We start from the raw sequence: 65266 nt of genomic DNA, 5'->3' as shown, positions 1-65266 counted from the left end.
TTTTTTACAAGAATCTCTCGAACTATGTCTTCTGCTAATGTGAGGAATGCCATCTCAGTGTTTGTTTTTGCTTTTGCCCTCGTCTCAAAAAAACTAATACCACGCTCCCTTGCAATCTGCTCTCCTTTTGATTTAGGTTCAACTCATCTTCCATGTCACGTTTATTTCCTAGTAGCATCCTTTCCACATCTTCCTTGGCATGCACATCTATGTTTCTAAGTCATTTGCTTATGTTTTCAAAACTTCTACCGGGTTACATCATATATTACCAGAATTCCCATATTTCCTCTGTAGTGGAAGTGAGGATGTGAAATTGCTCCTGTCTTGCTGTGTCCCAATTCTGTAACTTGATATTTTTTCCTTGTAATTCACCTGTTTTGATCTTAAAGTCAATTCCAGAGACAGAAGCACCAACATCTGAGTTTTCAAAGCTAGGAGGCTCCTTAGCAGCTTCCAAGAATCTCATTTGGTGAAACAAACTCTGTCAGTGAGTTTGTGCCAAACAAGTTCTTTTATTAAGGGGATTTGTTCCTTGATGTTTGAATTTAGTCGTGTCACACTTGAGGACCCAGACCGTCACATGCGACCTCGAGGAAGGTCTGATTTACGCTGATGTTGTGCCTCACACATGATGTCACCATAGGGAAAACACTTAAAGTGTGTAAACCTCAATTTTCATATCTGTAAAATGGGAATGATAATACCTGGCTAAGTAAGTTATAGATGATTGTAAGACTCAGAAGTGACGTTTGCAATGGATTTTTCAAACCACAACACCCCATAGACGTCTTTAGTACTATTATTACTCCTAATCATCTGTTCATCTTTTTGATGGAGTTTAAATATCATGCTATTGACTCTTTTATTCTTGTGTTGTTCAGATCACTGCACAAAATTATTATTTACTCTAAATCCATTCAATTGGTATGTGAATTCATCTGCTGCAAGCTCTAGAATACATCTTTAGGACAATTTTAAGATGACTGTGGGGTCCTACGTTCCTCATGCTTTTCCCACATTGTTTTCAGGTCTTCCCCTAATTCTCTGTGTGGTACAAGCTTTTTATCTGTGCAACTTAGAGACTAGGAACACTTGGTATGTTATTATGCGTTCCCAGCACCCGAAGGTGGGTTCTCACCCCCGGGCGTCTCCGGGCTCACCAGGGGGCCACGGTCAAGAGCTCGGCCCTCTACAATATGTTGTATTCAAATATTCCTACAAGCGTTACTATTTCATAGTCTGTTTCTTTCTATATCTGATATTCTGTGTTCTAAGGTTCTTTCAAAGTTTTCAGCTTGCTAATACTCATTTAAACTGATGTTGAGTCACATAAGTAGAACAAGGAGAACACTATGCACGGTAAAAGCAGCACTGTATGATGATTAAGTTTCATAGGCTTACCTCTTCTTACAAATGCAAGGATCTAAGAAAACTCGGAAAGCTTCATGTTTAAAAATGTCATCCGCAACAAGCAAAGGAACTACGAAGACGGAATACAGATTGCAGAATACCATTTGCTCTCTCTTTTGTTGTGTTTCTTTCTTCCTTCTTGTGATTCCTCCCATAGCTTCTAATTCTTCCTGGGAGCAAGACTGATGTGGAAATGTTTCATATGATCGTATTTGAAGAGATGATATGAAATGACTAGCACTTATGGGGTGAGGGGCTAGGAGAAAGAAGCAGAACATTTAGAACTCAAAATTTCATGGAAGAGAATATTATAAACAACAAGGAAATACTTTTAAATAAGAAAATAAAGAGCTGTCCTCAATGCAAAATTAAATACTGAAAACGGTGTCAGATTTCATACCATCTGTAAAATGTAGAAAGGCCACTGAGCAAAGAAAACTCAATCACACATGATTATTCTGGGAGGCCAGAGGGAATCTCTCTTTGCTATTGAGAGCAACACGCTACCTTGCCAGTACATACATCTCACGGCTAAGGGCTATGAAAGAAGAGGCTGAATTGTTTCCCATTTTGAAGTTCCTAGACTGTGAGGTTGAGCGAGGTCTTCCACTCACTTTGAAGGATGGAACGGGAACTGCAAAGCAGAGCTGTATTTCGTTACATCACAGGAAGAATCTGGATGCCCTGACCATAAACCCACTTCCTTGCCCTTGACTTTAAGTTCTGGGTATTGAAATGGACTTTGACTTTGCTGTGAAAGCAAAATTGCTTTAATGGTACAAATTGGGTTTCAATGCCATTCCGTGGGAGAAGTTATCCCAGCAAGAATATGCACCAGATGGTGGTCTGCAATTCTTCTGTGCTTCACATGCTTTGGACACCAGAGCGATCCACAATTTAAAGCTCCAAATGCATCTTCTCTCTGACGTTAAGAAGATCTCCGCCCCCTCACCGCCGTGCTTTAGCAAAGGGGAACGTCGTCTGACAATCCCTGGTCAATTCCAATTTTGACAAAGACGTTGTCCAGGGAAAGTATCAAGGGAAGCCTGCTAGTGGAAAACAAAGGAATAAAGAATTATTGGGACCAATGAGGTTTCTAACTTGAGGAAATGCATTTCTGAATATTGGTATCATTTCTGCTCATCTCCTACTCAAAGAGTCCAACTGAAAATCATGATACCTGTCCTTCTTCGAAAAGGGAAGCTCCTGAACAATGAAATGGTTGGTTGAGTAGACTACAAGAGAGGCAAGGACTCTGACAGGAAAACAAGCCCAAAGGAAATCCTGGTCGATTCTGAACAAAAATTTGCCCAAATTCACCTTCTTCCATCCATGGGCATTGAGATTTTTCTGCATTTTCCAAATTAAGTCTTGAGCACGTCCAGTGTGTGTATCCAAAACACAGATTGGCACTTTCGACGTGGAGATATCCTAGAGCTAAGGGAGAATCCTCATTTCCTGATCCTCCCTCAAAGTAGCCTACTCTCACACACCTATAAATCCAAAGAAGAAAGTGGTCTAGTAGTCTGAGAGTAGTGACTAAGGAGGAATTTTTTAAAAAATTTTTTTTCTTAATTATAAAAAATTTATTTCAACATTCATTTCCACAAAATTTTGAGTTCCAAATTTTCTCCCTATTTCTCCCCTTGCCCCACCCCAAAATGCCGATCATTCTAGTTGCCCATATCACCAATCTGCCCTCTCTTTGAACATCCTTCCCTTTCCTTATCCCCATTTTCTCTTTTGTCCTGTAGGGTAAGAAAAATTTCTATCCCCCATTACCTGTATCTCTTTTTTTCCTGGTTGTGTGTAAGAAAAATATTCAATGATTGTTCCTAAAACTTTGAGTTCCACCTTTTCTTCCTCCCTCCTTCCCCACCCAACCTTATTGGGAAGGCAAGCAATTCAGTGTAGGCCATATCTATGTAGTTTTGCAAATGACTTCCATAATAGTCGTGTTGTGTAAGACTAACTATATTTCCCTCCATCCAATCCTGCCCCCCATTTTTTCTCTTCTTTCTTTTGACTTTGTCCCTCCCCAAGAGTGTTGACTTCTAATTGCTCCCTCCTCCCATTGCCCTCCCTACCATCACTCCCCACCTTGATTATCCCTTTCTCCCCTACTTTCCTATATTGTAAGATAGGTTTTCATTTATTCCTTCCTTGAGTCGAATGTCATGAGACTAAGCTTCATGTTTTCTCTCTCACCTCCCCACCTTTTCCCTCCACTGACAAGCCTTTTACTTGCATCTTTTTTGAGAGGCAATTTGTTTCATTCCCTTTCTCCTCCCAATATATTCCCCTCTCATCCCTTAATTTCATTTTTTTAGATATGACCCCATCCTATTCAACTCACCCTGTGCTCTCTGTCTCTGTCTCTCTCTGCCACTCTGTGTGTGTGTGTGTGTGTGTGTGTCTGTATGTGTAATCCCACCAACTACCCAGATACTGAGAAAAGTATCTAGTTAGAAATATTTTATTTCCGTGTACGAATGTAAACAGTTCAATATCTGTAAGTCCCTTATGATTTTTCTTTCCTGTTTACCTTCATACTTCTCTTGATTCTTGTGTTTGAAAGTCAAATTTTCTTTTTAGCTCTGGTCTTTCCATCAAGAATGCTTGAAAGTACTCTATTTCATTGAAAGACCATTTCCCCACCCCGACGTATTATATTTAGTTTTGCTGTGTAGTTGATTCTTGGTATGAGTTCTAGTTCTTTTGGCCTCTGCAATATCATATACCACACCCTTTGATCCCTTCATGTAGAAGCTGCTAGATCTTGTGTTATCCTGCTTATATTTCCACAATACTCAAATTATTTCTTTCTAGGTGCTAGCTATATTTTCTCCGTGGGCACTCTGAAATTTGGCTACAATATTCCTAGGAGTTTCTCTTATTGGATGTCTTTCAGGAGGTGATCCTTGGAGTTTTTCAATATTTATTTTGACCCCTGGTTCTTACATATCAGGGCAGTTTTCCTTGATAATTTCATGAAAGATGATGTGTAGGCTCTTCTTTTGGTCATGGCTTTCAGGTATTCCCATAATTTTTAAATTGTCTGTTCTGTATCTATTTTCCAGGTCAGCTGTTTTTCCAATGAGATATTTCACATTATCTTCCATTTTTTCTTTCTTATGGTTTTGTTTTGTGATTTCTTGGTTTCTCAAAATGTCATTTGCCTCCATCTGTTCCATTCTAATTTTTAAAGGATTATTTTCTTCAGTGACATTGTGAACTTCCTTCTCCATTTAGCTAATTCTTGTTTTGAAAGCATTCTTCTCCTCTTTGGCTTTTTGAATCTCTTTTGCCAATGGAGGCAGCTTATTTTTAAAGATGTTTTTCCTTCACCATTTTTTATGTCTCCTTTAGCAAGCTATTGACCCGCTTTTCATGATTTTCTTGACTCTCTCATTTCTCTTCCCAATTTTCCTCAACCTCCCTTACTTGATTTTCAAAGTTTTTTGTGAGTCCTCATATGGCCTGAGACCATGGAACATTTATTTTGGATGTTTGGGATACAGAAGCTTTTACTTTTATGTCTTTCCCTGACGGTAAGCATTGTTCTTCCTCATCTGAAAGGATGGGAGAAGATATCTGTTCACCAAGAAAGTGTCCTTCTATAGTCTTATTTTTTTACCCTTTTTTGGGCATTTTGCGAACTAGTTACTTGGCTTTTGGGTCCTTTGTTAAGAAAAGGGTATACTCTGGGGGCCTGTAAGATCTCAGTTCCTCCAAGGTGGCGCAATCAAGCGTGTACACTCTTCTGGTAGCAAGAAGAAATTTTATGCCCAGAATCTGGATAATGGAGTTTCCTCTGCACTACCACCTGGCCTAGAGTTGCACCAAGCCAGCACTGGTGGCTGAAATTCAGATAAGTTACAGGGGCAGGGCCTCCATTCCTTGCAAGATAAAGATCAGCTGCTCAAATTCCCCAAGATTATTTGGTGGGGGCAGGTCTTGCTATACAGGGCTGAGGTAAGAATCAGCTGCTCAGTGCTTACAGGGGTTTTAGGATCCAACGATGGATGCGGGCTGCTGTAGGGGCTGCTGTGGAAGCTGTTGCAGCCTGCTGAAGAGGCCTCTGTGGCTGCCTGAGGACAAAGCTATGGGAAGGCACTTCTCCTTCTGAGCCAGCTGATAATATATAGAGATTGGAGGGACCGCTGAAACCATTTAGTCCAATCCTCTCTTGTTACAGAGGTAATTTACAAACGCTCATGCAAAAGATTGTCGATTGAAAATTACTAGTAATATCAGAGGTTCTCTACCCAAATGATTTAATTTATAGGTGAAGAAGCTGAGACCTACGGAAAATTGACTAGTTTAGGATCGAACACAGGAATACAGATCTGATACTGAAAGGGATCTCAGAGGTTATGTAATGAAACCTTCTCATATGACTGATCAGGGAACTGAAGCTCACAAACCTTAAGGCACTGACTCAGGATTACACAGGTCATCAGTGATAGAGGCAGGATTTAAGCCCAGGACTGTTTGACTCTAAATCCAAGCTCCTTCCACTCTCCCACAATATGGTCCCATTACAAACCTTCTCTTCCTCTTTCTGTATGCAGGTAAGGAGTATTGTTGTCAAAAAGCGCTGTCTAATTTGATGACTCCAAGATGAGGGGAAATGGGAAGGAGAAGAAAAGAGCGAGTTCATTGAGTTCTAGAAGCCAAGTGGAGATAACACATTCCAGAGAATGATGTTCCTTTAATTCTTACTCTTCCTTTGTTTCCTTCTCCACCTTCCCCTCTTCCCAGAACCTAGCCCTATGCTGGGCATCATTAAGGACTCAACAAATGGCATTTTCTAGACCGAAGTGACTTAAAAGTCGATGAACAAGAAACTGATTACCCAACATTTTCTTTGGCCATTATCGTTTCAGCGCTTTCTCAAAATTTTGAGCCTAAAAATCTTTGCTGTTTATTGCAATTCTTCTACTTAAAGATTTCCTTCATATTTTCCCACCTTTTCTGTACATTACTAGGCCATGGAAGGGCCATTAGAACAAACGACGCTGCGGACATTCCCATCAACTCTTTTCTAAGCATGGCAGAATCATTGTTAATGGCTATGTGGTGTTTTGGGACTGGTCTCTTGGCAGGAAAGAGCACCTGGGCTCATGTGTTACATTATTTTGTTTCCTTAGCACAACAGCTGTGGAAAAGATGAGATTTTGTGTGAAGAGAACACTCCAGACGGTATTTCATACGCAGTATGTCTTTTTGCTCGTTGATGACAGTACTCTATATGCCTATGGAAATCCTCAGATAGATGGAGAAGGGTGAAGAGAGAATGCATTCGGATCAGACTGGTAGGGAGAATGATTTCCTGAGAACCACAGGGTGGTGCTAACATGTCAATTTAGGCCCTGTCTGATGCATAATATTGGATTCAGATTTTCAAATGGTAGGATGAACCACGCACGAACTAATCTGGTGTATACATCCTTTGAAACCTCTCAGATCAACAAGAGGAAAAGGTACGTAAGGGGGTAAATAAGGTTAGTAATCAAGGGGTTTGTAATGGCAGTGACAATTTCAGGATAGAAAATTATGCAGACAGCAATCCAAAGAAGTCAGTTGAAGCCAAGGAAGATTTACTGAGTACCTATCAGAGAAATCTTTCCATTTAATTGATGTTTTTTAATTCTTTAACGTAACAATCTTGAATTCTTCCTTATACATTTGACCTCAGAACTTCAAAAGAGATGAGAGTAGCTTAGTACAATGAGAGAATAGAGGCAATCAGATCTGGTAAACACGACACTAAATTTCAAGTGAGTAAGACTCAGGTTCAAATTCTGCTTTAGACACAGCATCTGTGCACTCTCAGACGAGTCACTTGTCCTCTGCGTTTTCAGTTTCCCCCTCTGTAAACAAGGTGGGTGGACGTAGATGGCTCATGAGGTTGCTTACTGGTCTAGGTCTGCTGTCCCATGAACTCACTGAAAGTCTTCAAGGAATGACGGGGCAGAGAGGAAAGTGAAGCAACAGTTACACAGTCTATAAGGTTGGCAGTGCCAGAAAGGACAAACAGAGTCACAGACAAGAACAGACAGAGATGGAGGAAGAAACAGTATTCTTTGTTCAAATGGAGCATAAAAGTGGCACTTTCATTGCTAACACCCTTTAGCATTTGGCAGTAGAGAAGCCACACTGGCATACCAGCCCTGCTACTGAACACAATGACTCCAGTTGTAGCCTCACTCACTATTTTATCTCTTACACTCCCAGTGTAATTGTTTTTAATTTATTATCCCTGCATGCAAGTGTCAATATTTATCTGTAAGTCTCTCTGTAACTTTCATATTTCTTTCATAAATTTCTTTCATTTTGCTAGGTATTTCCTCTGCGTATTTCTCTGGTGAGTGGGTAATTAACTGGTATATTGATGGTGGAAATCAATTCTGTGGTGTCTTCATTTACTTCTGATCCTAAATCAGGTGAACTTTAATATAACAAAGAATTTTACAGGTTATTGAATATTGATGGTTTAGACAGAATTACTCTATTTTCTGAAGAAATTTCTTATTCACTTCTTATCCTAAATTTAAAACTTCATTCAGTTCCATTTCTTCCTCTTAACCAGAAGTAGTATCATAGGTTTAAATCCGATGAAAATAAGTTCTAGAATTCATCTGAGTGTAACATCAGGAGTTGTACACAAGATAGCCACCTCAAAGTAACCATGGAATAATGGTAATATGTGATGTCATTAAATGATGAGTTTGGAAGTATTTTTCCTTATCTTAAACTTTTGAGATACTTGCAGTATTCTACATGAACACCAAATGTCAGGGAAAGACTGGGCTATCTCCTTCAATAGAAATTAATTGCTCATTAAGCATTTATTATGCACGTGCTTTCAATTTCATTCCTTTCAATAATCACTTATTGATCATCAACACTGTGGGGAACTTTATACATTCATGGGGGACTTTCTGATATTGTTTCATGTGTGAGGAACAACAGGTAGATAATTAAATGAAGGAGTCTAGCATGAAATCAAACTAACGACAGGAAATAAGTAAAAAGTGAAGAACTTTAAAAGAGAAAGAGAGGATTTTCAGTTTGCTCTCACCTATACAGAAGACACACTGCAGTTTCTGGAATAGATGAACTGACCAGAGGCCTAAACATTTCAATTTCCTTTTGATATCTAGAGGGCACACAAAGACTACACTATCTTTCCTAGTGAAAAGTAATTGGTTCGGCTTTGTGGAGGTCATGTGGAGAAGGCTTTTCAAAGGCATGGAGATAAAAAATGAAGAGTAGGGGGGCGGAGCCAAGATGGCAAAGTAGAAAGACGCACATACACATAGCTCCGAACCCACAAACCACAGAACGGCAGAGGGGACTAACCCAGGGCGAATTCTGCACCCAGAGACCACGGAATATTGGAGTGAGGGAGATTTCTGTTCCGGAGAGACCTGCAAACCTCTAGCGGGGGGACCTTCGCGGCAGGGACTGGGCGCCGGGGCGGGAAGAGGAGAGCAGCCCTGCTGCGGCAGCGACACCGTGGGAAAGAGATCCAGCGGCCACGCGGGTCCCCCCACCCACAGAGGGACCTGCAAACCTCTCGCAAAAGGTCCGTTGCGCTGCAGACATGGTGCCCAGCCCGGACCTGCGGTGGCGACGGCGGCCGCGGCTCCGAGAGACAAAGTTCTGAGAGGGATCCGGAGGCGGGATCTTCAGCAGCTGCACGGGCCCCCCACCAACAGGTGACTGACGGGGGTAGGTGAGAGAGTCTCTTTGACTGGTTGAGAGGGGAGCGTGGTGCCCTAACCCCAAACGAGCGGGAGCCTGGATCCATTGTGGAAGGTCTGTGCATAAACCCCCTGAGGGAATTGAGCCAGAGAGGCGGCCCTGCCCCTGACCTCAGCACCTGAGCCTAATTTAACACTGAATAACAGCCCTGCCCCCGCCAAAAATCCTAAGGCGGGAAGCAGCATTTGAATCTCAGTCCCCAAACGCTGGCTGGGAGAACCAGGAGGCGAGGTGGATGTGAGGAGAACATTCAGAGGTCAGGCCACTAGGGGGAGACAATGCCAAGAAAAGGGAAAAGAAATAAAACTATTGAAGGGTACTTTATGGGAGAAAAATCACTTCCTCCCTTCCTTTCTGATGGGGAGGAACAAGGCTTGCCATCAGGCAAAGACACAGAAATCGAGGACTCTGTGCCCCAGCCCACCCAATGGGCTCGGGCCATGGAAGAGCTCAAGAGGAATTTTGAAAATCAAGTTAGAGAGGTGGAGGAAAGACTGGGAAGGGAAATGAGAGGGATAAGGGAGAAGCATGAAAAACAGATCAGCTCCCTGCTAAAGGAGAACCAAAAAAATCTTGAAGAAATTGGCACCTTGAGAACTAGCCTAACTCAGCTGGCAAGGGAGGTGCAAGGGGCCAATGAGGAGAAGAATGCTTTCAAAAGCAGAATCAACCAAATTGAAAAGGAGATTCAAAAGCTTACTGAAGAAAATAGATCTCTCAAATCTGGAATGGTACAGATGGAAGCTTTGGACTTTTCAAGAAAGACAGATATCTCAGAACATACCGCGCAGATTCGAAAAATGGAAGATAATGTGAAATATCTTATTGGAAAAGCAACTGACCTGGAAAATAGAATCAGGAGAGACAATGTAAAAATTCTGGGTCTACCTGAAAACCATGATCAAAAGAAGAGCCTAGACATCATCCTCCACGAAATTATCAAGGAAAACTGCCCTGAGATTCTAGAACCAGAAGGCAAAATAAATATTCAAGGAATCCGCAGAACACCGCATGAAAAAGATCCAAAAAGAGAAACTCCTAGGAGCATTGTGGCCAAATTACAGAGTTCTCAGGTGAAGGAGAAGACATTGCAAGCAGCTAGAAAGAAACAATTCAAGTATTGTGGAAATACAATCAGGATAGTACAGGATCTGGCACCTTCTACATTGAGGGATAGAAGGGAATGGAATAGGATATTCCGGAGGTCAAAGGAACTAGGACTGAAGCCAAGAATCACCTACCCAGCAAAACTGAGTATAATACTTCAGGAGAAAAAATGGTCTTTCAATGAAATAGAAGACTTTCAAATTTTCCTGATGAAAAGACCAGAGCTGGAAAGAAAATTTGACTTTCTAACACAAGAATGAAGAGAACCATAGGAAGGCGAACAGTGGAGAGAAATCATGAGGGACTTACTAAAGTTGAACTGTTTACATTCCTACATGGAAAGACAATATTTATAACTCTTGAAACATTTCAGTATCTGAGCACTGGGTGGGAGTACACACACACACACATGCACACACATACACATATATAGAGACAGAGTGCACAGAGTGAATTGAAGAGGATGGGATCATATACTAAAAAAAAAAATGAAATCAAGCAGTGAGAGAGAAATATTGGGAGGAGAAAGGGAGACGTTATATGGGGCAAATTATCTCTCATAAAAGAGGCAAGCAAAAGACTTATTAGTGGTGGGATAAAGAGGGGAGGCAAGAGAAAAACATGAGATCTACTCTCATCACATTCCACTAAAGGAAAGAATATAATGCACACTCATTCTGATAGGAAAACCTATCCCATAATACAGGATAGTGGGGGACAGGGGCACAAGCAGGAAGGGGGGGAGAATAGAGGGGAGGGCATGGGGAGGAGAATGCAATACGAGGTCGACACTCACGGGGAGGGAAAGGACCATAAGAAAATAGAAGTAATGGGGGACAGGACAGGATAGAGGGAAATATAGTTAGTCTTATACAACACAACTAGTATGGAAATCATTTGCAAAACTAAACAGATATGGCCTATATTGAACTGCCTGTCTTCCAAGGGGAAGGGGTAGAGAGGGAGGGAGATAAAGAAGTTGGAACTCAAAGTGTTAGGACCAAATGTAATGTTCTTACCACTGGGTAACAAGAAACACAGGTTAAGGGGTCAAGAAATCTATCCGGCCCTACAGGACAAAAGACAAGACGGAGACAAGGGCAGGGAGGGAGGATAGAGGAGAGAGCAGATAGGTCACAGGGGCAATTAGAAAACTTGGGTCTGGGAGGGGGGGCGGAAAGGGGAGAAAATTTGTAACCCAAAATTAAAAGTTTAATAAAAAAAAAATTGGGAAGAGAAATCATAGAGATACAAGACAATCATGAGAAGTGACGCAACATCTTGCTAAACTAGACACAAAACATACTGCAGAAGATAGCACCTTTAAGAACAGGCTATCTTAATTAACAAAAGAGGTTCAAAATTTCAATGAGGTGACCAATGATTTAAAAAGTAGAATTAGCCCAATTGCAAAGGAGGTTAAAAAGTTAAGTGCAGAAAATAGTTCCTTAAAAATATAATGGAGCAGATGGAGTTAATGACTTTATGAGGAACCAGGAAAATACAAAACAAAATCAAAATAATGAAAAAATAGAAGACAATGTGAAATATCTCATTGGAAAACAACTGCCATGGAAAATAGATCCAGGAAAGACAATATAACAATTATGGGACTATCTGAAAGCCATGATCAAGAAGAGAGCTTAGACATCATCCTTCATGAAATTGTCAAGGACATCTGCCCTGATAATCTAGAACCAGAGGGTAAAACTAAAATTGAAAGAATTCACTGTTGACCTCCTGAAACGGATTCGAGAAGAGAAACTCCTAGGAATTTTGTAGCCAAATTCCACAGTTTCCAGGTCAAGGGGAAAATATTACAAGCAGCCTGAGAGAAACAATTCGAGTATTGTGGAAATACAATCAGGATAACACAAGATCTAGCAGCTTCTACATTAAATCTTCCCCCTGTTTATGATTGAGAAAAGGAAAAGTCCTCTCTTCCAGCATCTATACCGACCCCGAGAAGTCTCCAGACACCCCCCTCACCTATTTCTTCCCTTCTTTCAACCAAGCCCATCCTCAGAGTAAGAACCACTACTTGGAGCATGTTCAACGTGTCCTCTTCACTTTAAGTGTTCCCATGGGAATGAACTGCTGTCTGCTTATATTTTCATGTAATGTCTATGTTTGTGTGTGTGTGTGCTTGTGTGTGGTGCTTTGTTGAACCCATCTTTGGTCTCGAAAGAATGAAACTCCTGTTTTTGTCCGCTTTCCCCAATAGAGATTTTCTAGAAGTTTCTGAATGCAGGTCTTTGCTTCAACCTCCACCTTCAGTCCCAATATATTCCTTTATCATTTCATGACCCCGGGACTCTAGGAGACTCACTTAAGCTGTCTAGGTCTCATTTTCCTCCAAAATGAAAAGAGGGAATTGGATTAACTAACCTCTAGGGTCCTTGCAGTTTAAAATCTGTTGTCCAAAATTCCTCTTCTTGTCATTTGGTGCTGTGGTCAGCGTAATCCTAATGGTCATTTTAACTTTCTATCTCAAAAGTACTCAATTTCTCTCTATTGTGAGAAGTGCAAATTCCAGTTGAGTAGACTTTTAGTAGACAGACACCCTATTCTGTTTAGAGAATTGCCTTAGAAGTGAAGACATATATATATTTCGATAAGCTTTGGTTTCTTCTCTCAGGAAATTTAGAAGTCTCATGCTTAGATGAAGTGTACAAATAACTACAAAGTACAACAATACAACATAAGTTCAAGAAAAAGGCACAGAGTCCTCTGTGAGATGCCAGGAAATAAGTTCTTTAGACATGGTGTTTCAGGGAAATATTTCTATAGATTGTAGAATTCTATTTGGATTGTAAAAGACTAATATAAATTGGAGAAGTGGCATGTGATTACAGGCTCCAGACGTCCATAAAAGTGAAGGGATCCTTGGGAAGGTCTTGCACAGACCGACCACTGTCATCTTAAGGTAATAAAAAATAGAATGTGTGAATGAAGTCGAGATAAGAAGGATAATACTCTGTAGGGCTCCAATGCCAGGCAGAATGGTGGAACTTTCACTCCATAGACAACCCTAAATGCACAGTGCCTGGACCCAAAGAATGCCTAATTCTAACCATAATTCTGGCATCAATATGGAGGGTAGATTGGAAGAGAGAAAGAAAGGCAGAAAATTCAGGCAACTCTTGCAATAGTGAGGGTATGTAACAATGAGGTCATACAATAGAGGATTGAACTTGGGAAATTCATGTTGGGATGGGAGATAGACTGAAGCCAAAGGCCTTGGATATCGAGATATAGTAGTATCTCTCTATTTATATGTTCCTTATGAAATTATTAGCTACCACATTTTACAGATGTGGAAACTGAGGCCCAGATAGGCTAAATTCTCTCTGAAGTTGTGATCAAGACAGAGTACAAAGCAAAAGAAAGAGTGTAGACTTGTAGATTGAGTACTGGGTCTCAAACCTCGCCTCTACTAAGTACTCCCTATATTACTGCAGTAAAAATATTACAGGTAACATCATTTTATTTTTGAACCACAATATTGGAAAATTAAGTTTCAACTCCATGTAAGTCACCTGGTTTTGGAGATGGCCCAAGTTTATTCCCCATCTCTACTATCACCCACCCACAAGAATACCATTAATCTCTTCGTTAGTGTCCCCCAATCTGATTCAGTAAGAAACCAAGAGTCCTAATCCTGAATCCTGTTTATCACTCTCTCCACATTGTATCTTAACCTCACAGAAACCAAGTTTCAGGGCCTCTAGTCCTACTGAAAGAGTTGGGCCCGATTTGTTTATGCAAGTACATGCCTTGCTGAATCATAAATTGCATGTCTCAGTGGTATTCATGTCGTTCATTTCAGTATAAGAGGATTACATAATTTAATAACATCTCAAATCCAAATGGAAACCTTCCATTTTACATTCCAATTAGAAATTCCAACTCAATTCTAAATTCTTATTCCAAATTCCAGTTCCAAATTCCACATTCCAATTTGGAATCTCAAATCCATACACCACTTCCAAAATCAAACTCCCAATACCAAATTTTAAGTCCAATTCCAAATACAAAAATTCCTATTTCAAATTGACCTAAACTTTAAAGTCCCATGTTCCAACTTTTAATTCTAAATCCTAATTCCAAATTTCGCATTCCAATTTCAAATTCAAAGTTCCAAAATCCTATTTAAAATATAAACTCTAAATTCCAGTCCAAAATTCCAATGGAAAATTCCACATTCCAACCACAAAATGTCGAATTCTATATTTCAATTTCAAAATCCAAACCTAAACTCTAAGTTCTAATTCCTCATAGCAATTGTGTATTACACATTCCAACTCCCACTTATGAAGTTTAATATGCTCCAAAACCAAACTCAAATGTCCCATTTGACATTTCAATTGGAAATCGAAACTGCACATTCTAAATCTTGTTCCAAATTACAATTTCATATTCCATATTCCAACTCAAAACTCTAAATTCAAAATTATCATTTCATACTTCAATTTCAAATTCAAAATCTAAATTCTAAATTGGAAGTCCAATTGCAAATTCAAAATTCCAATTCCAAAGTGATCTAAACTTTAAAGTTCCAAATTCTAACTATAAATTCTAAATTCTAATTCCAAATTCCAATACCAAATGGCACATTCCAATTCAAATTCCTAACTATAAAATCCTATTCCAAATTCCAAATTTAAACTCTAAATTCTAATTCCAAATTCAACATTCCAACTAGAAAATCACATATTCTAAATTACAATTCCAAATATAAACTCCAAATTCCCATTTCACATTGCAATTGGATATTCGATATTCCAATTCCAATTTATGTAATCTAATACCACGTTCCAATTCCAATTTCAAACTTCCCATTTGACATTCCAATTCGAAATTCAAACTCTACATTCTAAATTCTTATTCCAAATCCCACATTCCAATGCCAAACTCAAAATTCAAATTTGCCATTCCATTATCCAATTCCAAATTCAAACTCCAAATTCTAAATTTTAAGTCCAATTCCCAATCCAACAATTCCAATTTTTGTGGGTTACTGTGAGAATCGAAGCTCATTTAGGGTAAGCATAGCGGTTCAGTTTAGAATCAGAGAGAATTAATTCTTTCAGATTTAGGTTAAAGTTAAAATCTACTGTATTTAGAGATCGGGTTAGGTTTAGAAAAGGAACTTATTTCGGATTAGTATCAGAGAGCATATAGGTTTCCTGTAAGGGAAAAGGGTTTATTTAGGAGTAGGGTTAGAATTAGAATTTGCAAGCACATTTGGGTTGGGGTTAGACCTGATAATACTGGAGGTCATTTAGGATTAGTGTTACAATCACAGAACATTTAGTGATAGGTGAAAATCTTAATGTTTTCAGGCCTGGATTATGACTACTGTTAGCTTTTGAAGCTGAGTGCATTTAGGTTAACTGTTAGTTGAAAGTTTAGAATCAGAAAATCGGGACGCATTGGCAGTGTATTTATGGTTAAAGTTCGATTCGGAACACATTTGCACTTATGGTTAGAATCGTAGAACCGGAATTAGATCGCATTTAGTGTTAAAATTACATTTACTTATACAATCACATTTAACGTTACATTTATGTTTAGCTGTCGGGTTAGGGTTAGAATCAGAGAATAATTTCGGTTAAAATTGGCGACATTCATGGATGGAATTGGAGAATGAGAGGGTACATTTAGAATCATAGAGACTTTAGGATTAGAATCCCACCCATATTCAGGGTTAGGTTTACAGTTAGAATCGGAGCACATTTAGAATCACATTTAAGGTTAAGGCTGGGGTTACAATCTGAGCTCATTTAATCTTGGAATCAGAGCGGAGTTAGTGTTAAGGTTATTGTTATGCTTAAGGTTAGAGCTCACTTAAAGTTGGATTTAGGGTTAGAATCTGAGAGCGCATTTAGTTTCAGAATTACCCCTTATAGAATCCTAGCTCATTAATGGTAAGCATTAGATATGTTGTGCATTTTTTGGTAGGGTTAGGAATTGTAGTTCATTTATGATTAGGGTTATGGCTAGTGTTAGAATCATAGTTCGTTTAGCGTTAAGGTTAATATTCCATTTGGATTTAGAGCACAGATTTTGGTTTTAGGTTTAGGGTTAGGGTAAAAATCACAGCACATTAAGGGTTAGCATTAGAGTTAGAATTGGAACACATTTAGAATCACATTCTACGAACTCATTAAGAGTTAGCTTAAGGTTTACTTTAAGGGTTAGCGTTAGAATCAAGTTCAAGACCTGATAGACTTTGATTGAATTTAGGGTCAGAGTTACGGGTGCGATAGGAGAGTACCTTTAGGATTAGCCTTAGACCTGAGCGTATTCGAGATCATTTAATGTTAGCATTAGAGTCGCAGCACATTTAGTGTTAGGGTTAGAATCTTAGCGCTTTTATAACTGGGTCATTCTTAGAGTTAGAGTCCGAATCAGAGTACATTTAGGAATAGGGACATTTAGGCTTAGAATCGAAAAATCTGCGGGCCTTTAGGGACAAGCTAGTGTTAGGGTTGGAAGTGGAGCACATTTACTTTTAAAGTTAGATTTGGAGAGTCGGAATCCAATCGCATTTAGTGTTAGAATCCCTTTTAGTGTTAGAATCCCATTTAGTGTTAGGTTTAGCTGTTCCTCAGTGTTTGACTCAGGGCAAAATTACTGTTAAAATTGGAGAAATTTGTGGTTGGAGTAGCAAAATGGTAGGCTGCTTTTAGAATTGTATTGTCTTTAGGGTTATGATCCCAAAACATTCACTATTAGAGTTGGTGTTGCAATTGGAGAGGAGAAACAGATCGCCTTTTAGGGTTAGAATCGCGTTGGGGTTTAGGGTTTGCATAACGTTTAGAATAAGAGGCCATTTAGAGCTAGAGTGAAGCCTCATAGAATTAGAGTTCACTGACAGTGTTAGAAACAGAGCCCATTGAGGGTTAGGATGGGAGAGCCTTGAGTTTACGCTTATGGTTATCGTTAAGATTAGAGCTCATTTAGAGTTAGTTAGGATGAGAATCTGAGAGCACATTTAGGGTTCGGGTTAGATGAAATAGAATCAGAGCTCATTTATGGTTAGCTATAGAATTCTAGCACATTTCACGTTGGGGTTTGGAATTGTAGGGCATTTATTCTTAAGGTAAAGGTGAATGTTAGAATGAAGATCATTTGAGGTAAGGGTTGAGGTTTGTTTTAGAATCAGAGAACACTAGTTATTTCAGTTCTGGGTTAGGTATAAAATTTACCGCACTTAGAGTTAGGTTTAAGGTTAGGTTTAGGGTCATACCGCTTTCCAATTACTGGGCAAGTTGGAATTGGAGCGCATTTAGATTAAGAATGCATTTAGGGTTAGGGTTAGAGTTAGAAATGGAGCTTTTTTAGACAGAATCAGGCAGTATAGAAGTTCACAATCAGGGATAAGTTTAGAGCCCATTGAGGGTGAGTTAGAATTGGCAAGCACATTTGGGGTTAGGATTAGACCTGATAGTATTGGAGATCATTTCTATCTACTGGTACACTCACAGCACATTTAGAGTTAGGTTAAAATCTTAGATCTTTCAGGACTGGGTTATATTTAGGGTAAGTGTTAGAAGCGGAAAGCATTTACAGCAAGGGTGATTTCAGGTTGAGGATCAGATAATCGGGGGGCTTTTGTGACCTTTATAGGATTAGGGCTGGAATTGCAGCACATTTAGATTCAGACAGCATTTAGGGATAAGGTTAGGGTAAAAACCGAGTATATTTGGGAGTGGAATCACAGCGTATATAGGTTTACAGTCAAGGTTAAGGACAGAGCTTATTTAGGATTAGAGTTAGCGTTAGAATTGGCAAGCACATCTGGGGTATTGGAGTTCATTTAGTGTTAGTGTTAGAGTCACAGAACATTTTGTGTTAGGTGAATAACAGCGCATTCACCGCTGGGTTATGACGAGTTAGGTTAAAGGTTAGTTTAACATTCAGAATCAGAAACTCAGGGCGACGTTGAAGTCTATTTAGGTTTACGTTTCAATTCACAGCATATTTAGACTTACGGTTAGGATTTTAGCATCAGAGTCGGATCTCATTTTTTGCGAAAATCACATCTATTGCTAGAATCACATGGAGCATTACTTTTAGGTATCGAGTGAAGGTTATAATCAGAGAACAATTTGGGTTTAAATTGTGGACATTTATAGTTGGAATTGGAGAATCAGTGGGTGCACTTAGAGTCATAGAGACTTTAGATTTAGAATCCCACCATATTCAGGATTAGGTTTAGACTTACAATCAGAGCACATTTAGTGCTATAGTTCATGGTGAAAGAGTTGGAGGTCACCTATGGTTACCATTAGGTTTAGGGTTAATGTTACGGTAAAGGTTAGAATCGGAGTGCATTTAGGGTTAGGGTTAGATTCAGAGACTCGAAGTCAAATTGCATTTAGTGTTAGAATCTCAAAGTTTTTCTTTTTTTTAAATTTATTTATTTAACTTTTAACATTCATTTTCATAAAATTTTGGGTTCTAAATTTTATCCCCTTTTATCCCCTCCCCCCACCCCAAAACACCGAGCATTCTGATTGCTCCATCACCAATCTGCTCTCTCTTCTATCATCCCTCTCTGCCCTTGTCTCCATCTTCCCCTTTACCTGTATTATTTCCTAGTGGCAAGAACAGTACTCCACAGTTATCCCTAAAACTTTGAGTGCCAACTTCTTTTCCTCCCTCCCTCCCCATCCCTTCCCTTTGGAAGGCAAGCAATTCAATATAGGTCAAATCTGTGTAGTTTTGCAAATGACTTCCATAATAGTCGTGTTGTATAAGACTAACTATATTTCCCTCCATCCTATCCTGCCCCCCATTGCTTCTATTCTCTCTTTTGATCCTGTCCCTCCCCATGAGTGTCAACCTCAAATTGTTCCCTCCTCCCCATGCCCTCCCTTCCATCATCCCCCCCACCCTGCTTATCCCCTACTCTCCCACTTTCCGGTATTGTAAGATAGGTTTTCATACCAAAATGAGTGTGCATTTTATTCCTTCCTTTAGTGGGTGATGAGAGTAAACTTCATGTTTTTCTCTCACCTCCCCTCTTTTTCTCTTCACTAATGTCTTTTGTTTGCCTCTTTTATGACAGATAATTTGCCCCATTCCATTTCTCCCTTTCTTCTCCCAATATATTTCTCTCTCACTGCTTGATTTCATTTTTTAAAGATATGATCCCATCCTCTTCAATTCACTCTGTGCATTCTGTCTCTATGTGTGTGTGCGTGTGCGTGTGCATGTGTGTGTGTGTGTAATCCCACCCAGTACCCAGATATTGAATAGTTTCAAGAGTTACAAATATTGTCTTTCCATGTAGGAATGTAAACAGTTCAACTTTAGTAAGTCCCTTAAGACTTCTCTTTGCTGTTTACCTTTTCATGCTTCTCTTCATTCTTGTGTTTGAAAGTCAAATTTACTTCTCAGCTCTGGTCTTTTCATCAAGAATGCTTGAAAGTCCTCTATTTCATTGAAAGACCAATTTTCCCCCTGAAGTATTATACTCAGTTTTGCTGGGTAGGTGATACTTGGTTTTAGTCCTAGTTCCTTTGACTTCTGCAATATCATATTCCACGCCCTTTGATCCCTTAATGTAGAAACTGCTAGATCTTGTGTTATCCTGATTGTATTTCCACAATACTTGAATTGTTTCTTTCTAGCTGCTTGCAATGTTTTCTTCTTGACCAGGGAACTGTGGAATTTAGCCACAATGTTCCTAGGAGTTTCTCTTTTTGGATCTGTTTCAGGCGGTGATCGATGGATTCCTTGACTACTTATTTTACCCTCTGGTTCTAGAATCTCAGGGCAGTTTTCCTTGATAATTTCTGGAAAGATGTCTAGGCTCTTTTTTTGATCATGGCTTTCAAGTAGTCCCATAATTTTTAAATTGTCTCTCCTGAATCTATTTTCCAGGCCACTTGTTTTTCCAATGAGATGTTTCACATTATCTTCCATTTTCCATTTTTTTGGTTTTGTTTTGTGATTTCTTGGTTTCTCATAAAGTCCTTAGCCTCCATCTGTTCCATTCTAATTTTGAAAGAACTATTTTCTTCGGTGAGCTTTTGAACCTCCGTTTCCATTTGGTTAATTCTGCTTTTGAAAGCATTCTTCTCCTCATTGGCTTTTTGAACCTCTTTTGCCAATTGAGTTAACCTATTTTTCAAGGTGTTATTTTCTTCAGCATTTTTTTGGGTCTCCTTTAGCAGGGTTTTTCATGCTTTACTTGCATGTGTCTTATTTCCCTTCCCAGTTTTTCCTCCACCTCTGTAATTTGATTTTCAAAATTCTTTTTGAGCTCTTTAATGGCCTGAGCCCATTGGGCTGGCAGGGATACAGAAGCCTTGGCTTCTCTGTCTTTCCCTGATTGGTAAGCATTGTTCCTCATCAGAAAGGGAGAAAATACCTGTTCACCAAGAAAGTAACCTTCTATAGTCTTATTCATGCCCCCTTTTCTGGGCATTTTCCCAGCCAGTGACGACTTCTGAATATTCTCTACACACCCACTTTGCCTCCAGATCCACCAAACTTTTTCTTCAGGAGTGGAATCAGATTCCATTTACGTTTGGCAGTAGATCTATTAGGTTTGGAAGTTAGGTAGGGTTAGCGTCAAAGTCGGAAGGCTGTTGGTTTAAGGATTGAAATATGAGCATATCTACAGTTACAGAGCATTGAGACCTTGTGAAAGTGGGAGAATTGGAGCTCATTGATGAGTATGGGTTAGGATAAGTGTTAGAGTAGGCTCCCATTAGGTTAAGGATAAAGGTTCGATTTAGAATCAGACCACATTTTGTGCTTTTAGGGTTAAGGTTATAGGTGGAGCACATTTAGAATCACATTTAGGGTTAAGGTGAGGGTTACAATCTGAGCGCATTTAATATTAGAAACAGAGCGGATTTCGGGTTAGGATTACTGTTATGCTTAAGGCTCATTTGGAGTTGGATTTACCGCTAGAATCTGAGAGCGCATTTAGTTTCCAGGTGATGGAATCCGAGCTCATTGATGGTAAGCATTAGAATTGCTGTGCTTTTCTTTGTTGGGATTAGAATTGTAACTCATTTATGGTTAGGATTATGATTAGTGGTAGAATCATAGTTCCTTTAGGGTTAAGGTTACTATTCCATTTGAATTCAGAGCACTTTTCTTGGTTTTAGGTTTAGGGTTAGGGTTGAAATCAGAGCTCATTAAGGGTTAGGGTTAGAGTTAGAATTGGAGCACATTTAGAATCACATTCTCAGAAGTCATTATGGGTTAGCTTAAGGTTCATTTTAAGGGTTAGCTTTACAATCAAATTCAGGACCTGATAGAGTTTGACTGAATTTAGGGTCAGAATTACGGTTACAATAGGTGAGCACCTTTGAGGTTAGTCTTAGACCTAAGCATATTCGAGATCATTTAATGTTAGCATTAGAGTCGTAGCACATTTAGTGTTAGGGTTAGAATCTTAGAGCTTTTATGACTGGGTTTTTCTTAGAGTTAGGGTCCGAATCACAGTACATTTAGGGATAGGGACAGTTCTAGGCTTAGAATCGAAAATTTAGAGTGCCTTCAGGGCCAAGTTAGGGTCAGGGTTGGATTCAGAGCACACTTACATTTAAGATTAGATTCGAAGAATCGGAATCAGATCGCATTTAGTGTTAGAATCACATTTAGTGTTAGGTTTAGATGGCAAATTAGAGTTAGAATAAGGAGAAAATTTCCGTTAAAACTGGAGAAACTTAGGGTTGGAATAGGAAAATGACAGGGTGCATTTAGAAATGTATTGTCTTAGAGTTAGGATACCACCATCTTCAAGACTGCAGTTAGTTTTAGAATTGTAGAGTCGAGCCAAATCGCATTTAGTGTTTGAATCGCATTGGGGGTTAGGTTTCGCTTAAGTTTTCGTAGCAAAGGCTATTTAGAGCTAGAGTCAAGCCTGATAGAATTAGAGCTCATTGACAGTTCAAATTAGAATTAGAGTGCATTCGGAGTTAAAAACAGAGAGCATTTAGGTTACACTAATGTGTCGTTGGGGTTAGAGCTCATTTAGAGTTACATTTAGAATGAGATTATGAGAACTCATTTATCGTTAGGGTTTGAAGAAATAGAATCAGAGTTCATTTGCGGTTAGTGTTAGAATTGTAGCAGATTTCGCGTTAAGGTTTGAAATTGTAGTACCTTTTTGGTTAGGATTAGGGTTAGTGCTAGAATCATAGCCCATTTAGGGTAAGGGTTGAGGTTCGGTTTATAAGCAGAGCAGATTATTTCTTTCAAATGTAGGCTTAGGATTAAAACCAGCATTTAGCATTGGGGTTAGGGTTTGAATCGGAGCACGTCTAAATTCTTAGTGTAGGAACTCATTTCGGGTTAAGGTCATGTTTATTGGAAGGTTTACTTTAGAATCAGATTGAGGGTCTGATAGAAATGGAGTGCATTGATGGTTATTGTTACACTTAGTGTTGGGTCCCATTTAGGGTTAGGGTGAGGATTAAAATCGCACGGCATTTAAGGTTAGGTTTATGGTAAAATAATGATTATTCTTAGGGTTAGGGTTATGCACATGGTTAGAGTTAGGTTTAGAATTAGAGCGAATTTATGCTTCAATTCAGAATAGATTTTGAGTTACTGATAGAATCGGAGTTCATTTAGGGTTAGCAGGAGAACTGGTGAGCATTTCAAGCTGGGGTTTAAATTTCTACCACATTTAGGCTTCGAGTTAAGGTTAGGTTTAGGTTAATCACCACTTCCCATTTTCTGCGGGGGTTAGGGTTAGGGTTAGGGCTATCACCTCATTCCACTTAGTGTCTGGGTTGGAACTGGAGTGCATTTAGATTGCATTTAGGATTAGGTTTAGTGTTTGAAATGGAACGAATTTAGGGGTAGAAAGAGAGCTCATATATGCTTACACAAGCTTAATGTTAGAGCTCATTTAGGATTAGAACTAGGGTAAGAACTGGCTAGAACATTTTGGGTTAGCATTAGACCTGATAGTATTGGAGATCATTTAGAGTTTGTGTTAGAGTCACAGCACATTGAGAGTTAGGTTAAAATCCTAGCGCTTTCAGGGGTGGATAATGACTAGGGTTAGTATGAAAAGCTCACTGCCTTTAGGGTAAAGGTGAGTTTTAGGTTTAGTTTCAGAAAATCAGGACCCCTTTGCGGCCTCTTAAGGGTTAGGGTTCAATTCAGAACGCATTTAGATTCACGTTTAGTATCCTTGCACCGCAGTGGGATCACATTTAGTGTTAGAATCACATTTTCTGGCTAACATGGTGGAATGAGGGCAACGAGTCACCTAAGCTTTTAGACAAACTCCTTCAAATACCTCAACGAAGAGAATCTGATCCAATTTTGGAGGTGCAGAATCCAATAGGAGATAGACTGTGGCAGATTCAAAGCCCAGGAGAGACTGGAAGGTCCATGGGAATGATCTGTTCTGCTGCCCAGATTAACACAAGAGGAAGATGAATACTTAAACAACCCCATCTGAGAAAAACAAATTGAACAAGCCATCAAGGAACTCCCTAGTAAAAAAGCTCCAAGGCCAGATGGATTTACAAGTGAATTCTATCAAACATATTAAGAACAGTTAATTCCAATACTATGTAGACTATTTTTGAAAATTGTTGAACGAGTCCTCCCAAATTTTTTCTATGATACAAATATGGTTTTGATACCTAAAACAGGAAGACATAAAACAGAGAAAGAAAATTATAGACCAATTTCTCCAATGAATATAGCTACAAAAATTTCAAATAAGATTTTAGCAAAAAGAAATACAGAGCCTTATCACGAGAGTAATACATTACGATCAGGTAGGATTCATACCAGGAATGCAGGGTCGGTTCAATATTAGGAAAACTACTAGCATTATCGATTATATCAACAACAAAACTAGCAAAAAACACGAGTATCTCAATAGATGCAGAAAAAGCTTTCGACAAAATACTATACCCATTCCTATTTCCATAAAATAATAAACAGTACCTACCTAGAACCTTCAGCAAGCATTATATGCAATGGAGATAAGCTAGAAGCATTTCCAATAAGATCAGAAGGGAAACAAGGATGTCCATTATCACGACTATTATTCAATATGGTACTAGAAATGTTAGCTGTAGCAATTAGACAAGATAAAGAAATTGAAGGAATAAGAATAGTCAAACAAGAAACTGTTATTGCTCTTTGAAGATGATATGATGATATACTTACAGAATCCCAGAGATTAAAGTAAAAAGCTGCTTGAAATAACAAACAACTTTTGCAAAGTCACAGGTTACAAAATAAACCAGCACAAATCTTCTGCATTCCCATGTATTAGGAACAAAGTCCAACAGCAAGAGATAGAAGGAGAATTTCATTGAAATGTAGGGTAGACACTGTAAAATCCTTGAGAGTTTACCTGCCAAAACAAACCCAAGGACTATATGAACACAATCACAAGACACGTTCCACACAAGTAAGGTCAGATCTAAGTAAGTGGAAAAACATCAGTTGCTCATGGGTAGGCCTAGCTAATATAATTAAAATGACAATTATACCTAAATTAATTGCCTTATTTAGTGCCATACCAATTAAACTATCAGATAATTATTTTCTAAAGCTGCAAAAAATAACATCGAAATTCATATGGAAAAACAAAAAGTGCAGAATATCAAAGGGACTAATGTAAAAAAATGCTAGGGAAGGGGCCTAGATCTCAATTTATATTGTAAAGCAGCAATTATCAAAACCACTTGGTGCTGGCTAAGAAACACTATGGTAGACAAGTGGAATAATTTGGGCACTCAAGACGCAGTAGGCAAGGAATACAGCAACCTCCTGTTTGACACACCCAAGGCCCCAGCTTCTGGGATAAGAACTCACTATTCGACAAAAATACCTGGGAAAACTGGATAACAGTGTGGTGGAAACTAGGTATAGACCGATGCGTGACACCATACACAAGAATGAAGTCCAAGTCGGTACACTATCTAGGTATAAAGATTGATACTTGAACAAACTGGAGGAGCCCCGAATAGTGTATTTATCAGATTTATGGATAAGGGAAGAATTTTTTACTAAAGAAGTAATGGAAAGTATTATGAAATGCAAGATGGATAATTTTGATTACATTAAATTGAAAATGTGCATAAATGTGCATATCCTTTGTCCCGGCAACATCACTTCTATGATTGTATCCCCAAGACATCATAAAAATGGGAAACGGTCCCACATGTACAAAAATATTTATACCAGCACTCCTTGTAGTTGCCTAGAACTGGAAATCAGGAGGATGCCCATCAATTGGGAAATGGCTGAGTAAATCATGGTGTAAGAATATAATGGAGTACTCTTGCGCCATAAGGAATGTTGAACAGGAAGACTTCAGAGAGACCTGGAAGGACTTATATGATCTGATGCTGAGAGAAAGGAGAAGAATCAGGAGAAATCTGTGCACAACAACTACCACAGTGTGCAAGAGTTTTTTTCTGGTAGACGTGGAACTTCATAACAACGCAAGAAATTATAAAAAATTCCCAATGGTCTTCTAAGGCAAAATACCTTCCACACAAAGAACTATGGAATTCGTTCACAGAATGTAGCAGATCATTTGTGTGTGTATGCATTATATTTTGATTTGTTATATTATTTCTTCCATTCATTTTAGTTCATCTACACACCATAAGTATAGTGAAAACATAATTCAATAGTAAAGTATGTGTAGATCCTACAGAGAATTGTATGCTGTCTCGGGGAGGGAGAAGGCTGGTGGGGGATAGGTAGTAGGGATAAAATCTACGTTTTATAGTAGTGATTGCAGAACAATAAAAATGAAAAAAGAATCTCGTTTACTGGTATACTCACATTTAGTGTTATATTTACGTTTAGGTGTTGTGTTAGGGTTAGAATCAGAGAACAATTTCGGTTATAATTGGAGACATTTATGGTTGGAATTAGAGAATAAGAGGGTGCACGTAAAATCGTAGGGACTTAAGGGATATGGATATCATCCCACTATATTCAGAGTTGGGTTTAAAGTTAGAATCGGAGTGAATTTAGGGCGATAATTAGGCCTCACGGACTTGGAGCTAATTTACAGATAGCATTAGGTTTAGGGTTAGCATTAGGGTAAGTGTTAGAATCGGAGTGCATTTCTGCTTAAGGTTTACAATTGTAGTGCATTTGCGGTTAGGATTAGGGTTACAATCGTAGTGCATTTACGTTTAGGTTTAGAAACACAGAATCAAAGTTAAATTGCGATTAGCGTTAGAATGTCATTTAGGGTAAGGTTTTTCTTTAGGTCTAGAATCACAACTGCTTTAGGGTTGGGGTTAGATGTGACAGAATTGGAGACCATTTACGGTTAGCATTAAGATAGGAAGGCTTTTGGATTAAGGATTAAAATTCTATTTAGGATCACAGCACATTCTGCGCTCTTTGGGTTAGGGTTAGATTTAAAATCAGAGCACATTTAGGGTTACAGTTAGGGTTAGAATTGGAGCATATTTAGATTCGCATTTAGAGGTATGCTTAGGCTTAGAACCTGAGCGCCTATAGGGTTAGAATCAGAGTGGATTTAGCGTTTGGATTTTTGTTGTGCTTAAGTTTAGAGTTCCTTTAGAGTTAGAGTTAAGGTTAGAATCTGAGAGAACATTTAGCTGTAGGGTTATACCTGACAAAATCGGAACTCTTTTATGGTTAGCATCAGTATTGGAGTGCATTTCTTGGTAGGGTTTAGAATCGTAGCACATTTACGGTTATGGTTAGGGATAGTGTTACAATCGAGGATCATTTAGGATCAGGGTCAAAATTCGATTTGGAGTCAGAGCACATTTTGTCCTTTTAGATTTTGGGTTAGGCTTAAAATCCGAGCACATGTAGAGTTAGGGTTAGGTTAGAATTGGAGGACATTTAGAATCACACTCACAGATCATTTAGGGTTAGCTTAAGGTATAGTGCAAAGGTTAAAGTTAGAATCAAATTCAGGATCTGATAGAATGGGAGTGCATTTAGGGTTAGAGTTAGGGTTAGAACTGGAGAGCGCATTTGGGTTAGCATTAGACCTGAGAGTGTTGGAGATCATTTAGTGTTAGCATGAGAACTGCAGCACATTTAGTGTTAGGGTGAGAGTCTTAGCACATTTAGCGCTCTATTATAATTAGGCTTATGGTCAGAATCAAAGGAAATTTAAGGTAAGGGACAGTTTTAGGCTTAGAATAAGAAAATTGAAGTGCCTTTAGGGCCGTTAGGGTTAGGGTTGGAATCGGAGCACATTTACATTTATGGTCAGAAACGGAGAACTGGAGTGGGATCACATTTAGTGTTAGATTCGTACTCAGTGATAGAATCACATTTAGCGCTAGGTTTACCTGTCTTGTTAGGGTTAGAATAAGTGGAAAATTTCGGTTAAAATTGGAAAAATTTATGGTTGGAAGAGGAAAATGATAGGGTACATTTAGAATTGTGTTGTCTTTTGGGTTAAAATCTCACCATATGCAGGAGTAGAGTTTGTGCTAGAATTGGAAAGTCGAGTCAGATAGCATTTAGTGATATCATGGCATTGAGGGTAAGATTGTGCATAAGGTTTCTGATTATAAGCCTAAAAACACCGTTACCCTAAATGTACTCATGTTCTAACGCTAACCTAACGCTAAATGTGTGAGATTTTAAGCTAACTCTAAATGTCCTGTGACTCTAAAACTAACCATAAATGGTCTCCAATAGTAACAAGTCTAACCCTAACCCCAAATCTGCTTGCCAATTCTAACCGTGTCTAACCTTAAATGAGCTATAACTTTAAGCCTGACTGTAAATCTATAATTATAACCTTAAAAACGCTCCATTTCTAACCATAACCTTTACGCTATAAATATGCTCCTATTCCAACTGTAGCACTAAATGGGAAGCAGTGATAACCCAAAACGTAACCCTAACCCTAACCCAAAATGCGGTACAAATTTACACCACAAGTAGAAATGCTCTCTGCTTCCCATGCTAACGCGAAATGAACTCTGATTCTATGAAGTTAAACCATGACCCAAAATTCGCTCTAATTCTAACTCTAACATTGAGTCTAATACTAACCCTAACACAAATTATAACTGTAACATAAACCAGAGCCTAATGCACTGTGCTTTTAATCCTAACCCTAACGCTAAATGCGATCTAACACTAACCCTAACAATAACTCTGAATGCACTCCAATTCCATCACACCCTGATCCTGATTCTAAACCTAATCATTACACTAAACCTTACCCTAACTGTAAATGAGCTTTGAAACTTCTATTCGATTCTAACCCTAACCACAACCCTAAAAAGTCTTTGATTTTAACCTTAACCCTAAACCTAAAAGCGTTATTGCGCTCTGATTCTAAACCGAACCTCAACGGTTGCCCTAAAAGAGCTTCCATTCTAACACTAACCCTATAACTAAATGTAAATGCACTACAATTTCAAACCCCAAAGAGAAAGGTGCTGCAATTCTAACGCTAACAATAAATGAGCTCTGATTCTATTAGGTCTAACCCTAATGCTGAATGCACTCTCAGACTCTCAGCCTAATTCTAAATGAGCTCCATCCATAATCATAATAATAACCCAGACCCTAAACCCGCTCTGATTCTAACCGTATATGGGCACAGATTCTAACCCTACCCCTACCCCTAAATGAGCTCTGAAACCCCTGTTCTAAATGTGCTTCAATTCTAAGTGTAACCCTAACCCTAAAAGCTCTCTGATTTTAAACCTAACCCTAAACCTAAAAGCATTAATGCCCTCTGATTCTAAACCTAACCTCAACCCTTACCTTAAAGGAGCTTTGATAATACCAGTAACCCTAACCATAACCAGAAATGCACTACAATTCCAAACCCTAACGCGAAATGTGTTACAATTCTAATACTAACCATAAATGAGCTCTGATTCTATTTGCTCTAAACCGAACTCTAAAATGCACTCTCATACTCTCACACTACCTCTACCTCTAAATGAGCTCTAACCTTAACGATAACTTTAAGCCTAACCTAAATGCTCTCTGATTCCACCCGTCAATGCGATGTGACTCTAACACAAACTGTAAATGCGCTGTAATTATATCAGGCCTAACCCAAGCTCTAAATGGCCTCTGATTAGAATATCGGGGCGCCTTTCCTATATTATATTCTCATTTCAAATTCAAATTCTAAATTCCTGTTGGAAATTCCACATTCATATTCTATTCTTAAATTCCAAATGGAAATGCTAATTTCAAAATTCAAATTCCAAATTCCCATTCCATATTCCAAATGTAAATCCCCTTCCAAATTCTATATTCCAGTTCCATAATCTATTTGCAATTCCAAATTGTTCTTCCAGTTTTCAACTTCAAATTCCTATTCTAAACTCGTGTTCCAAATTCCAATTCCATACTCAAATTTCAATAAAATTTGAAATTCAAATTCCATTTCCAAATTCCTATTCATATTCTAAATCCAAATTTCAATTCTAAATTCCAATTTTAAATTCCACATTTCAATTTCATACTCAAATTCTAATTCGAAATTCCAATTCAAAATTCCATTCTAAATTCTACTTGAATTATCAATTTGAAATATGAAATTCCTACTCAAAATTCATGTTTCATCCTCAAATTCCTTACTGAAATTTCAATTCCAAATTGAAATTCAATTTACAGTTTAAAATTCCTATTCCACATTTTAATTTGAAATTCCAATTCTAAATTACACATTGCAATTCCAAATTTTAGTTCTAAATTCCAGTTCCATATTCCAAATTGCTACTCCAAATTTCAAATTCGAGTTATAAATTCCTCTCCCAAATTGCAAGTATAAATTACAATGACAAATTGAAATTCCCAAAACAAGAGCAAATGCAAATTCTAAATTCCAGTTTGACGTTCCTATTCCAAAATCAAATTACATATTCCCTTTCAAATTCCAATTCCAAATTCCTATTCCGAATTCCAATTTTAAATTCCTTTTCCAAATTCCACATTCCAATACCATACTCAACTTGTAATTACAAATTCCAATGCTAAATTCTACTTCAAATTCTAATTTCAAATTTCTTCTCTAAACTAATATTCCAAATTCCAATTACATACTCAAATTTTAGTTTCAAACTCATATTCCAAATTCTAATTCCAAATTGCAATTCTAAATTCCAATTCCAAATTCTGCATTTCACTTCCATACTCAAATTTTAATTACACATTCCGATTAGAAATTTCCAGTAGTAATTTCTATACCTAATTTCAGATCCAAAATCCAATTCTAAACTTCTAATCTAAATTTCAAATTCTAATTACAACTTCTGAGTCCCACTTCCAGTTCCAAATTCCATTTTCAAATTCCAATTCCAAATTCCCCCTCCAAATTTAAATTCCCATACCAAATTCCACATTCCAATTCACACTTAAATTCCAATACCAAATTCCAACTCCAAATTTAAATTCCAAATTCTAATTTCAAATTTCTATTTAAAATTCATGTTCCAAATTCAAATTCCATACTTAAATTTCGATTCCAAATTTCAACACACTTCCATTCCACTTCCCAGTTCAAAGTCTAAATTATAATGCCAAATTGGAGTTCTAAAGATAGTAGCAATTTCCAATTCGAAATTTCAATTCCAAATTCATATTCCAAATTCCAATTACAAAATTCAATTTTAAATTGTAAATTCCGTTTCAATATTCCAATTCAACTGATACATTTCAATTCTACCTTCCAATTCCGTACTCAAATTCTAATTGAAAATTATGATTAAAATTCAAATTCTAAATTTCAATTGAAACTTTCAATTCTAAATTCCAGATACAAATTCCCATTCCACATACCAATGTCAAATTCCAATTCCAAATCCCAATTTCGAGGTCCTATTCCAAATTCTTCTTCCAAATTCCAATTCTAAACTCCTATTCAAAATTCTGCATTCAAATTTCATACTCAAATTCCATTTCCAAATTCAAATTCTAAATTCTACTTCCAAAGTCTAATTTCAAAATCTTCTAAATTCGTGTTCCAAATTCAAACTCCATACCCAAATTTCAATTCCAACTTGAAATTAAAATTCCACTTCCAAATGTCACATTCCTAATTATTGAAATTTCAGAATAGGGTGTCTGTCTACTAAAACTCTACTCAACTGGAATTTTCACTTCTCGCAATTGAGAGAAACTGAAGACTTCTAAGAAAGAAGTCACATCCTTAAAAATGGCTATTAAGATTACACTGCCCACAGCGCAAAATGGCAAGAAGGGGCTTTTGGATAACAGATATAAAGCTGCAAAGGACCCTAGAGGCTAGTTAATCCAATTCCCTCTTTTCATCTTGGAGGAAAGTGAAGCCCAGACAGCGCAAGTGAGTCTCCTAGAATCCCGGGGTCATGAAATGACCAAGGGGTATATTGAGACTGGAGGTGGAGGTCGAAGCAACGACCTTCATTCAAAAACTTCTAGAAAGTCTCTATTGGGGAAAACGGACACAAACAAGAGTTTTCTTCTTCTTCTGAGCCCTGAGAAGGTTTCTACAAAGCACCACACAGACACACACACACAGACATACACATTACATGACAATATAAGCAGACAGCAGTTCATCCCCATGAGAACACCTAAAGTGAGGGGGACATATTGAACATGCTCCAAGTAGGGGTTCATATCCTGAGGATGGGTTTGGTTGAAAGCAGGGAAAAATAGTGCAAGGGGGGGGGGCATTTCTAATCCAATCTAGAGTCTGGAGACCTTCTCGGGGTCGGTACAGATTCTGGGAGAGGAGAGTTTCCTTTTATCAATCATAAACAGGGGGAAGGTTGGTGTAACGTTAACTGCACAGACAGAACTTGATCCAATTTCAAGCGCCCCCTTGGGATCGTCATCTGCTTTACCAATATTAGAATCATTAAGCCTAAATGCTGTCATAATGGAGCCCACTCCCTCTCCCTAGGACATCAAATCCCTAAACTTCTCAATTATCATTTTCTGCCCTCTTGACTCTAAAGACAATTTAACTGATAAAAACTGGATAATGAGTTTCCCTAAGGATTTGAGGCAGCAGCTGAGTGGCGATAGCTCAGAAAAGCACACTACTGACCTTCTCCAGCACACCACCTGTCCCGCTGTCCCAGCCCGCCCATCCTTCCCCAGCCCGCAAGACGTTAATCAGGGGTGAGATCATCGCAACAGTATCAACCTCATCCAGTAATTAGTTTGGGTTGTTTAGTCCAACATCGTTTCTGAATATTTAACTGGCTTCAGCAAGAAGTCTGCAATACACGAGCAGAGAGGGCACCCGCCGTGACCACCAGGGAACTTCTCCAAATAACACTTGTTGCATTCTCCCAAGCTTGGACCAGGTCCTCAGCACGGCCCCCCGCTCCACTAGCTTCCCCGAACCTTTATTTCAACCTGTACTGGTGACCCTACCAGCAAACCACCTGGCTGACGGGTGGTCCTACAGGATGACGGTCACACTCTCCCCAGCTGCCCTTCCAGGAAGGCCAGGGTTGGATTTGGTGGTGACCCCCCTCCTCCCCGTCTTAACTGCAAGTGGCCCCAAACTCTATTCGAACCCCAGAGTGGAGATCAGGCCTGGGGAGAGGAAAGAGCCCAGGGAAAGTCGTAGGCCAGGGAGAGGTGTGGACCAAAGGGAGTGGAGGCAAAAAGTGTCAGCCCTTGGCCGATCGACAAGGAGGGGCCAGAAGACACTGACGGGACCGATGCGACTTCCCAGAAGCTGGAGCGGGGCTGGTGTCCACCTGGCCAATTGTTCAGCTAACCACACACTAAAGGAATTGCAAGACGTTTGCCTCCTTGGGGCTGGGAGAGCCTAAGAAGGAGATCAGCAAAGGTCAGACGGACCAGAAAAGCGTCTTGGTAACCATGGTGACAGGGACAGCTGGGAGGAAGGGGGCCGAGTCACGCTTCACTTTGTCAGGGCAGCATCTGGAACCTTGAATCCACCAATCCCGACACTTGCAGTGGTCGCTACGGCACCCTCGGAGTGAGGGGAAGTAGGAGATTAGGTTGGATGGTGGGGGTGGGGTTTCGGCTCCCAATCAGTCTTCGAAAGGCTGTCTGGCAAGGCACCTCAACTTGGGGCCCCTGAGTCTGCAGAGAGTTGTCTCACAAGAAGGGCTTCTATCTTGGAGGAGCCCACTCTCAAGAGGGAAGTAGGCTGTGCCCAGGCACCGGGTTACTTGGAGAACCCACCAGTGCGGAGAGAGGGGTTCTCAGGCAGCCTTTACTGAGGTTTCCGCAGCCGGTCTGTCTTGTTTCAGCCTTAGACAGAGAGATGTACTGAACTTGCTGATGGCCTCCCTGAATGCAAAAGAAGGAGTAAATACATTGAAGTAGTGTTTTCTAAAACAGTGCGTGCCCTAGAGGTGACCCCTCCACCCACTGGTGCCATTCAAGATCCGACGAAGTGGAGAGCAGTGTATCTTCCAGGCTGTATAAGCAGCTGCTATTAATATCTACATACATATTATATAATACATGTATATGTATATATATATATATATATATATACATAAATCAAAAGCAAATATATCTATATATTTTACATACATATGTATATACGAAGGATCTAATCACTTGGTATAATAAGCCCTCTTTTCCCCAAGCAAAATCCACACAACCTCTATTCTGCACACAAGGCCAATATAAAACCTCATTACAGAAATATACAAAAAAAAAAACTAAACAGAATAACAGAAAAATTTAGATACATCACCAGACCAGAGCATCCACATCTGAGTTCCCCTTCATGGGAATGCAGAGGGGTGAGGGGTGAGGGCACTTAACCCCAGCTACTCAGTTTCCCCAATTTGAGTAAATCAAAAGAATTTTAGGAGAAGCATACTTCCCCTCAGTGAACCCTTAGGCAACCTCAATATTCAATATTATATACCATTTTCAAACAAAGCTTTGGCACCTGATGGGCTCAGTATAGAAAGGCGAGAAAGCCTGAGTGATGGAGCAACTAATTAAGGCCGAAAGGAGCAAGCGCCTGCCTGACTTAGTGACTAATTAAGTATATGTGAATCAGCACCAGAGATATTATCCTTCTGAACTAGGTCAAAGTTCAAAGGAGGAAGATATCTGCGACTGATAAGGCAAAGGTATACCTTTAGACATGGTAGTCATATAAATGAAGTCAGGTAGGCATATAAATGTGCAGGGAAGAGCTGTATATGACCTTTTGCCGGGTCCCTGCACTGGCACTTTGAGGAATCCTGTTGGGATCTGTGTGGGATGGCTCAGGTCCCTACATAAATCACTTACTCAGAGGCCTCTCAAAGTGATGACAGAAAAGTGATTTATTCGATTCTCGAGAAGCGGGGCTCACCTGTAGGAGTAGGAAAGCCGAAGACAAAGAAAAGGGCAGTGATTTATATAGACCCTAACGCAAGTCCCTCCTCCCCGCACTGACCATTATCCTCATTAGCTGAGAATATGGTCTTACATTCTAGACACAAAATCTAACCAATCCCTTTGGAAATGAAGACATCAAGGAATTATGTAAGTTTTGTCCAATCATTGAGACCCTAATACACTACACAGTTTTATATCCTTATATGGAACTATTTTATTCTAAAAATATTGTAACCTTGAGCCTTTAGGCCTTACCTCACCCCTGGGAGAATAATTACAATCTGAGAAGTCTTCACTAAACCTATCCCACTCAGATCTCTTGCTACCAGTTCCACTCAATGCCTTATTACAGCAACCATAGAATCCAGACTATGAGCAATAATAGTAGCAGCAAAAGGGAAAAAACAAACAAAAAACATTGTCAGGAGAAGGAGGAGAATAAGCGATTGGATTGCTTCCAAAGAGGGAGTTAGGTACCACACCTCATCCATGCTTGGCCTGGAGAGCCATAGCTCAGATGAGGCAGGTCGTAGGACTTGAGAGGTCTTAGAAAAGTCCGTCCTCTTCTGTTTATCCGACCTGAATAGATACTGATAAAGGAACATTAGAGTCTGAGCTTAGTATAAAAGACTGGACTAAGAACACACATTCCTTACTTTGTTTTAATTCAGATCTTCTGCCTTTTCCTCCTAATTTCCTCTGTTAGAAGCCATCTAGCCCCATAGATCAGACAAAATGTTTATAAACATCAAGAACAAGGACCATTTTTGTCATTATAGATGTAACTGGATTTTATTTACTTTATACTAGTCTCTGAGTACACCAAATATACAAGAAGGAACCTTTCGGGTTACTTTCTGCTTTATTTTTCTCTTAGGTATTTCACAAATCTTGTTAAATAATGAGGGTCATTTACCTGGCAATAAGTTTTGTTTGCGATCTATGTTTAAATTCACATTTTCATGATGGTGCGCTTGATTTCTTGAATTATGATTGAGGAAAGTGTCAGGTAAGAAATAGTACTAATTGGACAGAATGATAGTTGGAGTGAAATGCCTTTATTGGACTTGACTGAGAGCTGATTACACTGTTGTGTTGGAGGTTTTACTTCTTGCACAAAGGTGCATTACTGGTGTGTATACTTGGGGAAAACTGCTACATCTTTTATCTGCATGGCCAGGTTCTCGCCCTCCCTCCATCACTCAGCAACTTCTCTTTTGAGGTTAATGAAATTTATGTTTACCACCCAATCAAAGTCCTTGTCCGTATTGTCTAAAAACCTCCTCGTAACTATGTCAGTACACTTTCTTCTTCAGTTTGGTTCATTATTTGGTTCCCAATATAATTTTCCCCCCCAAATCCTGTCCTCTTTCTACGAAATTTAATTGTGTGTGTACGTGCGCGTCTGAGTGTGTGTAATCCCTCCAACTACCGAATACTACGAGAAGTCTCGAGTTAAAAATATTATCTTCCCATAGAGTAATGTGAACACACAACTTTAGTAACTTCGTTATGATTTCTCTTTTCTGTTTACATTATCATGCTTCTCTTGACTTTTGCATTTGAAATTCAAATTTTCTACTCATCTCTGGTCTTTTCATAAAGAATGCTTGAAAGTCCTCTATTTCATTGACCATTTTTTTTACCCTGAAGAATTATGTTCAGTTTTTGGTTTTAATCCCAGGACTTTTGACTTCTGAAACAGCATATTTCGAACCCTTCAATCATTTAATGCAGAAGCTGCTAGATCTTGTGTTATCCTGATTGTATTTCCACAATACTTGAATTGTTTCTTTCAAGCTGCTTGTGATATTTTCTCCCCTGTCCTGGTACCTCTGGAATTTGGCTTCAGTATTCCTACGAGTTTGTCTTCTCGAATCTTTTTCTGGAGGTCATCAGTGAATTCTTTCAATATTTATATTACCCGGTGGTTTAGAGTATCAGGGCAGATGTCCTTGACAATTTCATGAAGGATGATGTCTAAGCTCTTTTTTTGATCATGGTTTTCAGATAGTCCCATAATTTTTTAATTGTCTCTCTTGGATCTGTTTTCCCGGTCACTTGTTTTTCCAATGAGATATTTCACATTATCTTCCATTTTTCCATTCCTTTGGTTTTGTTTTGTAATTTCTTGGTTTCTCATAAAGTCATTAGCCTCCATCTATTCCATTCTAATTTTTCAAGAACTATTTTTTTAGTGAGATTTGGAACCTCCTCTTCCATTTAGGTAATTCTACTTTTCAAAGCATTCTTCTCCTCATTGGCTTTTTGAACCTCTTTTCCCAATTGAGTCAGCCTATTTTTAAAGGTGTTATTCTCTTCAAAATTTTTTTGGGTCTCCTTTAGTAAGGGGGTGACCTGCTTTTTATGCTTTTCTTCCATCTCTCTCTTTTCTCTTCTTAGCTTTTCCTCTACCTTTCTTACTTCATTTTCAAAATCCTTTTTGAGCTCTTCCATGGCTTGAGACCATTGAATATTTATTTTGGAATATGGAAAGCCTTGAATTTTATATCTTTCCCTGATGGTAAGCATTGTTCTTCCTCTTCTGAAAGAATGAGAGAAGATATCTGTGCACCAAGAAAGTAACCTTCTATAGTCTTATTTTCCCCCTTTTTTGGGCATTTTCCCAACCAGTTACTTGACTTTTGGGTCCTTTGTCAAGAGTAGGGTATACTCTGGGAATATCTCAGTTCTTCCAAGGTGGCAGCATCAAGCGTGTACACTGGTCTGGTTATAGGAAGAGATTTTTTTGCCCAGAATCTTAGTAGTTACCTCTCCACAGCCACCCGATCTCCAGTTCCAGCAAGTCAGCATTGGGGGCTGATTTTCAGATAAGCTGGATGGAAAGGGACCCCATTCAGTGTGAGATAAAGATCAGTTCCCTCAGGGCCTCCGCACAGGACTGAAGTAATATTCAGCTCCTCAGTGCTCCCAGGGGTTTTTACGATCCAACAATGGATGCAGGCGGCTGTACGGGCTACTGTGGGAACTGCTACCACCTGCCAGATGTGGCCTCTGTGGCCACTGCCTGAGGCCAGAGCTATGAGAAGACCCTTCTCCCTTCCTGGTCAGCTGAAAAAGCCGTGTCACTGACCTTTGGCATCTGTGGGTTGAGGGATCTGCGGACCACCGCTGCTGGGACTGGGGATTCGCTGCTGCTGAGACTGGAGATTCTGCCCCGGATGGCTGTCCTCGAGCCATGCGTTAAGGCTGGGCTGGGCTCAGCTCCGTGTCTGGTGCAACAGACGTTTCCCATAGTTCTTTCAGGTCACCCTGGGGTGGAAATCTCTTCCACTCTGTTGTTCTCCACTTCTGGTGCTCCAAAATTTTTTGAGAGTCCCTCTCTAGAAGCTTTTCATGGGCTGTGTGGGGAAAGCCTGCGTATGTGTGTCTTTCTACTCTGCCATCTTGTCTCCACACCCAAAATCCCATTTTAGAGGAAGAAACTGAGGATCATGATGAGGAAGTCACTTTCCAAATATTGTTTGATGAATTCGTGGTTTATTATGAATTATAAATCGTGTTTTCCAATTCCCGGTAGTATGTAATTTCCATTAGACATATTGCCATGGGACTGACCTGGATTCTCAGAAGTAGATTTAAAGATGCTGCTACCTGTGTCAGCCCTATCTTTTTAACTTTGCAACAGCAGAGCCTTTCTTCATTTTGTCTTCTCTCCTCTCTTTCTCCTATTCTTCTCTTTTATTGATGTATTTCATCCACCCCCATGGGTTCAACTAGCATCTCCATTTAGAGAGCTATCAAATCTGCATTCAAACACACACACACACACACACACACACACACACACACACACACACACCCTTTGAAACCTTTTCCTCTCAAGACTCATATTTCTAAGTGCATACTAAGTCTATGTCCCTCTACCATCTCATATTCATGAAAGTTCTGAGAGGATTTCCTAGTCATAGAAGCATCTAACTGTGGCTATGAATGAAATGAAAAATCTTAACAGATATTGAGATAGCAGAAGGAGGAGGAATAAACTTCACAACGACACAATATATTATAATGAAAAGAAGTCTGTAAGTCGAATCTAAAATACCTGGGTATGAAACTTGGCTCTATCACTTACCAAATGTGAGACCTTGGATAAATCATGAAAACTCACTGTGACTCAGTTTTCTCATAACTGAAATATGAAAGTCAAACTAGATAATTTTTCAATTCCCTTCTAGCTTGGAATCTGACCCTATTATGATTGTGTAACCATGTTTCTAAGAAGGCACCATGGTGTAGTAGGAAGAACATTGGATTTGATTCTGAACGGACTTCCCTTTGAACTCAAACTCTGATACCTACTAATGTGTATGACTTTGGGCAAGTCATTTAGAATTTTTAACTTTTACTTTCTTCATCTGTAAAGTAGGGATAATATTACCGTTGGTACACACTTTACATACGTTGCAAGGATCAAAAGAAATAGTAAATGTAAAATGCTTTGTGTATTTTAAGGCACCTATAGTTTTGTATAACGTTGATTCTTCTACTCACATTTTCACAATGGTATTTCTGAATCAGTCTTAGATCTAGAGTCTGTAGGGTATTATCTAAAGGAATATTTCAAAAATTTCAATACTAAAGTGATATTGATTCACCTTGATTTGTTAAATGAACTCTTTGTAGAGTAGATCTGATAGAGAGCACTTAGCCAAGTAATACAATGTTGCATGGATATCCCAAAGAAATTTAAGTTGTCACTCAAACTACGTGGACTATGGTTAGTAGGTCAGCCATTAACGGGCTTTAATATCAGATATTAGAAGTATAAATAGAGAAATAAGAATTTCACAGGGGGTTTATTACAATGGATGTTAGAGCTCCTTTAGACCCAACTATAACTAGATCATGAATATCAGAATAAAGTTCAAAGGGAACCAAGACATCACGTAGTTCAGCCTGTACCAGCAAAAAGATCTTTTCTACTAAGTAATCATCCAGCCTTTTCTTTTTTTTATTTTTTTTTATTTTTTTATTATTATTATTATTTTTTAATGTTTAACAATCACTGCCATACAATTGCAATTTTATCCCTACCCACCCCCCCCCACTACCTCCCTCCCTCCCCACGACTGCATACAATTCTGTATAGATTCTACATATACTTTCCTATTGAGTATATTTTCACTATAGTCATGCTATGTAGTCAGACTAAGATAAATGAAAGAATCCGCATAACAAATCAGAACATGATACACAAACAGATACACATACACAAACATGATCTGCTACATTATGTGAGTGACTTCCATATTTCTCTCTCTGAGTGTGGAAGGTATTTTGCCTTGAGGTCCACCATTGGGATTTTTTTTTTCAGAAGTTCTTGTGTTATTACAAAAATCTAAGTCTACTAGAAAAAACTGTCACACACTGTGGTTGTTGCTGTGCATAAAGTTCTCCTGGTTCTGCTCCTTTCACTCAGCATCAGGTCATATAAGTCCTTCCAGGCCTCTCTGAGGTCTTCTTGTTCATCATTTCTTATGGCACAATAGTACTCCATTACATTCATATACCATAATTTATTCAGCCATTCCCCAATTGATGGACATCCCCCTGACTTCCAGTTTTTGGCAACTACATAGAGTGCTGCTATAAATATTTTTGTACATGTGGGACCCTTTCCCATTTTTATGATCTCTTGGGGATATAGTCCTAGTAGCGATATTGCTGGGTCAAAGGGTATGCACATTTTTGTAGCCCTTTGGGCATAGTTCCAAATTGCTCTCCAGAATGGTTGGATGCGCTCACAGCTCCACCAACAATGAATTAGTGTTCCAACTCTCCCACATCCTCTCCAGCATTTATCATTTTCTTGTTCTGTCATGTTTGCCAATCTTATAGGTGTGATGTGGTACCTCAGAGTTGTTTTGATTTGCATCTCTCTAACCAATAGTGATTTAGAGCATTTTTTCATATGATTATAGATAGCTTTAATTTCTTCCTCTGAAAATTGCCTGTTCATATCCTTTGACCTTTTATCAATTGGGGAATGACAGCCTTTTCTTTATGACCTTAAGTGAGGGGAAAGCCACAGCCTCCCCTTTATAGTGATTCTGGGTTGACCTATACTTCTGGTGGCCCTTCCTACTTATAGATTTGGTTGATCTATGGTTAGCAATTTTTTGAGTAATCAAGCAGAACAAGTACAATATAGTATAATTGTTCTAAGTCCAAGTTTGAACCTTCACTGATTACCATATGTAAATATGGAGGCAATGGTTTTTACCAAAAAGATAAAATTGTGTTTATTTTATTCTTTACTTAAACACCACTATTATCGCACCATTTAATAAAGAGAATCATAGTCAATAATTTTAGAGAAATGACAGAATGGTAAGTTGATATTTATTTTAAACTTTCCATAAGACTAAAAAATATGCAAACATAATAAATTTACAGGTTTGTGGAAAGAGGGGAATGATGAACTACAAAGAAATAATTACTTGTTCTGCTCCTTTGCAAGTCTCTTTAAGCAAGGGAGTCAAAATCTGGAAAATAAATATATACTAAACTTTGTGTCACAATCTCCAGAGCTAAACACAGGCACCATGAAAGGCATTAGCAGATAGGTTTTATAAACTAGTGTCTGAGTTATGCTTCTCAAAACACATCACTGTGGTTGCTGACACTCCCTACCCCCATCAAACACACATCTTCACAAGCTGTGTGATTTAGATGTCTATTAAATAGTATTCTTTGGGCAAAGCTACTATGGTTCTACATTCTACTCAAAAAGAGAATAAGCTCAGGCATGTTTCCACCATTTCCTTTAAATGGATGAAAATTTAGTTTCAGACACATGTGGAGGTTTCCCATCATTTCACCTCTTTGGGCTTTTACTAGTAATTGATCTACATGGGATTTCTTGTATATACACTGTACTCTGGTGTCCGTAAAGATGAGAAAAAAAGAAGAAACATGAATGTTCTCAAATGAGTGAAGCCTCCATAATGAGAACTTTCTTGTCATGAGTTTCTAAATGTATAAATCAAGTAAGTCTTGGTAAAACTCGCTGTCTTTCTCACCTTGTAAACAATAGTTCCTTAATATTAAGTGACTTCCCCAAATGCTTGCACACTATAAACTGGTCTCTGGAGAGAAACTTTCCCCATTTTGGAGGGTTTAGCAAAGATAATAGTGAAGTGACATCTAAAGCTAGATTTAATAAATTCTAGTTATGTAAATTTAACAAGTGCTTCCTATGTAAATATCTATTGCTTGCAAATGGTAGACTAACTATTAATTGTTGATTGATTCAATATGTAACATGAGATAAGCATCTCACTGGATAAGAGCAATGGGGAAATGTAGAGTGAATACATGTGTATGTGATTGTCAAATATATATTAAATCATTTAATTGTATAATATCAAATAATACCTAGTGTTTATTTTTTATATATATTTAGGTATCGAGTATTATTGATGTAACATTTTAAAACATTATGTTAGTAACCGATTACAAAGAAAATTAGGAACAATTAAACACAGACAGAGAAATTTATGTTGTTTGGATTGAGCATGTATGTGTCCATATTTACATAATACACACTTACACCTATTTGTGTATGCATATATCTGCATACATACAGAGAAATGGAGTGTATGTATATACGTATATAACGAAAGTCCCATAATTTAACTATACATTAAATATTAATATCTATTGTACTTATGCATATTTATTCAAATACATTAATAAATATCAATGCAATATAAATAATATAATATTAATTTTATAGTTATGCATGTGTATGTAAGTTTTTGGACTGACTGCATTTATTTTAAGTGTATATATGCAACAATGTATGCATGTCTGAATTCATATATAGATATTTGTTTCGAGGATGTTGTTTTTTATAGTACAAGAGGAGGTGGGGGGGAAATAAATGGTCATTAATTCAAAACAATTTAAAATTAAATGTCCCCCTCAATTTTAAAGGAAAAACAATAACAAAAAAAAGCCAGCAAGAAGTCTTAACCCAAGTAACGGGCAATTATACTTACATACTTTAATTGTGAAGAACTTTGAAAAAGTACCTCCCTCATTTCTGTATTTACATTCTAGATTGTGAATTTCAGATACCAGATAAGAATCTGTTGACAAATTGATGGGTTTTCTGACCCTATTTCTGACTTCAGATCTTTCTGGGAAGTCATTTGCATTATTATTGTTTCCTTGTTTCAGTTGTGTCTTACTTTTCGTAACCTAATTTGGGGTTGTCTTGGAGAACATTTTCGAACCGTCTTCCATTTCCTTCTTCGGCTAATTTTACAGAAGAGGGCGTTAGATACAACAGGATTAAGTGACTTGACTTACCCAAGGTCACATAAGTATCTGAGATCAGATTTGAACTCATTCTTCCTGACTTTAGGACTACAGTTCTATCCAATACCTAGCTCTCTGGGAGGTGGTGCTAAAGGACTACGTTGGGAAATGTTTCAATAGTATTTTTTAAAGGCTGATAAATTTAATGAATTAAATGTATAAAACCATTTCCACAGGTAGACGAAAATATACTGGAAGGAGTACCTGATTGGAACTTTCAAATTTTGAATAAAATCTTTGCTCACTCTTTATATATGATCCTGGATGACTCATTGAGCATCTCATCCTCAATTTCTTTTTCTCTAAAATTAGTGTTGCTATAGGACTTCACAAATATCCATTCTAATCAAAGACCCTATGATACTGTTAAAGTACAAGGTAATAAGGATAGTCCCAGTTGACTCTATGAAATGAATCAGATTTGACTATGCGTTCTACTTCCCCACCCACCCATCCCATCCAATTCTATATGCTTCTTCATAAATGAATGGATGGAAGGATGAAGCATTTATTGGTCAATGACTTTATGTAAAGTAAGGGATGGAAATACAAAACTTGATGAAACTCACATTCTAACTGGGAGATTATGCATATGCAAGTTAGGTAGACAGGTCTTATGATCTCATGATTAATCAGATGGTAATACTCCTACATCCATTTGATTCCAAATGATAACTTATTATAATTTATCATTATCATTATCAGTTCCTGATTTCCATGAGGTTCTGATGCACCTTCCTCCAGTTACTTATCTGCCTCTTGGAAGAATGTCAAAAAATCAATATAAATTGGTAGCTCTCAAAACGTGGACTGGAGTAATGGTGATGGTCTTTTAATAACCTACTAAAGACAAGAGACCTCACAACTAATTTGGTAACATCACAAAGGGAAGTAGGGAAGACCTAGATGGAGGAGGGTTCTTTGTGATTCCTATCATAGCATATCATGCTCATCACTGCCCATTCCTTTTCTCAGTGTCTTCTATACTTACAAAATATCAATTTTTTAAAGCATTAGGCATTCTCAGCATACACAACAAAGATGATGGGCTCTGGCTTAGTTAAATATTTTTCCAATTACGTATAAAAATAATTTTAAATATTTGTTTTTAAAAAGGTAGAGTTCCAAATTATCTCCCTTCTCTTCCCTTTCCCTGAAAGAGCAATCAATTTGCTGTGCATATGCAGAATATATTTTCTTATTAATCATGTTGTGAAAGAAAACACAGACCAAAAAAAATCTAATAAACTTAGAAAAAGTATGCTTCAATTCAGACTCCATCAGTTCTTTCTCTGAAGTTGGAAAGCATTTTTATCATAGGTTCTTTGAAATTGTCAGGTCATTTTATTGCTGCGAAAAGCTGTCATTCACATTTAATCATCACATATCATTGAAGTTATTGTGTACACTCTTTTCCTGGGTCGATAGTAATTTAGAACATTTTTCATATGAGGGTAGATACGTTTGATTTCTTCATATCCTTTGACCATTTATCAATTGTAGAATGACTTTTATTCTTACAAATGTGACTCATTTCTTTGTATATTGAAGAAAAGAGGCCTTTATCAAGGACATTTGCTGTAATTTTTTTTCACACCTATGGTTACTGTATATTTCCCTCCAGTCAATTTTCCCCAGTTTTATACTTTTATCTCTCTCCCTTCATCCTGTCCCTCCTCAAAAGAATTTTGTATCTGACAGTAGTCTTCTCGGTCCACACTTTTTTCTATCAAAACTCACAATTTCTATTATTTCCTTAACCTCCTAATTTTCTGTAGAGTAAGACAGACTTCCATGCCCAAATGAGTTTGAATATTATTCGCTCTTTGAGCCAATTCTGATGGGAATAAGGCTCAAGCCTTGATCTTCTCCACTGTGAAACTCTTTTGTTCTTATTTTATGGGAGATAATTTACACAGTTCTTCTTTTCCCTCCCCCTTCTCCTAGTGCATTCTCTTTCTCACCCTTTAGTGACAGTTTTTTTTTAAGATGACAGTCCATTGTTATCAGCTCAACCCATGCTGTCTATGCATGCTTCTATTTAGTACCAAATAATGGTAAAATTTATAGAAGCTACAATATCATTTCGCTTTATTTTTTTCCATTTTTCTTAAGTTTTCTATTTGAAAAAGCGCATTTTCTATTCAAGTGTTATTTCATAACCAGGAATGCTTGAAAGATTATTAATTCATTAAATATCCATATTTCCGTCAAAGGATTATTATACTCAGTTTTGTTGGGTACATGATTCTTGGAGGTGATCCTAACTCCTTTGTAGTCTGGAATAACATATTCCAAACCCTCACCTCCTAGAATGTAGAAATCACTAAATTTTGGGTTATCCTGACTTTGGCTCCATGATATATGAAATGTATCTTTCCGGCTATTCCTCCTGGATATCCTGAAATTTGACTGTAATATCCCAAGGAGTTTTCATTTTATTATTTCAATAGGTGATAAGTGTGGTTTTTTTCAATTTCCACCTTACTCTTTAGTTCTAGGATACCAAGATAGATTTCTGTGATAATTTCTTTTTTTAGATTTTATAAAAAGTTTATTTGTTTTTAGTTTACAACATTCAGTTCCACAAGCTATTGAATTCCAATTTCACCCCCTCTCCCCAAGACAGCATACAACGTGATATACCCTCTACATATACATTCACATTAGTCATGCTGCAAAGAAGAAATATAACCAATGGAATAAACCATGAGAAAGAACAAAACAAAACAAAACAAAAAACAGAGAGAGCAAACAGTATGTTAAGATCTGCATTCAGACTTCATAATTCTTTCTCTGGATGTGGATAGCATTGTCCATCATGAACCTTATGGAGTTGTCTTAGAATCTTACGAGCAATAAAACATTTTAAAATTAAGGTATGTACAATTTTTACATGTAGCAATATTGCACATTTAATAAACTACAATACGGAGTAAACATAACTTTTATTTTTTTGGATATTTTTATAATAGTTTTATTTATTCATTTTTAGATTTCAACATTCATATCCACAAAATTTTGAGTTCCAATTTTTCTCCCCATCTCTCCTCTCCTCCAACCCCACAAAACCTTGCATTCTGATTACCTCTTCCCTCAATGTGCCCTCTCTTCTATCACCTCTCACCCTTCCCTTATCCCCATCTCCTCCCTTTTCTTGTAGGGCAAGATTAATTTCTATATCCCATTACCTGTATTTATTATTTCCCAGTTATATACAGTAACAATTCTCAACCATCATATTTAATACTTTGAACTCTAACTTCTCTCTCTCCTTCCCTTCCTCCCCACTCATCCCCACTGAGAAGGCAAGCAATTCAATACGGTCTATATATGTGTCGTTTTGCAAGACTTTCATAATAGTCATGTTGTGTAAGACTAAATATATTGCCCTCCATCCTACTATGTCCCCCCCTTTTTTCTACACTCTCATTTGACCTTATCCCTTCTCAAAAGGTTTTACTTCTAGTTACTTCATTCTCCTATTTGCCCTCCTTTCTATCGTCCCCTTCTCCCCTAATTTCTTGTAGTGTAAGATAGATTTTTCATGCCAAATTTAGTGAGCATGTTATTCCCTCCTTAAGCCATATATATGAAGAGAGTGAGCTTGACTATTCCCCTCTCACCTCCTCCCTTTTCTTCTCCATTGAAAGAGAGTTTTCTTATCTCATTTATGAGTGATACTCTGCCCTATTCCGTTTCTCCTTCCAATGTTTTCTTATCTCACCCCTTAATTTTGCTATACTGTTTTTATGGATATCATTTCTTCTGTTTCAACGCAACCTGTACTCTCTGTCTATATATGTATGTATATGTGTGTGTGTGTGCGTGTGTGGGGGTGTGTGTGTGCATAATCCCTCCACCTGCCCAAATACTGAGAAAAGTCCCAAGAGTTATAAATATTATATTTCCATGTAGGAATGTAAACAGTTCAGCTTTAGAAACTACTTTATGATTTCTCTTTCCCGTTTACCTTTTCATGTTTCTCTTGATTCTTGTGTTTGGAAGTCAAATTTTCTATTAAGTTCTGGTCTTTTCATCATGAATGCTTGAAAGTCTTCTATATCATTGAATGGCCATTTTTTCCCCTTGAAGTATTATACACAGTTTTGTTGGGTAGGTGATTCTTGGTTTTAATCCCATTCCTTTAACTTCTGGAACATGGTTTTCCAAGCCTTTCAATCTCTTAATGTAGAAGCTGCCAGATCCTGTGTTGTCCTTATTGTATTTCCACAACACTTGAATTGTTTCTTTCTAGTTGCTTGCACTATTTTCTCCTTGACCTGATAACTCTGAAATTTGACCACAATATTCCTAGCAATTTCTCTTTTAGGGCCTCTTTCAAGAGGTGACTGGTGGATTCATTCAACATTTATTTTGCCCAGTTGTCAGGCCTAGAGGCCTAAGGGCTACCCGAGTCTTACCTTATCTATCGGAGGTCTTCGGCTGGCCAAACCGGATAAACGTATGAGAGAAGAGACTTTCCAGAGTCGAATAAGGGTTAGGCTTTATTCAGGGTCTTGGTTATATGTGCAGGGGGAATTCTTCCTGAGGAGAGAGGAAATCTCCCAAGGAGGCAAAGATCTTACAGTAAGAGAATGGAAGCGGGAGAGGGAGAAGGGAGAGGGAAGAGGGGCCTTCTGTCCTCTAAGGGCCCCTCAGCGCTAAGAGCGCCTTCAGGCTTTCCTGACCCTACTTAAGCTCTCCCGTCGCATAGTTTGCACCTGAATACAGTGCCTGTTAGACAACAATAGGTGTGCTCAGACCATGGATTAATCTCGAGGGCGGAGATGCTCTTCCCCAGCAAGTTTCCCACGGGGAAGAGGGGGAAATGCACGAGATAGCCCGGGTCTCACACCTCAATTCCCAGCTGTTCCCTGGGGGGCCTCATGAGAACTCTAAGGTTTAGAAGTCGTCACCTTTACCTGCCCGAGACTGTCCACATAGAACTGAGCTTACACCCCCAACACCCAGTGGTTCTACAATATCAGGATAGATTTCCCTGATAATTTCATGAAGGATAATAAGGCTATTTTTTTGATCTTGGCTTTCAAGTAGTCCCATGATTTTTAAGTTGTCTCTCCAGGATCTGTTTTCCAGGTCAGCTGTTTTCCAATGAGGTGTTTCACATTATTTTTTCAATTTTTTTGGTTTTCTTTTGTAATTGCTTGGTTTATCATATAGTCATTAGCCTCCCTGAACTCCACTCTTTTTTAAAGAACTATTTTGTTTGGTAAGCTTTTGAACCTCCTTTTCCATTTGGCTAACTCTGCTTTTTAGAGACTTCTTCTCATTGGTTTTTTGGATCTCTTTTTGCAGTTGAGTTAGCCTATTTTTAAAGGGATTATTTTCCTCCGCATTTTTTTAGTTCTCCTTAAGCAAGCTGCTGACTCACGTTTCAAGCTCTTCTATAGCTTGAGCCCATTTTATACTCATTTTGGAGGTATTGGAGGCAGAAAACTTGACTTCCTTTGACAGCATGCATTTTTCTTCCTCATCTGAAAGGATGGAAGGAGATACTTGTTCACCAAGAAAGTAACCTTCTATGGTTTTATTTTTTTCCTTTTGGGGGGCATTTTCCCAGTCATTTACTTGACTTCTTCATTCTTTATCAAGAGGAGAGTCCTAGTCTTCCTACTCCCTCTAGGATTGTGCTCAGGGCAGGGATTCAGATCAGCTCAGTTCCCCCAGAGACTTTAAGCTGGGCCGCTCAAACAATGGACACAGGCTGCCTCTGTGGCCACCATAGACACCCACCACCCGCTGGTTCTGCTGTTGATGCCTCTGCCGCCTCCTGGGGCCAGTGCTGGGGAGACACTGCTCCCCTCTTGCCCAGCTGGGAAAGGCTTCCACACTGACCTTTGAAGCTTTCTTTGTTGCTTGTGGGTTGTGGAATCTGGGAACCTCCCTGCTGGGGATTCAGCCACGAAGCCCTGTTCCAATGCTGTTCCTCCCTGTGCCATGCATGCTGTGCTCTGCTCAGAGTCCCATGGGATAGACATTTCCTGTCAGCGTCCCAGGTTAACTTTGGCTGGGAATGTCTTTCACTCTGTCTTTCTGGGGCTTCTATTGCCCTAGAATTTCTTGAGAGTCACTTTTACAGGTGTTTTGTGGGCTGTGGAGAAGCACTAGAGTGTATATTTCTTTCTACTCCATAATCTTGCCTCTGACCTTTGATAATGTCTTGTAAGAAGATGTGCAGGTTCTTCTTTCACTTTCTATATGGTATTCAGGTAGTCCAATAATTCCTAACATATCTCTCCAAAATCTATTTTGTCGGTCAGTTGTTTTTTCCTACGAAATATTTCACATTTTCTTTATTTTTGTTTTGTTTTATTGTTTCTCCATATCCTATGGAGTCATTAACTCCACTGACCCAGTTCTAACTTTTAAGAAATTATTTTTCAGTGAATTTTTATGCCTTTTTTCCATTTGGCCAATTTAGGTTTTGAAGGTGTTCTTTTCTCTCTCTGTCTGTGTCTCTCTCTCTCTCCCTCTCCCTCTCTCTCTTCTTTCTGTCTCAGTGTGCGTACATGTGCCTCTTTTACCATTTCTCCTGTAATGTCTTTTTTGTTTGCTTCTTCGTTTTTTTGTTTATTTATTAAAAATTTTTAACATTCATTTCCACACAATGTTGAGGTCCAAATTTTCTTCCCCTGTCTCGTCTACCCCCCAAAACGCCATGAATTCTGATTACCCCTTCCCCCAATCTGACCTCCCCTCTAACACCCTTCCCATCCCTTATCCCCATCTTCACTCCTCCTGTAGAGCAAGATAAATACCCATACCCCATTACCTGTATTTCTTATTTTCCAGTTATACACAAAAACAATTCTCAACGTTTTTTCCTAGAATTTTGAGATCCAACTTATTTTCCTTCCTCCTTCCACACGCACTCCCACTGAGAAGGCAAACAGTACAATATAGGCTATATTTATGTAGTTTTACAAATAACTTCCATAGTAGTCGTGTTGTGTAAGATTAATATTTCCCGCCATCCTTTCCTACACCCCATTTCTTCCATTCTCTCTTTTGATCTTGTCAGTCACCGAAAGTGTTTTTTCCTAATTACACCCACCTCCCATTTGCTCTCCCTTATGTCATCTACACCCCCAATGTATCCCCTTCTCCCCTTCTTTCCTGTAGTGTAAGATAGATTTTCATACCCAATAGAGTGAACATGTTATTCCCTCTTTAAGCCAAATGTAATGAGAGTAACCTGGATTTTTCTCCTCTCAACTTTCTCCTATTCTCCTCCTTTGAAAAAGCTTTTTCTTGCCTCTTTTATGAGATAATTTATCCCATTCCATTTCTTCCTTTTTTCTCCAAATATATTCCTCTCCCATTCCTTAATTTTAATTTTTAGATATGATCCTTTAGTATTCAACTCACCCTATGCTCTCTCTCTGTCTCTGTCTCTGTGTTTCTCTCTCTCTCTCTCTCCACATATACATATATATATATATATATATGTATGTATACGTGTATGTATATATGTACATGCAAGTATATGTATGAATATGCACATACATACATATGTGTGTGTATAAAAATATGCGTGTGTGGGTGTATGTGGGTGTGTGTGTAGTGGTGTGAATGTGTGTGTATAATCCATCCAACTACCCAGATAATCAGAAAACTTTCTAGAGTTGCAAACATTATCTTTCCATGGAGGAATGTAAACAGTTCATCTTTAGAAGTCCCAGAAGAGAGCAGAGAAGTGGTACCTAGCAAAGATCACTGTGAGGAAATCACGATCACCACAAGGTAGTTTTGCATCATAAAGCTGTGTGTTGATTTGTGTGCCCTCTGCGAATACATCCTGTTCACATGAGTTGCTGGAATGTATTTCAGGGCCACATGAATCTCCTATGTATGTGTACCCTCCTCTACCATGAGAGGGCATATTCCTTGTACGTAAAGGGGAATGTTTCGTCAAGTTATTTGCTATACTTTTTGATTTAAACACCTTTTGTTTGTAATTAATTAGCTTGACATCCGGCTGGCTGGTAAATGTAAAACTATTGGTGTGAGTTATGGTATTAAGTGAGGGGCTTTGAACCTGGGGTCATTTTACTGAAGGCCCACAGATGTCACACCTAAAATGCAGCTGTTTTATCTCAAAGTCGGAAGGCTTTCGTTCTCTATCATTTAACACTTTACAAGAAAACAAAAAGTCATTTCTCCTATCTTTTCATTTTCCTTAGGACCAAAATATACCTTCTCTGTTTCAAGTCACTTTGACTCACCTCCCATAAAAACCCCCCATAATCTGGCCCTTCTTTACATATCCAACCTCTTTATAGAATCACAAGCACCTGAGAGTTCACCTAATCTAATCCTCTCATTTTACAGATGAGGAAACTGAGGCCCAGCTTTTTTTTTCTTATCTGTTTAACTTTTAATGGTTCTCTTGTTTCTTGTGTTAGAAGGACAAATTTTCTATTCACCTTTGTTCTTTTCATCAAGAAGTATTGAAAATCCTCTATTTCATTGAATGACCATTTTCCCCCTGATGTATTATATTCAGTATTTTTGTATAGGCGAGTATTGGTTTTATTCCCCGTTTTTTGACTTCTGGAATATCATATTCCAAATCCTTTGATCCCTTAATTTAGAAACTGCTAGATCTTGTGCTATCCTGCTTGTATTGCCACAATACTCAAATTATTTCTTTCTAGCTGCTTGCAATATTTTCTCCTCGACCTGGGACCTCTTGAATTTGGCTACAATATAATTGGAGTTTCTCATCATTTCCATAATAGTTATGTTGTACAACTATATTGCTCTCCATCTCACCCTGTCCCCCTTTTCTTCCCTCTTCTTTCATTTGACCTTGTCCCTTCGCAAAAGTGTTTACTTCTATTTGCTCCCTTCTCCCATTTGCCGTCCCTTCTATTATCCTCTTCACCCCACTTTTCCCCTTCTCTACTGCTTTCCTGTAGTGTAAGATAGAAGTAATGGGGGACAGGATAGGATGGAGGGAAATATAGTTAGTCTTTAGCAACACAACTATTATGGAAGTCATTTGCAAAATTACACAGATTTGGCCTATATTAAATTGCTTGCCTTCCAAAGGGAAGGGGTGGGGAGAGAGGGAGGTAAAGAAGTTGGAACTCAAAGTGCTAGGATCAACTGTCGAGTAATGTTCTTGCCACTAGGAAATAAGAAATACAGGTAAAGGGGTATAGAAAGTTATCTTGCCCTTCAGGACAAAAGAGAAGACGGAGACAAAGGCAGAGAGGGATGATAGAAGAGAGAGCAGATTGGGCGTAGGGGCAATTAGAATGCTTGGTGTTTGGGGGGGAGGGGACAAAAGGGGAGAAAATTTGTAACCCAAAATTTTGTTAAAATGAATGCTAAAAGTTAAATAAATAAATTTTTTAAAAAAGTAAAAAAAAAGGAATATTATGAAATATATAATGGGTAATATTGATTACATTAAATTGAAGTTTTTAGCGTAAAGCCAAAGCAAAAAAGATTTAGAAGAAAATAGAGAACTGGTAAAGGATTTTTACAACATTTTTTATGACTTTTTCTGTGATAACAGCCTCATTTCTAAAATATATAGAGAACTGACCCACATTTACAAGAATACACGTCATTTTCCCAGTTGACAAATGGTCAAAGAATATGAACAGATAGTTGTTCAGAGGAAGAAATTAAAGCCATCTGTAAGTATACGAAAAAATGCTCTAAATTGCTATTGAATAAAGATTTCTCTGTATTTTCCCTGAAGTTCAGGGTGTTAACTTTTTCTCCCCAACTAAGTGAATGATACATGTGCTTCAACAACGTAATTGTTTTGATCCTATCCCTCCCCATTAGTGTCGACCTCAAATTGCTCCCTCCTCCCCATGCCCTCCCTTCCATCATCCCCCCACCCTGCTTATTCCCTTATCCCCCACTTTCCTGTATTGTAAGATAGGTTTTCATACCAAAATGAGTGTGCATTTTATTCCTTCCTTTAGTGGTATGTGATGAGAGTAAACTTCATGTTTTTCTCTCACCTCCCCTCTTTTTCTCTCCACTAATGTCTTTTGTTTGCCTCTTTTATGACAGATAATTTGCCCCATTCCATTTCTCTCTTTCTCCTTCCAATATAGTTCTCTCTCTCTGCTTGATTTCATTTTTTTAAGATATGAGCCCATTCTCTTCAATTCACTCTGTGCACTCTGTCTCTATGTGTGTGTGCGTGTGTGCATGTGTGTGTATGTAATCCCACCCAGTACCCAGATACTGAAAAGTTTCAAGAGTTACAAATATTGTCTTTCCATGTAGGAATGTAAACAATTCAACTTTAGTAAGTCCCTTATGACTTCTCTTTGCTGTTCACCTTTTCATGCTTCTCTTCATTCTTGTGTTTGAAAGTCAAATTTTCTTTTCAGCTCTGGTCTTTTCATCAAGAATGCTTGAAAGTCCTCTATTTCATTGAAAGACCAATTCTCCCCCTGAAGTATTCTACTCAGTTTTGCTGGGTAGGTGATTCTTGGTTTTAGTCCTAGTTCCTTTGACTTCTGGAATATCCTATTCCATGCCCTTCAATTCCTTAATGTAGAGGCTGCTAGATCTTGTGTTATCCTGATTGTATTTCCACAATACTTGAATTGTTTCTTTCTAGCTGCTTGCAATATTTTCTCCTTGACGTGGGAACTCTGGAATTTGGCCACAATGTTCCTAGGAGTTTCTCTTTTTGGATCTCTTTCAGGCGGTGTTCTGTGGATTCCTTGAATATTTATTTTGCCCTCTGGTTCAAGAATCTCAGGGCAGTTTTCCTTGATAATTTCATGAAAGATGATGTCTAGGCTCTTTTTTTGATCATACCTTTCAGGTAGTCCCATAATTTTTAAATTGTCTCTCCCGGATCTATTTTCCAGGTCAGTTGTTTTTCCAATGAGATATTTCACATTATCTTCCATTTTTTCATTCTTTTGGTTTTGTTTTGTGATTTCTTGGTTTCTCATAAAGTCCTCAGCCTCCATATGTTCCATTCTAATTTTGAAAGAACTATTTTCTTCAGTGAGCTTTTGAATCTCCTTTTCCATTTGGCTAATTCTGCTTTTGAAAGCATTCTTCTCCTCATTGGCTTTTCGAATCTCGTTTGCCAATTGAGTTAGCCTATTTTTCAAGGTGTTATTTTCTTCAGCGTTTTTTTGGGTGCTGACCTGCTGTTCATGCTTTGACTTCATGTCTTTCATTTCTCTTCCCAGTTTTTCCTCCACCTCTCTAACTTGATTTTCAAAATTCTTTTTGAGCTCTTCCATGGCCTTAGCCCATTGGGTGGGCTGGGACACAGAAGCCTTGACTTCTTATGCAGAGACCCGGTTTATGCAGAGACCTTCAACAATGGATCCAGTCTCCTGCCTACTTGGGGAGCCCTGGTCTGCCGCTGCCTCAGCTTCTGCCTCCTGAGGGGGCCTGAGTTATGGGGGCACCCCACTCCCCTCTCGACCTGCCAAAGAGATCCTCTCACCGACCCCCGTCACCTGTGGGTGGAGGGACCTGCGTGGCCACTGGAGATCCCGTCCCTGAAGCGTGCTCGGATCTGTTCCTCTCGGTGCCACGGCCGCTGCAGGGCTGGGCTGGGCTCCGTGTCCGCAGTGCGACGGACCTTTTGCGAGAGGTTTGCAGGTCCCTCTGGAACAGAAATCTCCTTCGCTTCACTGTTCTGTGGCCTCACTGCTCAAGAATTTGCCGTGAGTTACTTTATACAGATGTTCTATGGGTTGTGGGTTCAGAGCTATGTGTATTTGCGTCTTTCTACTCAGCCATCTTGGCTCCGCCCCCCATAATATTTTTTATCTCTTCTTTGATCATAAATTCCTTCATTCTCCATAAATCTGAAAGATAATCAATTTCTTGGTGTCCTAGTTTGTTTATAGTATCAGACTTTATATTTAAAATGTGTATCCATTTGGACTTTATTTTGATATACAGTGTCTTTTGTTGGTCTACGCTTAGTTTCTGCCATAATATTTTCTAGTTTTCACAGAAGTTTTTGTCATATAGTGAGCTCTTTTCCCAGAAGCTGGAATCTTTCTGTTCATCAAGCAATATATTGACATAATCCTTGTCTATTGTGTCTTCTGTACCCCTCTGTTTCTTAGCCCGTGCTTAATTGTTTTGGTGATTGCTGCTTTGTAATATAATTAAAATGTGGTATGGCTAGATCACGTTCCGTAGCAATTTTTTAAATTCCCTTGATACTCTAGACCTTTTGTTCTCCCAGGGAAATTTTAATATTATTGTTCCAGCTCTATAAAATATTTTTGGTATTTGGTGTGGCACTGAATAAGTAAATTAGTTTAGGTAGAATTGTCATTTTTAATATATTAGCTCAGCCTATCCTTGAGGAACTGATGGGTTTTTTTCCAGTTTAGTTATTATTCATTTATTTTTATTTATTTTAAACAAATTTTATTTGTTTGAAAAGTGTTTTGCAGTTGTGTTCATATGGTTCGTGGTTTTGTTTTGAGAGGTAGATTCTCAAATATATTATGATGTCTACAGTAACTTTAAATGGAATTTCTCTTTCTATCTTTTCTTCTCGGGCTTTGATAGTACTACATAGGAATTCTGAGGATTTTTGTGGGTTCATTTTTATATCTTGAAATTTTGCTAAAGTTGTTTATTATTTAGTAGTTATTTACTTGATTCTCTAACTGTATCAAAGAATGATAACAGTTTTGTCTTTGACTAGTCTAATTCCTTCAATTTCTTTTTCTTCTTTTATCGCTGAAGTTAAGATTTCTAGTATCATGTTGGATATCAGTGTAGATAACGAACATTCTTGTTTCACCCCTGATCTTACTGGAAATTCATCTAGCTTATCACCATTACATGTTATTCTTGTTGGTGGTTTTAGGTAGATGCTACTTATCATTTTAAGGAAGGCACTATTTATTCCTATGCTCTTTAGTGTTTTTAATAGCAATAGGTATTTTGTTTTGTCAAAAGCTTTTTCTGCATCTGTTGAGATAATCAAAAGGTTTCTGTCAATTGATATGATAAAGTATGCTGATGGTTTTCCTGAGTGATCCAGCCCTGAATTCCTGGTACAAATCCTACCTGATCAAAGTGTTTTATTCTTGTAATAACTTGAAATCTCTTTTTAGTATTTTATTTAATATTTTTTGCATCTATATTCACTGCTTAAATTGGTCTATGATTTTCTCTCTGTTTTGACTCTTCCCAGTTTAAGTATCAGTACCTTATTTGTTTCATAAAAACAATTAGGTAGGACTCCACCAATTTTTCCAAATAGTCTATAGGATATTGGAATTAATTGTTCTTTAAATGTTTGGTAGAATCTGTTTGTAAATCCACCTGGCCCTGAAGATTTTCTCCTAGCCTGTTCTTTGATGGCTTGCTCAATTTATTTTTCTTAGATAGGATTATTTAAGTATTTTACTTCCTCTTCTGATAATCTAGGCAATTTGAGCTTTGTTTTTTTAAAACATACTTATCCATTTCACTAAGATTGTGAAATTTATGGGTATACAGTTGGGCAAAATAATTCTTGATTATTGTTTTAATTTCTTTTTCATTGGTAACCTTTTAATTTTTGATGCTGGTGATTTCATTTTCTTATTTTTTTCATTTAATGAAATTAATCATAGGCTTATAAATTTTGTTGTTTTTTTCATAAAATCAGCTCTCAGTTTTATTTATTAGGTTCAACAGTTTCCTTTGTTTCAATTATATTAATCTCTCCTTCAATTTTACATGTTCCTGACTTGATATTTCATTGGAGAGTTTCAATTTTTCTAGCTTTTTCAGTTGCATGCCCAATTCATTGAACTCTTTCTCTGTGTTATTCGTGTAAGCACTCAGAGGTGTAAAATTTCCCCTTACAACTTCTTTTGCTGCATCCCATAAGTTTGGGTATGTTGTCTCACTATTGTCATTTTCCTGAATGAAGTTATTGATTGTTTCTATATTTGTGCTTTCTCTTACTCATTCTTTAGGATTACATTATTTAGTTTCAAATTCATTTTTAGTCTATTTTCCATGGCCCTTTAATACATACGTATTTTATTGCATCATGATGTGAAAAGGATGGGGTTAATATTTCTGGCTTTTTGAACTGGATTGTGAATTTTTTGTACCCTAGCACGTGGTCAACGTTTGTGTATGTGCCAGTAGCACTGAAAAAAGTTATATTCATTTATATCCTCATTTAATTTTCTCCAGACTTCTACCATATCTAACTTTTCTAAGGTTCCATCCACCTCCTTAACTTCTTTCTTGTTTATTTTGAGGTTAGATTTATCAATTTCAGATAGGGGAAGTTTGAGGTCCCCCACTAGTATAATTTTGCTCTCTATTTCTTCATGTAACGCCCTTAATTTCTACTTTAAGAATTTGGAAGCTATAGTGATTGGTGCATGTATGTTCAATAAGTATATTACTTCATTATCTTATGTGTCTTTTAAGAGAATATTATTTGTTTCCTTTTCTCTTTTAATTAGATCTATTTTTTTTCTTCTGAGATTAGAATTGCACGCATGCTACTTTTACTTCAGCTGAAATAAAATGTATTCTATCATAGCCTTTCACCTTCACACTGTGTGTATCTCCGTTTGAAATGTGTTTCTTGTAAACAACTTATTGTAGGCTTGTGATTCTTAATCCATTCTGTTATCCACTTCCGTTTTATGGGATAGTTCAACCCATTCACATTCACAGTTATAATTACCAGCTTTTTCTTTCTCTTCACAATATCCCTCCCATTTATTTTTTTTTATCCCTTTCCCTTCTCAAAAGTTTTGCTTTTGACCACCACTTCCCTTAATCTTCCTTCCTTTCTCTCAGCCCCCTTTTCTTTTCTTTCTTTTTTCCCTTACTAAGTCTTCTCCGCTTTCTATACGTTCCTCCCTTTTCTTTCCCTTTTTCCCTCCTACTGCCTGTATGCCAAGTTAAATTTCTATACTTAACAGTATGATTTTCCCTCCTTGAATCTCCTGAAAGTAAAGTTCAAACAATGCTCATCTAGCTCCCTTCTTTTTCTGTTATATTTTTGTGCCTCTTTAATGTATGTTTTTCTGCTTCCTCCTTTCCTCATCTTCCATTTCAATCCCTTTGAGCCCCTTAATTAGGTTTTTATCACCATCTCAGTTAATTTATACCCACAACTCTATGTATATCCCTTTGAAATGTTGGAATAAAATTACAGTTCTCAAGATTTACAAGTATCATCCTCTTATATAAGTATGTAAACATCTTACCCTTGCTGAATCACAATGGTTCTTTTCCTGTTTTTATTCCTTGTTTATCTTTTTATGCCTCTCTTAAATCCTGTATTTGAAGATCAGGTTTTCCATTGAGTTCTAGCCATTTCATCAGGAAAGTCTGGAAGTCCCCTACGTAATTGAATGCCCATTATCTCCCCTGAAAGACCATACCCAGTTTCACTTGGTAGTTGATTCTTGGTTATAATCCAAGCTCCTTTGTCTTATGATCATAAAGGGCTTAGAGAAAAAAGTGTTATGATATGTCTGTTTCAAGGAAATTGAAATGTTTAGTCTTAGAAAGACAGTTTCAAGAAAGTTATATAGGAAATATGAGAAAAGGCCCTTCTCATCCAGGCATTGTATATTTTCTTTACGAGATGAAAGTTTCAATGAAAAAATCAAATTATAAAATGCAGTGTCAAATTTTGTGTTAGATGAACAGACATCTTGAGACATTTTAGAGAAGAGTCAAATGAGAATATCTCATAGGTCCATAATTATTTTTCTGTTTCAAAGTCAGCATTATTTGGAAAAGGAAACATTTAACCTTCAAAAACTGATATTACTAATAGTTTCATTCAATTTTTTATAATATTAAATATTTAAAAAAAAATTGGACAAATGGAAAAGGATATACAAAAAGTAACTGGAGGAAATATTTCCTTAAAAGAAACAGTTGGACATCCGGAAAGGGAGATGCACACGTTAACTGAAGAAAATTTGTTAAAAATTAGAAATGGGCAAGTAGAAGCTAATGAGTCTATGTGACATCAGGAATCAGTCAAACAAAATCTAAACGATGAAAAGATGGAATAATATGCAAAATATCTAATTGTAAAAAACACCTCACATGGAAAATAGGTCCAGGAGATAAAATTTAGAGATTATTGGTATACTAGAAAGCCATGATGAAATAAAGAACGTGGATAATATCTTCCAAGAAAGTATCAAGGAAAACTGTCCAAAAGTCCTCCAGAGGGAAAAATAGTTATTGAAACAATCCACTGTTCACCTGAAATGAATCCAAAACTAAAACCACCAGGGAATATCATTGCCAAAATCCAGAAATATCAAGTGAAGGAGAAAATATTACAGACATCCAAAAAGAAACCATCCAAATATTGAGGAAGGTTAAATGTTTCCTTTTAACCTATAAAATATTTGGGAGTCTACCTGTTAAAACAAACCCAGGGACTATTTGAACATAATTGCAAAACACTCTTCGCACAAATAAAGTCATATCTATACAAATGGAAAAACATCAGTTGCTCATGGGTCAGCCGAGATAATATAGTAAAAATAACAATTTTATCTAAATTAGTGTACTTGTTCAGTGCCATACCAATCAGCCTATCAGATAATTATTTTCTAGAGCAAGAAAAAAATATCAAAATTCATCTGGAAGAACAAAATGTCCAAAGTATCAAGGAAATTGTATGTGTGTGTGCGTGTATGTATACACACATATATGTATCTATGTGTTGTAAGCATTTATGAATGTATGTGTATATAAATATAGATATGTACATGCAAACCTTAAGACATGTAAATGTACATACATACAAACATACGTACATATGTCTTCTTAATTCAGAAAGAAAGGAGGGCAAGGGGATTAGAGGGAAAGAGCAGGAGAAGGGTGTGTTGGTTTTAAAGGGTGGGTTGGTTAAGGAATAGGAGGGCAAGTTATTGGGTAGAAGTAAAACAGAAGAGTGAGAAGAGATGGGGTATATGGTGAGAAAAATACGGAGGAAAAATAGGAAGCAGAAAAATAAACAGGTAAGTGTAGCTGAGAATGTGAATGGTTCAAATTTACCCATAAAACAGAAACGGATTGCAGATACAAATTTAAATTCAACAAAATATTGCTTTCATGAAACCTTATAAAAATAAGGGCTACACGCAAAGATAAAATAGAGGGCAGGAGTAGAATTTATTGTGCAAAAAGAAAGTAGAGATAGAAATCATGATCCTCAATAAACAAAGTTAAAATAGGTGCAATCAATTTGAAATGTTGTTTTAGACCATTTAAATTCCCTAACCAATATAAAATACCAGCGTGTATACCTGCCAAAACAGAGACAGCAAGTATATGGACATAAATTTATAACACATTTTATACAAATAAACTCAGATCTAAATAATTGAAATATTATATATTGTTATTGTTATGCCAATACAATTTTTTAAAACAATTACAGTTTCACTTAATTTATTGAATATAATCACAATTTAATTACTAACAAATTGCTTTACTGAGTTTGAAATAACCACAAAGTTCATTTGGAAGAGTAAAAGGTCAGGAACTTCGAAGTAACCAGGGGAGGAAATATATATAAATGAAGTAGATCCTTCAGTATCAGAACAAACAATTTTTTAAGACGGAGCATTGGTTAAGTATAAAAGATAAATGAAATTATTTTTAAGTAAAATATGTTCTTGCATAAGTAAAATCTATGAAGTCAAGAAGAGAAGGAATGCAGAAAATTGAGGAGAAAATTTCCTCTCACATAGGATATGATTGGTTTGGAATATAGTTGTGGTGAAGGATAAAAATGCAAAGGCTTTGGCCTATTAAGGACCTATTTAATTAACCTTCAGAGAAACAGATGAAAAGTGGAAATAAGCATAGTAGCATCTTATGTATATGTATATGGGAGTATATATGCATAACTATGTATGCATGTGTATGTATGTACGTATGTAAACCTCCATCTTTAGGGCGGGAGGAGAGGGGAATGGATGAGAAAAATAAAGTAATAAATGCACAGAAGAGAATAAGGAAAGCCAACAAGGAAGTAAAGAAAGCTTGGTAGCTTTGAAAACTCAATGTGTGCTATTTCTTATATGTATTTGCTTAAAACAGAAATGTATTGTTTTACGTTGAATCCTCTCATGGTCTGCTGTACATGGTGATGTTTTTTTCTCATTTTTGTCTTTAAAAAATCAAAGACAAAATCAAAAACAAAGCAAAACTGAAATGAATGCTTCTCAGAAGACGGAGAAAAGAAACAAGTCGAATAAATGATAGTATCACTACCAGACCAAAGTTTGGAATTTTTCCTGTTCTTTCTGTCCCATCTGAAGGTAGCAGAACTATTTTCAAGCAGGTAGTGCTCATGCAGACTTTTTCTTATTTCATTTATCTAGTTGTGAATTTTATCAATTTTTCATTTACTGTCATTTTTTTCATTTTGGGCACATTAATACCACTGTGTATGTTGGTTCGCACTCACATCTCAACTCTACCTGTAAACTTAAAATATCTCCTTTTTAATCCTTACATGGTCAAAAAATAATTTTAGAAAAAATTAAGAAAACATATCAATCTTGTCCACATATCTGTTTTATCCTGCAAGGATAGTAGATTATCTTGTTGTCAAGAGGTGAACAACTTCATCAGTATTCTAGAGTAATAATTAGCTCTAAAATGCATTGAACCTAGTTCTTAAATCTTCATACCACTTTATTGTCATTATTCATTCTGCTGATTCTCATCATTTTATGGGTGAATTCTTTTCATCCTTATCTCTCTCTCTCTCTCTCTCTCAGAAACCTCCATCTCGCTTTATTTCTTTTCACAAATATAGGTAGAATTGGGATATATTTGATGACGGAGATAACACATGCAAACATATTTTAAGAGATACAAGTATAAGGAAAATTTGTCGTTTCTAGAAAGATATAGAGAAGAGATGGCAGAAAGCCATAGTGGACAGATGTGGGGTCATTCTCACAAATAAAAGCAACATTTACCATGTCCCTTAGATAGTCACTGTGTAACTCATTGGTACTTTCAACTACAATCTAAGTGTTACGAATTTGGTGGCCATTAATATGTCTTGATAATGAAAGATAAGACCAGACCTTGTTACCAAAAATTACTAAAAATCAATGAACATTTTCCTTTTTTCCACATTTGTTGTTCTAGGCAGAATGATGCCTACATAAAGAAGCTTACCTTTGAGAAAACAAAGTATTATTTTTTAATATGTGATAACTTGATTCGTTGCTCAAACATTCTCATTTTCAGAATGAGTTGTGGACAAAGTGAGATTTGAGGATTTTTGTTTTTTTCTTGATATTTCCTTTGCTCTCTGATTTGACATATTTGCTCTATCTTAATTGATGTGAATAAAATATTTTCATTCTTTTGAGAGCATTACAGCAAATCACTTTGTGGGAGTTATCACTGATTAAAACAAAAGAACTAAAAGTTGCGTAACACAAGGTCAAAAGAACAGAGATGTATATCACCCACTGGCTTGCATCTTTTGAATTATCCATTATAATAATAAAAATGGAATTTTATTATGACTGAATAAAAGAATGTAAAGATACTCTCAAGAAACAAGATGACTTTGGTGACTCTGGTCTCTGGGGAAGCACTAGGGTTGAGGCTGCTATCATGAAGGTGTCAGACTTGCCTGTGGTGTCTGTTTAACACAAGCACGATGTAGCTACTGGTCATGAATCACACAAACACAGCATCATAAAGTGATTTCCAAATCACAAAGTTCAAGGTAGTGAAAGTATATCTGTTTATAGAACAATAGCCTTGATTCCTCTTCACAATCACATCTACCAACAGATGTAGTATCCATATGAAGAAACGGAGTGTAACAATATATTGTGGAGCTCTGGTTTTGAGCTCTGCCCATTTAGAGCTGCAGGAATTAATGGTGATGGCTTGGAAGAAACTCATGAGGCAGGTAGTACAAAGGGAAAGACTCCGGGGAACTCTTTGCACTATGATTTTGCAACCAATATCATCCAGGAAAATTTTCTGAATGCAAGCCTGGATTGCCCATGAAACTCCTCTGAAGATAATCACCAAAATGTTGGAAATGGCCAAATTAGTGAAAATCAAGTCACTCAGTCCTGTCTTTTGACTATCAATTAAATTACAGCCATTCGGGGGAAGGAATAAACCATTCCCTAGCACTCCTACTGTAATCTGAAGAATGTAGATAATGCAGAGAACATCCTCATAAGAACGCATTCCTTATCCTCTTGGAGAGAAAAATGGTAGACAGATCTAATGTGACCCGGGCGAAAAGAGAAAAGTTTCTGTGATTTAATCAGTTTTACCAAATGGGATTCCATCCACTCCTCACTAATAAGATGATCTTCAGTAAACCTTCCTTCTTAAGGAGTTAAGACAGTTTTGAAAAAATGTTTTATTTTAGCTTTATTTTGAGATCAATGGCATCAATATTCTTATGCTTGTGCATTGTAAAATGCCTGCACCTCTAAGTAAGGATCATTATTTTATCATATTTTTCCTTCTCCATGTGTGTGTTCCTCTACTTAAATCTATATGTCATTTTTAAAGTCATTGATATTTTAGAGATTATACAGAGTTTAAAGAAAGGGGAGATATAGGGTTTAGAGGAAAGAAATATGGTAAAATGTACATATCAAGGCAATTGAAATGTTTAGTCAAGAAGAGATGGATTTAAGGAAACGATAGGAAATCTGAGAAAATATCTCTATCTTTTGAGCATTCTGCATTTCATTTTAGAAGTTAACATTTCAATGAGGAAATCAAATTATAAAAATTCAGTGTTAAATTGAGTGATAGATGAGCAATAATTTTAGAGAATATCAGAAAACTCAAATATGAATGCCTCATAAGTTTAATTTTTTTCCGTTTTCCCCAAAGTCAGGACAGCAATATTACTTGAGATAGAGAAGCATATTCGAGCTTAATGAAATGACTTCAACTGCTGAGAATTTTCAAGGAATGAACTAGGCTGTACTGAGAGACAGTGAGTTCTCTTTTACCAGAGACATGTATGTAAAAGTCGAATGAGTACTTCTAAGGAAGATGTACCCAAGATTTTTTCTTTACAAATATGGGTTGGATAAGAGCTCCCTTATGTTTTTGGAAAACTTTTATTTGATCTTGGATCTCCTTCCCATTACTTACGAAATCTACCTTTAAAATTATTACCAGATCAATTAATTAAGACAAGTAACATATATTTTAAAGACCATCTGAAAGTAGTTTAAGACAACCAATTCCCTCTCATTCTACTCTTGTTTATTGATGTAACTATGACGGAAGTCAGGAAATATCAAGGCCACTGTGACTAAAGATGTTGGTTGACTTTCACTTGCTTTGGGCTAAGTATCAAAGTTGAGCAGCTACTCTTTCTACTTTCTGTATTCCCTAATTAAGTACTTATGGTATTATCTTTTTTTTTTTTACTCTTTTTTCTGTATTTATTTATTTGACTTTTAACATTCATTTTCGCAAAATTTTGGGTTCCAAATTTTTTCCCCTTTTGTCCCCCGACCCACCCCAGAACACCGAGTGTTCTAATTGCCCGTATCTGCCAATCTGCCCTCTCTTCTATCATCCCTCTCTGCCCTTGTCTCCTTCCTATACCCCTTTACCTGTATTTATTTCCTAGTGGCAAGAGCAGTACTGGACAGTGTTCCTAAAACTTAGAGTTCCAACTTCTCTTCCTCCCTCCCTCCCCACCCCTTCCCTTTGGAAGGCAAGCAATTCAACATAGGCCAAATCTTTGTAGTTTTGCAAATGACTTCCGTAATAGTAGTGTTGTGTAAGTACCAATTATATTTTCCTCCATCCTATCCTGTCCCCCATTACTTCTGTTCTCTGTTTTGATCCTGTCCCTCCCCGAGTGTTGACTTCAAATTGCTCCCTCCTCCCCATGCCCTCCCTTCCATCATCCCCCCAACCCTGCTTTCCCCCTTATCCCCCACATTCCTGTATTGTAAGATAGGCTTTCATACCAAAATGAGTGTGCATTTTATTCCTTCCTTGAGTGGAATGTGATGAGAGTAAACTTCATGTGAGAGGAAATGTGGAGGCTGTACCTTTACATAAGTTACTTCAAAGGTTTCCCTTTCGATTATTTTCCAAAATGTGTTTACTTGGATTCCTGTGGCCTACTGTTGATGAAATCTTATATACTGATAAAATAACACGAAATTTGCAAAAGTTCAAAGCTAATGATGTCCATGAAGAGCGTAATGCCAACCAATGCTGTTAAAGTGACATTTCCTTGTGTTCAACATGTGTGTTGAGATATCATCATATGTAT

The 65266-nt window shown here is 37.7% G+C and overlaps 1 pseudogene; it reads right to left on the bottom strand.

Annotated features, from left to right (window-relative positions):
- Positions 1-33083: 33083 nt before the first annotated feature.
- LOC140512181 (vomeronasal type-1 receptor 4-like) lies at positions 33084-63192 on the bottom strand (annotated as a pseudogene).
- Positions 63193-65266: the final 2074 nt, after the last annotated feature.

The sequence above is a fragment of the Notamacropus eugenii genome, chromosome 6 (assembly GCF_028372415.1).
Source record: "Notamacropus eugenii isolate mMacEug1 chromosome 6, mMacEug1.pri_v2, whole genome shotgun sequence".
Classification (NCBI taxonomy): domain Eukaryota; kingdom Metazoa; phylum Chordata; class Mammalia; order Diprotodontia; family Macropodidae; genus Notamacropus; species Notamacropus eugenii.
Note: the sequence above shows the minus strand (reverse complement) of the source record. Positions and strands in the feature narration are given on the sequence as shown.